The sequence below is a fragment of the Bos indicus x Bos taurus genome, chromosome 15, assembly GCF_003369695.1.
Source record: "Bos indicus x Bos taurus breed Angus x Brahman F1 hybrid chromosome 15, Bos_hybrid_MaternalHap_v2.0, whole genome shotgun sequence".
Lineage (NCBI taxonomy): Eukaryota > Metazoa > Chordata > Mammalia > Artiodactyla > Bovidae > Bos > Bos indicus x Bos taurus.
Window position 1 is genome coordinate 33,751,474 of NC_040090.1, and position 72,089 is coordinate 33,823,562.

At 39.1% G+C, this 72,089-nt stretch overlaps 4 protein-coding genes across 5 annotated transcripts; 2 read left to right on the top strand and 2 right to left on the bottom strand.

Moving 5' to 3' along the window:
- Positions 1-13,675: 13,675 nt before the first annotated feature.
- Positions 13,676-31,399, bottom strand: LOC113904747 (olfactory receptor 51E2). 2 transcript variants are annotated; one of them, XM_027561841.1, is made up of 2 exons: positions 31,248-31,399; positions 13,676-15,052 (listed from the first exon to the last, which is right to left on the bottom strand). In XM_027561841.1, exon 2 carries the CDS (start codon positions 14,865-14,867, stop codon positions 13,905-13,907), a length of 963 nt encoding a protein of 320 aa, XP_027417642.1. In that variant the 5' UTR covers positions 14,868-15,052; positions 31,248-31,399; the 3' UTR covers positions 13,676-13,904. The 2 variants fall into 2 exon arrangements, 1 of the variants encoding a protein (XP_027417642.1); XR_003514584.1 differs by lacking the exon at positions 13,676-15,052 and adding an exon at positions 30,029-30,175 and having other exon boundaries at positions 31,248-31,395.
- LOC113904748 (olfactory receptor 51F2-like) lies at positions 21,689-22,896 on the bottom strand. Its single transcript, XM_027561842.1, has one exon. It carries the CDS (start codon positions 22,894-22,896, stop codon positions 21,952-21,954), a length of 945 nt encoding a protein of 314 aa, XP_027417643.1. The 3' UTR covers positions 21,689-21,951.
- Positions 31,400-49,543: 18,144 nt separating the features above from the next.
- Positions 49,544-50,488, top strand: LOC113904749 (olfactory receptor 51F2-like). The gene has a single exon (XM_027561843.1). It carries the CDS (start codon positions 49,544-49,546, stop codon positions 50,486-50,488), a length of 945 nt encoding a protein of 314 aa, XP_027417644.1.
- A 13,298-nt stretch (positions 50,489-63,786) lies between these two features.
- On the top strand, positions 63,787-64,674 carry LOC113904750 (olfactory receptor 51F2-like). The gene has a single exon (XM_027561845.1). It carries the CDS (start codon positions 63,787-63,789, stop codon positions 64,666-64,668), a length of 882 nt encoding a protein of 293 aa, XP_027417646.1. The 3' UTR covers positions 64,669-64,674.
- Positions 64,675-72,089: the final 7,415 nt, after the last annotated feature.

Sequence of the window (72,089 nt, forward strand, 5' to 3'; positions counted from 1 at the left end):
CTACCAACAGTATTATTCACAGAGCTAGAACAAATAATTTCACAATTTGTATGGAAATACAAAAAACCTCGAATAGCCAAAGCAATCTTGAGAAAGAAGAATGGAACTGGAGGAATCAACCTACGTGACTTCAGGCTCTACTACAAAGCCACAGTTATCAAGACAGTATGGTACTGGCACAAAGACAGAAATATAGATCAATGGAACAAAATAGAAAGCCCAGAGATAAATCCACGCACATATGGACACCTTATCTTTGACAAAAGAGGCAAGAATATACAATGGATTAAAGACAATCTCTTTAACAAGTGGTGCTGGGAAGTCTGGTCAACCACTTGTAAAAGAATGAAACTAGAACACTTTCTAACACCATACACAAAAATAAACTCAAAATGGATTAAAGATCTAAATGAAAGACCAGAAACTATGAAACTCCTAGAGGAGAACATAGGCAAAACACTCTCTGACATACATCACAGCAGGATCCTCTATGACCCACCTCCCAGAATATTGGAAATAAAAGCAAAAATAAACAAATGGGACCTAATTAACCTTAAAAGCTTCTGCACATCAAAGGAAACTATTAGCAAGGTGAAAAGACAGCCTTCAGAATGGGAGAAAATAATAGCAAATGAAGCAACTGACAAACAACTAATCTCAAAAATATACAAGCAACACCTATAGCTCAACTCCAGAAAAATAAATAACCCAATCAAAAAATGGGCCAAAGAACTAAATAGACATTTCTCCAAAGAAGACATACAGATGGCTAACAAACACATGAAAAGATGTTCAACATCACTCATTATCAGAGAAATGCAAATCAAAACCACTATGCGGTACCATTTCACTCCAGTCAGAATGGCTGTGATCCAAAAGTCTACAAGCAATAAATGCTGGAGAGGGTGTGGAGAAAAAGGAACCCTCTTACACTGTTGGTGGGAATGCAAACTAGTATAGCCACTATGGAGAACAGTGTGGAGATTCCTTAAAAAACTGGAAATAGAACTGCCTTATGATCCAGCAATCCCACTGCTGGGCATACACACTGAGGAAACCAGAAGGGAAAGAGACACGTGCACCCCAATGTTCATCGCAGCACTGTTTATAATAGCCAGGACATGGAAGCAACCTAGGTGTCCATCATCAGATGAATGGATAAGAAAGCAGTGGTACATATACACAATGGAATATTACTCAGCCATTAAAAAGAATACATTTGAATCAGTTCTAATGAGGTGGATGAAACTGGAGCCTATTATTCAGAGTGAAGTAAGCCAGAAGGAAAAACACTAATACAGTATACTAACGCAGATATATGGAATTTAGAAAGATGGTAACAATAACCCTGTGTAGAAGACAGCAAAAGAGACACTGATGTATAGAACAGTCTTATGGACTCTGTGGGAGAGGGAGAGGGTGGGAAGATTTGGGAGAATGGCATTGAAACAGGTAAAATATCATGTATGAAACGAGATGCCAGTCCAGGTTCGATGCAGGATACTGGATGCTTGGGGCTAGAGCACTGGGACCACCCAGATGGATGGTAGGGGGAGGGAGGAGGGAGGAGGGTTCAGGATGGGGAACACATGTATACCTGTGGCGGATTCATTTTGATATTTGGCAAAACTAATACAATTATGTAAAGTTTAAAAATAAAATAAAATTAAAAAAAAACATAAATGTGAAGGAGGTTGAAAATGTATTCCACCTGAAAGCAAGCAAGAGACAATATAATTTAAATGTATTGATATATTTAAATATTGGATATCTAAATATATTGATATATAATATATTTAACTATAAATACTTTTGTAGTATCATTTTTGAAATGCTATACTGTGAAATACTGATCTCTTCACTTATTGAAGAAAGTGGTACTTTCTTTAGAAATACATGAGATGATCATAAAGAGTCCAATTTAAAAAGCCCTAGTTTAAACAAAAAGCAATGGCCTCACCTCATGGAAATAAATTGCAAATATACTGTGGAAGCTTAAAGGGTTGATGACCTGGGCTCACTCTCATTATTTTCCTGGGATTTTCCTTTAAATCTCAATACAAAAAGTATAAACAAGTAAATAAGCAAATAAAAAATCTTTACAGGTAGGTCAATAAAAGAATGTAAGAAGAAGAGTTGCACAGCTATCTTTTAGCAGAGTATAAAATTCCACCAAAAGTATGTCTGAGAGCTAAAAGGGGCTTTAATCTGAACCCTGGGGTCTACAGCTATGTCATATCTAGTCAACATCATAAACTCACCCTAAAGGTAGGACTGCCTTTTTTTTTTAATTCCTTTATTTCTTTCTTTTTTAAAATTTATTATTATTTTTTTATTTTATTTTTGAACTTTACAATATTGTGTTGGTTTTGCCATATATCAACATGAATCCTTTATTTCTTAGGTGGGTGACAAGCATTGTTTCTCTGGAGCAGAAGATTGTGTGTAATTTGGCAGAAACTTTTTAAAGAAAACATAGTGATGTTGCTGACAATGTCAGTTCTGGAGCCCTCCATCCAATCTCTCTCAGACATTGTGAGCAAATATCAAAACCTGACGGAATTCACTCCATTCAAAGCCAAGTAACAGAGAAGTTCCATCACAGAGCTTGTGCAGACACATTTTGTAAAAATTAAAAGGGTTAAAACAACTACAGTTCGGTTCAGTCACTCAGTCGTTGTCAACTCTTTGAAACCCCATGGACCACAGCATGCCAGGCCTCCCTGTCTATCACCAACTCCCTAAGTTTACCCAAACTCATGTCCATTGAGTAGTGATGCCATCCAACCATCTCATCCTCTGTTGCCCCCATCTCTTTGAGATACGGAATTATTCAAGAGAGAGAAGAAAATTCTGTATAAATATTTTCCAAGTAAAGCAATTGAAGAAATCATGAACCAAATTAATTTTTTGATATTGTGATATAAAAATGGGTCAGTGATAAATTAAGGAAAATGAATGCCAGATGTGATGAAAACTTGACAATTCTCCTTGTTTACTTCCTCTCTGCAGAGACTACGAGGGACACTTCTCCCTGGAAGTGTGGTCTGGGATTCCAGTTTTTCTCTAAGCTGCTGCTGCTGCTGCTGCTGCTGCTGCTAAGTCGCTTCAGTCGTGTCTGACTGTGCGACCCCATAGACGGCAGCCCACGAGGCTCCGCCGTCACTGGGATTCTCCAGGCAAGAACACTGGAGTGGCTTGCCATTTCCTTCTCCAATGCATGAAAATGAAAAGTGACAGTGAAGTCGCTCAGTCGTGTCCGACTCTTAGCGACCCCATGGACTGCAGCCTACCAGGCTCCTCCATCCATGGGATTTTCCAGGCAAGAGTACCGGAGTGGGGTGCCATTGCCTTCTCCGCTTTTCTAAGCTATAAACTCCCTAATCCTCAGAAAGGCAGCCTTCTTCAGAGTCTCTTCTCAAGAAGGCATGACTGTCTCCTGTTGTCCAAGAATGGTTATTTCTCTTTCTTCTGCCTGACTTGCAGACCTTTCCCACTGTTACCTCCATCTGAGGCAGAGGCACTAGTGGTCATTCATCCTGGAAGCAGAGAAGGTGTGTTGAAAGCCCAGGTTACTCACCCTGGCTGCTTGTTGTCTCCAGCTGTTCTGCCACTCCACATCCTGCAAGAGCCCAGGACGTCTTTAAGATGCTTTAGCTGTAGTGTCATCTCCAGGGAAGGCCAGGCCTGAGCCACAGAGGAGCCACTCCACTCAGGTCCCCGAGGACTGAACAATTTGTGGCTAGCTCTTGGAATGGGGAAGTGGTTGGAGCAATTAAACAATAATGGAGGAAAGGAGACAGACTCATAGATTCTACAATACCCCAGCAATTTTAAATTATCTTCACAGACTATCCACTTCAATCGCATTTGAAATCCTTCAAAGACAATATTCCTCAAGCCAGCCCCCTCTTGGCCAAATTCCAAGACAAATCCTGCAGGAACAGCCCATTTTTGTGGGGGGTGGAGTGATGTGTTGGGGGCCTAGTAATGTTGGCCTCCCCCAGCCAGAGGGCATCAGGGAAGGCTTCCTAGAGGAAGTGGAGAGAGCTCAGACTTCTAAAAGACCCACAGACCCTGTTCTGAACTCTCAGCTCTCATTCTGGGACAGACTCCAAGACTAGGCTTGTAGCTCCAGACTGCAGCTGGCACAGATTCTGCCCACACGCCTAGCCTGGGGCTGCCCTGTTGAATCTAGGTCAAAAGGAGGAAGCTTAGTAGAAACAATATGAACTACAGAGCCATTCAAAACTCAGTTCAAATCTTTCTCCACTTCTTGATGTTTCTTCCCACATATAAGTTCTGTGTCCCTTCTTTCTCCCTTTCTTGAGAGTTCTACTCCAAAATAGCTGTGACCTCAGCTCTTTCCTAAATCAATTTGGACTAATGTCACTCACTTGGAGCTGCTTTCTATGAACACATCTGACTTTTCTCCTCTGATTTTGGCTGCACTCTCCAAGCTGAGGGCTTCCCAGGTGGCACTAGTGGTAAAGAACTCAGGATGGTAAAGAACTCAGCAGCAGGAGACGTAAGAGATCCAAGTTCAATTTCTGGGTTGAGAAGATCCCTTGGCGGAAGGCATGGCAACCCACTCCAGTATTCTTGCCTGGAGAATACCCATGGACAGAAGAGCCTGGCCAGCTACAGTACATAGGATCACACAGAATCAGACACGACTGAATCGACTTAGCACAGCACTCCCAGATGAACTGGGCCCAGTGTATCTCCCTTTCTCCTCCATAGGTGATAAATAAATTTAGGAAAAATTACTCAACTTTAAAATCTTATATCAAAATAAATTCATGTTCATTTACCTGAGCTGAGATTTCAGCAGTACTCCATAATTTTCCTTTTGGTTTTTAAATTGTCGCCATTCTTCTCAAGCTCTTTGTCCAATCTGCTATCTCACTCTCAGTAGCTCATGTTGCTGCTCCCAGCTTCACAATGAGAAACAAGGGCCATCAAATGTGCCCTCTCTGAGTCTTGCCTAGTCCATCTGCTCTTTTTCCTGCTTCCACTCCTACATCTACACCATACTAGACGGACCATTCTAAGGCAAGTGTGTTTCATATCAACCCCATCTCCAAGCTTTTAACCACTTCTTTGTTGGCTGTCCATCACTTACAACAACAACAAGAAATCTTGGAATGGCAAAGCAGAAACTGAGATAATTTATTCTTTAAAACTCTTTCTGAGACAATTGTAGATTCATATGCAGCTGTAAGACAACACAGAAACACCATATATCCTTCACTCAATTCTCCCAAAGTTAACATCTTTTGAAACAACAGTACAATACCAATTTAGGAATACTGGCATTGCTACAGTCATGATACTAAACATTTCCTTCACCACAAGGCTCCCTCATTTTTTTTTTCTTCTTTTATGTGGACTCCCACTCCCCTGTTTCCCACCCCCTTTTTCATCTCTGGCAATCACTAGTGTGTTACTTATTTCTATACTTTTGTCAATGCAAGATTGTTTCACAGATGAAATGGTATAGTATATAATTTTGGGGGACTATGTTTTTTACACTCAGCATGACTATCTGGAGATTTATCCAGCTTATTCCATGTATTAATAGCTTGTGCCTATTTAAAATTGAAGTATAATTGAGTTACAATATTGTATTAGTTTCAGGAATCTGAGACTATTATGTATTTCTGTTTTTCATCTTCAATTTCTTTCATCAGTTTTATAGTTTTCCAAGTTCAAGTCTGTTACCTCCTTAGCTAGATTTATTCCAAGGTTTTTTATTCTTTCTGATGTAATTGTGAGTGGGATTATTTCCTTAATTTCTATTGGGACTCAGAGCATGGGGATTTTTCCTACAGCCCTCTACCTCTCCCATATGCAAACCCTGCTGCTGCCGCTAAGTCGCTTCAGTCGTGTCTGACTCTCTGCGACCCCATAGACAGCAGCCCACTAGGCTCTGCCATCCATGAGATTCTCCAGGCAAGAACACTGGAGTGGGTTGCCATTTCCTTCTCCAATGCATGAAAGTGAAAAGTGAAAGTGAAGTTGCTCAGTCGTGTCCGACTCTTAGCGACCCCATGGACTGTAGCCAGCCGGGCTCCTCTATCCATGGGATTTTCCAGGCAAGAGTCCTGGAGTGGGGTGCCATTGCTGGTCTTCAAAGTCAGATGCTCTTGGGGTTCATCTTTCTGATGCAAAACCCCTGTCGGAGACCGTGATGTAGGGTTTGGGCCCTTTGTGCCTTGGAGAGAATCTCTGCTATTGTGATTATCCACCTATTTGTGTGTTGCCTTCCCAGGGTTGTGAATTTTGACTACATTGTGTCTCTGCACCTCCTACCCATTCATTGTGATTTCTTCTTTGTATCTTTAGCTGTGGAAAACTGTCTCATATATAGTTGCTCTGTATGTGCTCTGTATGTATGTATGTGAAACTCGCTCAATCTTGTCTGACTCTTTGTGACCCTATAGACTATAGCCCACTAGGCTCCTCTGTCAGTGGAATTCTCCAGGCTATAATACCAGAGTGGGTAACTGTTTCCTTCTCCAGAGGATTTTCCCAACTCAGGGATCAAACCCACATCTCCCGCATAGCAGGCGGATTCTTTACCATCTGAGCCACCTCTGTAAACAGTTGTAATTTTGATGTAACCATCGGAGGAAGTGTGGTCAGGGTCTTCCTATTTCACCATCTTCAACAGTTTATTCTTTTTAAATGCTGAGCAATATTGTAGGGTATGGCTATTACCACTGTTTTTTTGTTTGTTTGTTTGTTTGTTTTTAACAATTCACCTGTTGAAGTACATTATGTCTTATTTCCTGTTTGGGGTTAGTATTTTAAAGTTACTACAAACATTTTTGTACAATCTTTTGGTACACGTATTTCTTCATTTCTCTGAGATCAATACCAGAGTGCAGATGCTCAGTCATATGTTTGTTGCATGTTCAGTTTTTAGAAACTACCAAAATGTTTTTCAGAGTGACTAGCTATGCCTTTTCACATTTCCTCAGCAGTGTATTAAGCATCCAGTTTCCCAACATCCTTGCTAGCATTTGATGTTTTCACATTTGTTAAAAAAAAAAACAAAAACGCTAGCTATTCTTATAGATATGTATTTGTATCTCGTCATGGTTTTAATTTTCATTTTCTACGGGGCTAATAATTTTGAACATCTTCTCATGTATTTATTTGCATCTATGTATCTTTTTCCATAAAATGTCACTTTATGATTTTTGCCTATCTTTAGATTTTTTTATTCTAAATTTTCAAAGTCCTTTTTATATTCTAGATACTAGGCCTCTGTTGGATATGTAATTGGCACACATATTCTCACACTCTGTATGTTGTCTTTTCATCCTTCAAACTGAGTCTTTGATACAGCTGCAATTTTTAATTTTAGTGAAGCTTAATTTATCAGTTTTCCTTAAATGAATCATATTTTTGGTGTCAAGACTAAGTTTTATAGATTTATGCTTATGTCTAAAAAAGTTTTACATTCAGGTCAGTGACTGAAATTTATGTATATATTGAGGTATAATTAACAAATAAAATTGTAATATACTTAAAAGGTAAAATGTGGCAATTATATATACATATATATTGTGAAAGGGCTGGATCCCCACCATTCAGTTAATTAACAAAAATCGATCACCTCAAAAAACTTAGTTTTTTTCTTGCTGAGAACACTGAAGTTGTACTCTCTTAGCACGTTTCAGTTATACAAGGTAGTGTTATTAACTATAGTCATCACATTACACTCTAGATCCTTAGAACTTACTTATCTTATAACTAAGAGTTTATATTTTTTTCATCAACATTTTCCTATTCACTGCCCCAATTCCCAGCCTCCGACAAAAACCATTCTGCTCTGTTTCTTTGAGTTTGATGTTTTTTTCTCCTGATTCCACATATAAGTGAGAATATGAACTATTTGTCTATCTCTGTCTAGAATGTTTCATTTAGAATAATGCCCTTCAGTTTTATCTATCCTGTAACAAATGTCAGAGTTTCCTTTTATTTTTTTTTAATTTTATTTTATTTTTAAACTTTACATAATTGTATTAGTTTTGCCAAATATCAAAATGAATCCACCACAAAAAGGCTGAATAATATCCATATATTATGTGTATATATATATTACATATATATATGTAATATATATGTACATCACATTTTCTCTATCCATTCACCTGCTGATAGATGCTTAGGCTGTTTCCATACATTGAGTACTGTGAATGATGCTGATATGAGAGTGCAAGTATCTCTTTGAGGTAATGATTGCTTATGGTATTTTTATTTTTAATTTCTTGAATAAGCTCCATACTGTTTTTCCTAATGCCTGTACCAATTTGCAGTCCCACTAACAGTGCACATATGTTCCTTTTTCACCACATCCTTGCCAACACTTGTTATCTCTTTCCTTTTGGGTAATATCTGACATACACTCTAACATCCACTATTGTTTATTTTGGTATTCTCTTCATTTCTTACAAGGCCTAGAAGGTTGTAAATTATGCTTAAATATTTCAAGTTAAATGACATTTAAACATGGACATTGGGCATGAATTCTGGCACGAGCTGGGAGAATTGGTGGTGATCATTTTTGGAAAGAATCTCAGATATGTGATGCTGGTAATCTCTGGTCATAAATATGTATTGAGAGTAAATCTTTTCTTCTAATAATAATTTTTAAAGCCTGGGGAAATCTCTATCTCTCAAAACAAACTTATGTGGTGTTCTTATTTCTTGTCAGTCCAGGGTTGGGTAAATGATATGCTGCTCAGAGGTGGGGGGTAAATGTAATTATTGTGGGGATGGGAGTTGTCTTGCTTATAGAGCAACCTCAGACACTGTGGCTCTCATGGGGAACTCGATACCTAAACTGGTGCCCTCCACTGTTCAGGCCAACATAAACATGGCTGGGAACAGGGCAAAGCTTTTATGGTCCTTGGTCCCCAGAGATCCTTGTTCACTGGGAAAGAGACTCTCACGACAGTGAGCACTTGCCTGAGACCCAGAGGCCTCTCACGGCAGGGGCTGCCTGGGACCACCTCTCTCAGTTGACTCAGCTCCCCAGGCACCCAGAGGCCTCCTTCTTGAAGTCCTTCCAGCCCATTGGGAAACAAAAGGCAAACATTCTCCCAGGACCCTGGTTTGTGTGAACAAGGAATAAGTAATGGCCATAACCTGTTTTTAGTTTGCCACTTTCTAGTATGCAATTGCATTTTTTCTGGTATAGTTTTGAAAACTATGGCCTTTCTGTTGATTTTTCTTCTCTAGTGCATATAATCAGTCATTTCAATCCAAATTGAATCCCATTTAAGTCCCACTTCCCCTCTCCACTACACTCCCTTCCTTCATCTCATTTTCCAATCTTAGTCCTCCTGGTGTGTGTATGTGAATTGGAGGGGTGGGAGAAGAACAAAGTCCAGGTCTTAAACTCCAAGCTCCTAGGCTAATGTGCTCTAATCAGTGTTTTAAAACAATTTGTGTGTCTTGCTTGCCACAGACAGAAACCCATATTCCTATCTCCTCATTATCCCTGTAAGACAGGGATTATTATCTATCTTCTCAATCTCTTCTCAATGATAATAATGAGTATTTATTGAGTTCATACTATGTATTAAACACTGCACTAAGCACTGTGCATGGATAATTGCACATAATCCTCACAAACGCACTGAGGGGTAGACACTAATATTGCTCAAAATAAACTAAAGAGGAAAACAAGCCTCACAGAAAGTGAATTGACTTGATGATCAGAATGGTTTTCTCTCTCTGCTGGACTGGACCTCCTTTCAGAGAGCCCATGCATATCTACTGGGTGGAAATTCCCCCATTTTTGAAAGAAGGTTTGATTTTTGGAGACAGCTATAATTGGTAGAATCAGGGAGTAGGAGGTCAAGTTGATAAATACAGTGTTTGGGCAAACAGTAGGTGTGGCCTCAGGGAAGGAGGCTGGTTTTCTTATGTGGGTCAGAAAGCAGTTCTGAAGGAGTCCCAGGAGAGATTCAGCCTTGCAGGACTTTTCAAATTGTTCCCGGCTTCTTAATGTTTGCGCTTCACTTGTGGCTCAGGTGGTAAAGAATCCGCCTGCAATGAGGGAGACCTGGGTTCAATCCCTGGGTTGGGAAGATACCCCAGAGAAGGGAAAGGCTACCTACTCCAGTGTTCTGGCCCAGTCCATGGGGTCACAAAGAGTCAGACAGGACTGAGTGACTTTCACTTTCTTAATGTTCAGAGCACATCATATAACTTCCCTGGTGGTCCAGCAGTTAAGACTTTGAGCTTCTACTGCAGGGAGAGGGGGTGACGAGGGAGGGGGTTTGAACCCTGGACAGGGAAATAAGATCTCACATGCCACACAGGGCAGCCAAAAAGTGAAAAAAAAAAAAAAAAAAAAGATTGGAAATGGGATTTAGATTTTTTAGACTTTACATAATTTAATCACCATGTTTACAGACTTCAAAGAGATAATGTGATTTAGAAAAGGTCACAAGGCTTAGTAACACGACTGGAGTTCTGAGTTCCTAAATCTCATCCCAGGGCTCTGCCTTCCTCTCAGTATGGTGATCAAATGTGTTCTTCTTTGGGATACTTAAACAGCAGCAACAAAAACTTAATATACTTTCTTTAACCTAGATGCAATCATTTCAACATGTTCTTGTTATAAAATTGATGGTGATGTTTTACATTTTAAAAATAATTATCATAGTAAAACATACATAAAATTTACCATTCTAACAAACATTTTTAGGTGTGCAATTCAGTGGGATTAAGTATATCCACATTGTTGTGCAACCACCATCGCTATCCATTTCTAGAACTTTTTCATCATTCCAAACTGAAATTCTGTTATCCACTAAACAATAACTCTCATTCTCCCCTGCCTCCAGCCCCTGGAAACCTCTACTTTCTATTTTGATGAATTTTACTTTCTAGTTCAATGAATTTTTAGTACCTTATATAATTGGAATCCTACAATATTTGTCCTTTTGTGTCTAGCTTATTTCAGTTAACATCATATTCTCAAGATTCATTCATGTTGTAGAATATATCATATTTTGTTCTTTTTTATGGCTGAATAATATTCTGTTGTATGTATATAACCAGTATTTATCCATTCATGTGTTGAACACCTGGGTTGCTTCCACATTTTGGCTATTGGGAATAGTCTTTGGACTACTTTTTTTTTTTTTCAAGTTAAAATCCTGGGGCATAGGGAGATGTAGGGGAGACAGAAATGGAATATGAATAAATTGGACAGCAGTGAACAGTGAGAGATTTGGGAACGAGAGATGGCACACTTTATTAAGTTGTTAATCTGGTTATTCTCTTAGATGTATGGAAGTAGTCAGGAGGGTATGATTTGAGGTAGAGCAATGCACAGGAAAATAGAAGAGAATGGAAGTTGTGGGAAGAGACATAGTCAGTTTCATCAAATGAGGCTCCTGACCTCATTATTTGGGGTGAGGCCCAATACTCAAATTTCCACTTTTACAGTGGAAATTTTATGAGCATGCCTTTGCTTTTTTAAAGGAGCCATTCATTCTTCCATTCTCTCCCTCTCAGACCTGGTCTATGTGCATTGATGAACTGCAAGACTTTGGAGGCTCTTTTACAGTCTCTGGGCAGGCGATCAGAATTGTATGCTCACAGATACATCATATGCTAGGAGGACCCTTCTTCAGGAGAAAGGCTAAGAGTCTGAGGTTCCCCCTTTCTGAGCAAGAGCCTACAGGCTGAAGTCACCCCCCATGGTTTATCCACCCTAGTTACCCACAAAAGATTTGTTCAGTGAAGCTGCTGAGGGAACACATAGGCCCAGTGATTGTCCTCAGACTTTAGCATCTCATCAGACCTGCTCAATGATACAATGGGAATAGTCCATCTTGAAAAGATGCATTTAGCTTTCTGCACTGGTGAGAAAGAAGACCAGGGAACCTCTCACATAGGATTCTATGAATGTGAAAGCAGTAGGTATAACACTTAGCAAAATTTGAAATAAAATTTATAATGTCTCATTACCTAAGTTAAAACTCAGACCTTGGATATGTTTGACAGATACAGAAAACACTTAGAAAAAGGGAGACATGATTGAGAAGATTTTAGGGATAAATAGACAAAAATATTCTCCCTTAGTCAAGAAAGAAGCAGGCTGTAGAACATGAAGGTTGGCTGTAAAACATGAAGAGTAACCTAGATTTGTTGCTCACAACAAGGGCAGGGTTATCTCTCAACACAAATAGTCATTTATCTCATAAGGCACATGGCAGAAGGAAAACAGCATTTACACAGGCTGAGGAGATAAATGGCAGATGTTAAACAGGAAGCAATGCAGCATGGACATTAAATACTGTATTTGGTTATGAAATTTAATTTGGAATCATGGCATGGCACCCATAAAACTGTGTGCCTTAGTTTTCTCAATGTAAACCTTATTTCTTGCACTGGTAACGGAGGACAAAAATAGTCCCTCTGCCATAAAGTTGGTGTGAAGATAAGATAAAACCTATAAAGCACTTAGATTTCTGGAACATTGCAACCACTCAAGATATATTCATTGGCATTATTATTTAAAGCTGAACTTCCCAGGTAATAAATAGGAAACAATGAGTCTTTGACAATCCCTGGTGTACATAAATGATCAGTTTCATTTTTTCCATTTTAAAAGTTGTACATGCTAACTTGTACAAATTATAAAAGATGTACAAGATCTCCATAAAAAAGGAATTAGAAGATAGAAACAGAAGTAAGTCACTAGTAATTTGAGCACATTTCTTTCAAGGCATAGATTGTTTTACAAGTTAGTTTCAATCATGTATCCTCCTTATTTTTCTTAACATTACATGCATGTTTCATTTTATAGCAGAGCCTTTAAAGGTCACATAATATTTCCTTAACATGGACTGTTTCACATAATGTTCCATTAAGTGAAAAGACCATGTCTGAGTCACCAAGGAAGCCCATACTTCAAACCTTGGATGTCAAATACATGATTACTATAAATAATGGTATGATTGATATATCTTATGAGAAACTTGTTTTCTGCATTTAGGGATATTTTATGAGAATAAGTTTTCAAAAGAGAGATTACAGCATTAACACTCATAACTTTTAAAAAGCCCTTGCTACATTTTGGCAGTTGCACCATCAGTGGTGTTGCTACAGCATATATGCTTCAACACAAACTCCTTTTACATTATGAATTTTCATTAATAAAAACTGCTAATTAAATAAGCAAAAATGTTACCTAATTATTGTGTTAATGCAGGTTTCTTGGACTAATAATCAAAGAAAATTTTCCCTTGTTTAAAAGTCAAATTTTACTTTTGCCACTCTCCTTTACATTCTTTTGCTGCTTATTTTCTAATTTTAGCTTTTTCTATAACAAGGATAGTAGTAATAGTGGTAGTGTTAGTCACTCAGTTGTGTCTGACTCTTTGAGACCCCAGGGACTGTAGCCCACCAGACTCTTCTGTCCACGGAATTCCCCAGGTGAATCAGTAGTACTGAATAGCATTTTTACCTGCGGAAAAGAATTATGCTAAGTCGCTTCAGTCGTGTCTGACTCTTTGCAACCTTAGGGACTGTAGCCCACCAGGCTCCCCTGTTCATGGGATTCTCCAGGCAAGAATACTGAAGTGGGTTGCTGCACCCTCTTCCAGCAGATCTTCCTGACCCAGGAGTTGAACCCATGTCTCTTACATTTCCTGCACTGGCAGATGGGTTCTTTACTGCTCGTGTCCACCTGGGAAGCCCAGAAAATAATTATGGCAGCCTCAAAAATTTAACCCCAAGCAGAGGAAGTATTTAGAAGCCAAACCAGAGAAAATCACTGACGTGTTTATGGGCAACTGAGATCAAGCTAGCATTAGTAAATCATTATATCAAGCCATTAAAGGTAAGAATAAGTGCCGTGGTAAGGGTCACTTGCCTCCCACAGGCTGAAACTCCCTGTCACAGCTGATCTTAAACATAGCTAGCACCCGAGTTCTGATCTGTTTGGTCTTGGCACCGTAAATGATGGGATTGATGACAGGAGGCAGAAGTAGGTAGACATCACCCATGAGAACATGCACAATGGGATGAAGGCTGTTCCCAAAGCGATGCACCACTGAGAGGCCGATGAGAGGCACATAGAAGGCCAGCACCACACCAATATGTGACACACAGGTTCCAAAGGCCTTGGCCCGCTCTGACTTGGAAGGCAGTTGTAGAACTGTTCGTATAATCAGAAAATAGGACAAAGAGATGAACAGGGCATCCACACCCATGACCAGCAGAATGGCAGTAAGACCATAGACCACATTGGGCAATGTGTCTGCATAGGCCAACTTCATTACATCCTGGTGCACGCAATAGGAATGCGAGAGCACGTTGGATTGGCAGAAGGCTAGCCGTTCGATGAGCAGAGGCAGTGGGATGAAGAAGAGGGATCCGCGGACCACAGCCACCAGGCCAATCTGGGCTGTCACTGTGTTGTTGAGCACTGTGGCATGGCGCAGCGGGTGGCAGATTGCTATGTAACGGTCAAAGGCCATGGCCAGTAGGATGGTGGACTCGATGGCTGAGAGAGCGTGAATAAAGAACATCTGGGTCATACAGGCATCAAAGGTGATCTCCCGGGAGTCGAACCAGAAGAGGGCGAGGATCTTGGGCATGGTGGATGTGGACAAGGCCAGGTCGATGGCTGCCAGCATGCAGAGAAAGAGGTACATGGGAGCGTGGAGGCTGCGCTCCATCCTTACGACGAAGACCACGATGCAATTTCCAAACAATGCCACAGCATACATAGAAAGCAGGGGGAAGCCAATCCAGAATTGAGCTGCTTCTAGTCCTGGGATACCAATAAGTACAAAGGTGGCATGTGTGAAGTTGCAGGTACTCATAGCTGGCACCGAGAAGGTGAGGTCACACTGGCAGCCTGCTAGCCTGCTAGGACAGGGAGCACAGTCAGAGAGGCTGGCCCCAGAGACCCGGGGACTGAATACACCTTAGCTCTCCTTCCCCTTCTCTCTTCTCTCACTCCTCCGAGTCATCTGGGTTCTTTCATAAAAAGGCTGTCTGAAGCCTCCTGCCAAAGGGGAGAGTGACAGCTCAAATTCACTTATCAGTCACTACTCTCAAAGTCCATTTACATTTGTAAAAGGGAACCTGGAGAGAACAATGCTTATCCCAAAAATCTGTTCTTCTCAAGTTCCCTGGGAATCATTTTTCTGTTCTATAAGCATTTACTTATAAGACTTACCATATGTCAAGGATATTTGCTAGATGCTGAAAATACAGAGACAAAAATGCATATTTTTGCCTTTCAGGTGCTGTGACACATCATTTGCCTTTCAGATACCTTGCCTAGAGTGAAAGATAGATAAGTAATGAAAATATTAGAATCTTGGGATATGTGTTAGGAAAAGATGTGCATTTAACGCATAGGATGGGAGAAGCATCATCAGAGGAAACTCTCTGAAACAAGATGATCCTTCTGTTCAGTCTTGAAATATTGAGTAGAAATTAAAAAGACAGAGAAGGGAATAAAAGGTAGAGCAAACAGTGGGGATAGGGAGATTTTTTATTTTGTTTTGGTTTTGCTTTGTTTGCTTGCAAATTTTCAGGATTCCAGGTCTGAGGTCAGCAAGAGAGGAAAGATACAACTGTAATAAAAAATAAAAATAATAAAAAACAAACAAACAAAACCCACAAAATAAAAATTAAGGAAAAAAGGCCAAAGTCAATATCTTAAGGTAACAGGGAAACTTATTTGGGGTCATCAAATGAAAGGTAGTAGTTCCCACCAATGAATTCCCTGGAGATGAAGGTGCTGGTAGGATCCTAGCTGCCAGGTGTGGCCCCTGTGAAGGCTTTCTCTCTGTTCCTGGCTGATGGGTCTCTCTACTTTTAAAAGTTGTCTCTAAGGCCACTCTCACTGCTACAAAGAGAGCTTGAGTTGAGTCTTGATACTCCCAGGGCTTTGTCTTTCTTGGAACCTCTGGCCATGAGTTATTTATATTAGGTGAATCTTTGATTTCTTAGGAAACTCAGTGTTGCTCTGCCTTATTCTGTGTTCTGATCTCATCAAACTCTTTCCTGAAAGTCTCCCTAAGTACCCTGGTATATAGAGCTAATTGTCTCTAAAGAGCTAATGGCTTGGCTTTTCAAAAGAGGTTCTGAATCTTTAGAATACACTCTGCAGGTGATTTCATCAGTGATATTGGGATTAAACTGTTCATCCTCCCCACTTCTCCCCACCCCACCAGGATTCCTCTTCACTCCTAACCTGTGTCCTTTCTGCTGCTGAGACATGCTTTTCTATTTGGCCTTAGTAGAGAGGGTTTGGAGAGGAGAATGACCAGGTATCTAAAAACACAATATGATAAAATGAAAACTAAAAATTTTGACTTAGATTATCCTCATCTTGGATAAGCAAGAAAGAACAGATCCAGGTTCAAAGGTCAGAAAATCTCTCCTCTGATGACTATCCGTTCTTCTCCATTCTCAGACATGTGCCAAGATATTACAGCTACCTTCCTTGACAAATATCAGATCCCAGCTTTGTCCCCCTCAGCTGCTGTCAGAGAATGAAAAGCATTTTTCAGAGGTAGATGCTCACAAGCATGGAGGGTAGCAAGGGGAGGACAGTAATGCATTTCTCCTTTCTCAGCGCCTCTGATGACAGCATTCACATGGGCAGACAGAAGGGTCTCTGGTGGCCTCAGAGTCAGATATCTCCCTGACTCTTCTTTCTGCAGGGCACCTTTTCTGCTTTGCTGGTAGCAGCCTAAGACTTGGGGCCATTGTTTCATCTCCCCAGTTACCTATCCCAGAAGACCTCATGCTTTCCTCCCATGTGGTCTGGTCTTCTGCCTAAAGGGATGCTAGCCAGACCCAGTTGCCGCTTCTCTTTGGGTCTGAGTGTGGCTGTAGCATCTAGTCTCACTTGCCTTTCTGGGTGGCAGCTAATGCTCTGGAATACTTCTTCCTCATCCATGAAGATGTGGGTGGGATACAAGGGCTTCCCCTTACCCTGCCACGAGACAGTTTGTAGGGTCTTCAGGGTTCCTTAGGATGCCAGGAACCATGGGCTGCCTGACCCCAGCGAGGGTGCACTCACTTGAATATGGTACAGTCCTGATGAGAGGCAGCTGAAGCCGATTCTCCCTTTCAGGCACAGATTTATTTATAACTGCCTAGGAATCCTATGGGGATAGGCTATGGGAATATGGACTGAGGGCCTGGAGGCTGGGCAGGCAGGGGGCAATACCTCCATGGCCACTTGTATGTCACTCCTACAGGCTTCCCACTGTTTCAGTCTGGTGGGGGTGGATGGGCGAAGATTACCAGGGGCCCACTTCCTCTGCCATCACTCCCACACTTACACATACAGGGCTCTCAACAATCTATATCTGCCCATCCAAGTAACTCAAACTCTAGTTAGCCACTTTACTAGACACCTGCCAGTGTATGTAGTTTGGTTCTTGAGCTCTAGGAGTTCATATCCTCTTTATTGAGACAGGCACACAAAAATATAGTCCCATAATTCAAAATAAGGCCATGCACCTCTTGAACTTCTCTTTTCCCAGCCCCAGCTTTTCTTTCAGTTGATGAAATGGACTTTCAGGTGAGGAAGCCACTTTTCATTGCACCTGTGTCACAGATAAAGCATACACATAACCTAAAGGCTCTTTGCTTAGGTCATATGGTTCATGAATTATAATATGGTCAGAGAACCAAGTATTCAGATTCTTTATTTATTCACATTCAACAAAGATTTATCAAGCCTGGCATACTGCAGTTCATGGGGTCACAAAGAGTTGGACATGATCTAGCAACTGAACAATGACAGCAATGTAATAAGAAAAATAGATGCCACACATACAAACCTCCAGCCTCATGGAGTATTCTGGTTAGGGTACAGACAGTACATGGAGTTGCTATAAAAAATGAAAGAGGATGTTAGGTAGGCTTCAGGAGAAAAAAAAAATAAAGGGAAGAAGGAAATAAATACATCTCAAGGGGATAGTAGAAATTTTAAATGAAACTATTGCACAATATTACAAAGACCACACAGAATGAAAGCATTTAAGGAGAAGCCTAACAGAGTGAGAAATATATCCATGGAGGTATTTGAAGAAGACTATTCCAGGAAGAAGGAAAAGAAACCACAAATAAAGTTCCTGAGAAGAGAATGTATCTGGGGGTTTAGAACACCAAGAAGGCCACTGTGCCGAGCAGAGGGAACCAGGGCAAGAGTAGTAGCGAGATACAATCAGAGAAGTAATGGGCAATTGGATCATATAGGACCTCATAGGACTTATGGAACATTTAAGGATTTTCATTAAGAAGTCCAAGTGAAATAGTGGCCATGTGTCTACCACTGCTCTGGTCTTTAGGAAAATCTCCAATTCATTGTAAGCTTGTCCCTTGGGTCAGAGATGACATTTGCTCTGCACCCCAGCCCCATTTCCCTTAACGTCTACATTATGCCCTCCCTGGGAATGGAAGCTTACAAGTTGCTTGGATGGTTGCACAGTGGGGCTTTTCACATGTTAGTGTTGGTCCTGCAGGAGGGTGCTGATGGGAGAGAAACATCTGTAGAAGTAGTGAGAGCTTCCTGCCTGTCTAGTTCTTAAGACTGAAGTTCCATCTCCTCCCATATTTAGGACGCTGGGTACCCCAATCCATCTTCTCTAGCCCAAGCACCTCTTTGTCTCTCTCCCCTATCTCCCTGCCCTAATGTCATGTGTGGAAATATCAAACAAAAATTGAGTCTGTGAACCCACATCATGTGCTCATTTTCTCTTATTTCTAATGGTGACTGAGACATCGTCCCTTGATCTCAAGAAGTAAGCAGAGTCTTTTGTGGGAAGAATGCTTACAGTAGAGTCTGAAAAAGGGTGCCATGAAGAAGCACAAAATGATGCAGGAGAACCTGAAAAGGACATCAGGGAGACTTGAGACATCATGAAAACATCTCTGAAGGAAAGCTGCTTATACTTGGTTAGAGGGAAGAGAGTGAGGGTGCTGTAAGTGGAGGAGCCTGTGCAAAGGCTTGAAAGTGAGATAGAGCAATCAAGGCTAAGGAAATGCAAGTTGTTTGTTGTGCCTGGAGCTCTGGGTGGAGGGGAAGCAATGACTTTGAGCAGGCCACACAGATTTTATGATTTTTTTTTTCTATCTGGTAGGAAGAGAGCTTAAATGAAACAAAGTCCTTATTCTCAAAGACCTTACCTTTTAATGGGGAAGCTAGAAAAGAGATAAACAGATATGTAATGCGTTACAGAGAGTGTGAAAGTGCTAGAAGTTAAAACAAGGTAGGTAAGGAAGAGAGTGAATGAAGGCAGGAACTGAGGAAGAGGTGGTGTTGTCATTATTATTTTTTGTAGTATAAAGGGCCCTGTAATAAGGGGGTGCACGAGTGGAGACTGCATGGTGACAGGCAGTAAATAACACATCGGGAGGAAGAACATCTCAAGTAAAGAGATCTGCAAGTGCAAAGTCTGAGGGTGAAGCATGCTCGGTGTGTTTAAGGGAATGTTTGCAGGTTAGTGTGGTTGTAGTAGAGAGAGTAGGAGAAGGCAATGGCAACCCACTTCAGTACTCTTGCCTGGAAAATCCTATGGATGGAGGAGCCTGGTAGGCTGGAGTCCATGGGGTCGAGAAGAGTCGGGCATGACTGAGCAACTTCACTTTCACTTTTCATTTTCATGCATTGGAGAAGGAAATGGCAACCCACTCCAGTATTCTTGCCTGGAGAATCCAAGGGACAGAGGAGCCTAGTGGGCTGCCGTCTATGGGGTCACACAGAGTTGGACACAACTGAAGCGACCTAGCAGCAGCAGCAGCAGCAGTAGAATGAGTAAGCAGGAGAGTAGTAGGAGTTGAAGTTGAGCTGATGAAGACGAGTCAGAGCACATAAATCCTTGTAAGGTATTACAATGACTGTAAATGTTTCTTGGGTAAGACAGGAGACCTCTGGAACATGTTAAACACAGGATGTGACATGATTTGTCTTGTGCATTAAGATAATCCTTTTAACTACCGTGGGGGAAATAGACTGTACTATAAAGCAAAATCAGGTTCAAAATGATGATGGCTTGGAACATGGTGGTAGCAGTAGAAGTAGTAGAAAGTAGTTGTACTCCAGATACCAACATCTGGAACACCTGGAATAAAGAGTCATCAGCATTTGCTAAAGATTGGATGTAGAATGGGGGAGATGGACATGTGCCAGAAATAACTCTAAGTCTTCTCTCAGCATCTTGAAAGGCAGAGTTTCTGGGTTATAGAAAACTGTGATTGAGAATGTTTTTTCCTTGGTGTGAATACCAGGATATGGTTTTGGATATGATGAGTCTAAGATGATTTTTAGATGTCCAAATGAAGATACTGATGCACAGGCAATTAGATATGTCTGGACTATATTATAAATACTTATTTGGGATTTACAAGCTTATAGATTGTATGTAAAGACATTATGTTAAATTAGATGACCAGAAATGAGAATATAACAAAGAATAAGACGGGTCTCAGAACAAAGTTCTGGGACATTTCAACATAAAATGATAACGAAGATGAAGATTAATAGTAATTGACTCAGAAAATACTATTGTCAAACATGCTGAGGAGTTTGACATCATCCTAACTGTTAAGTAACTGGTACTGTGAATAAATTCCCTGTAGCTATGAATGACTACTTCTACTTCTTTGTTGGATCTGATACCAGCTATAGGGCTCACCATTACTGAGTGATTACTGAGTAAATACATGTATCATTGAAACATGCACTTTAAATTTTTGAGAATTATTGGATATACCCAGGTTGGAAAAAATAATTAACTTGCTGAATTAAGCCATACATGAAATAAATGTTACAAATTAAAACAATTCTGATAATACAACTTGTAATTCCTTTGCAATTCTAGTCACTTTTTAGTTTCTACTGGGGCAAAAAGTTGAGGGAGGTCAGAAAGAAATTCTGGAATATGCTTAGCTGGGAAAGAACATCAGGTAGAAATACATTTGTGAGGTTTGAGGATTTTGTTTTAGGCTTTTATTTGATTAATTGGTTGAAAATTTTTAGAGAATACAGTTTTATTTTTTTGTTTGTTTGTCTAAATTGTGTCCCCCCAGTACAAGTTAGTTAATTTATGTACGCTGCTGCTCAGATGGTCAGTCGTGTCCCATTCTCTGCGACCCCATGGACTGTAGCCTGCCAGGCTCCTCTGTCATGGAATTCTCCTGGCAGGAATACTGGAGTGGGCTGCCATTTCCTCCTCTAGGGGATCCAATTCATGTATAATTATATGCTGTATTGTGTATACATGTTTATATTACATATAAATACAGTATAGCTATATAAATACATATATTGTTTATACTACATACACAATTAAGGTTAAGAGTAGGAGGACCCTGAAGGAAGTCAGTTTGCAGGTGGAAAGGAAATGTGGCTTCATTACTTACTAGCTGTTTAAGCATGTTACTTAACATTTTTGTGCTTCAGTTTTTCTCACTAATACTAAAAGTGACTATCTTATCATTTTGTTTCAAATATAAAAATGTGTTAATATGTGTAAAAAACAGAACAATGACTGGTCAAAGGAAATAATAAATATTAGTTAAAATTATTAGTACAGTTAGGAAATACTACCTATTTCTCAAAAAGGAGTGACTTTTTCATACTGTGTCATCTTACCTGCTGAGAAGTGGATGAAGTAAAAAGAGACAGACTACTGGCAGGATAAACAACAGCTTAGAATAAGCAGTCATTGGAGGAGAAATTCTAGACAGTAAAGCTGTTTGTTCCTCCTATTCTAATGTCTCGCCTCCTCATTTGTAAAACAAATGGGTCAGTCAAGCTGGTTTTCTAAATATATTTCATCTTTGATTTTAAATATTTGCACATTTGGTATCAACGATCACCAGATTCACTTTTCAATTGATAAAAACAACCTGACATAGACTGTTTCTGTGATTCTATGTGTCTTTGGAGTGGAGAATTTTTATCACAGCTCTGCATATCTGTTTTGTCTTCACACTGTAGATGACGGGGTTCATGACAGGGGGGATTAGCAGGTAGGTGTTAGCTATCATAGTATGTACGTAGGCTGGGGCCCGTTTCCCAAATCTGTGAACAAAGGACAGACTGATCAATGGGATATAGAAAATGGCAACAGCCCCAATATGAGAGATACATGTGCTGAAGGCTTTTTTCCTCTCTTCTGGGGATGCAATGCTGAGGATAGTCTTAATGATCAAAACATAAGAAAAGGGGATGAGGATTGAGTCCACACCAACAGTCGAGATCATGGCAGTCAGCCCCACTGCATTGTTGAGCCTGGTGTCTGTGCACGAGAGCTTCATCACATCAGGGTGGAAACAGTAGGAGTGGTGGAGCACGCGGCTGTGGCAATAGGACAGTCTCGTAAGAAGTGCTACCATCGGCGTGAGCGTTAGCGTCCCCCTGATGACAATGGCCACTCCAATTTGAGTTATTCTGGAGTCCGTCAAAATGATGGCATACCTGAGGGGGTCAGAGATGGCCACAAAACGATCAAAAGCCATGGCCAACAACACTGATGACTCCATGACAGTGAAGAATTTAATAAAGAACATTTGTGACAAGCAGGCATTAAAGCTGATCTCCCTGGCATTGAACCAGAATATACCCAGCATGGTGAACAGAGTAGATACAGACAAGCCAAGGTCAGTGGTGGACAGCATGGAGAGGAAATAATACATGGGCTTGTGGAGGCTGGGCTGAGTGATGATGGCAAAGAGAACCAGGCTGTTTCCTGAGAGAGCAGTTGCATAGAGAAAGCAGAAGGGAATGGAGATCCAGGTGTGGAAGGCTTCCAGCCCGGGAACACCAGTCAGCACGAAAATGATGGAAGAGGATGTGGTATTTTGCAAGTTTGACATGATGAATTAAAAAGTACAGAATTCCAAGATGAAATTCTGGAATAACCAAAAAACTTACATTTAAACAGGCAATCCAATTACAGATAATTTTATTCAACCAAAAGCTAACCAGAGATGAAGATCTATATACCATGTAAATATGAATGGCTGATATAAATTGATAAAATAATTGCAAAATTTCAACTGCTTTAACAATACTTTTTTTTTTTTGTATTTGCCCCTGCTCATGATTTTTTTTCCCTGGAGCATTTTGCTGATAGCAAGGTTTATATTATGTGATCTTTTCTTCTAGCCAGAGATGGCAGAACTAAGAAAAGAAACTCGACCCAAGACTGGCTGATCATATTCCATCCTCTTTGGAATATATTCTGTATAGTTGGCATCAGAGACAAATGATTGAGGCTTTGGAGGAGCAGTATTACATTGGTCAAGAGAAGAGAAAGCAGTGAAGCTTACAGATAGTTTGGGAAGCCAGAAAATATTGAGATACTTATAATGCAAAATAACATGTATTAAGTGATAATAAATGACTTAAGCATCAGTGCGGTCATGTGCAGGTGACTATAGTATCTAACCTTTCAAATGACCATTTTCATTTGACCCTCGTCCAGACCCTTATAGCATCTGGAATTGCATTAGAGAGATGGAGAGCTAGAACACAGACTTATTACCTACAGAGGCCTCTGGCCCCTGGTTGATATAACATGCTGTCAGTTTCAAATATATTGCTTCAGCTTCTTTACAGACTAGCTTTTCTCCATTAGCAAAGAACAGATTTTTCTCCATTTTGTTAAGACTTGCTTCTAAAGAGACACCTAATAGAATCTTACTGCTTTGCTTTGGAGGGGAACATAACTTTATTTTTCATTGAATAAGCAATTGCATCCTGGGTAAATAGGTCTGTATGAATTGGAAGAAGGGGTATGGGGAAAACAGAGATTAGTATTCCAAAGCTTTTAGAATGGCATATGTGAAAGAGAGTTGAGCCACAATGAACTTGTAACCAATGTTAAGATCACTGTTCCTTAAGGGAACCTAAGAGTTTCCAGAACACAGTTTTACCCAAAGTGCAAGGTCAAGAATTTCCTAAATAAATCTCTTAGTTTTAACAGGAAAATTTTTAATTTGATTAATGGAAAATTCAAGGAAAAAAGAATGTTAAATTACATGAGTTGGTCAAATCAGTGAACTATGACTACATATTCTCCAGTTTACAAAAATGAGACTGTTTCCAGAGAACCAATCAAATTACTGTCAGAATATATTAGCAAATTTCATAAGGGAAATGAGAAGTAACAAAAAGGGAATATTTATTTAAAAAGGAAAATTTTTTCTGGATACTACACCATGGCACTGCCATGGCTTTGATCATTTTATAGAACTGAAGTATCAGGATTCCTTAGTGGTCCACGGTTAAAAAAAAAAAAAAATCTGCCTGCCAATGCAGGGGACACACATTTGATTCCTGGTCTGAGAAGATCCCACATGTCTTGGGGCAAATAAGGTTGTGTGCCTCAACTACTGAAGCCTGGGTACTTAGAGCCAGTGCTCTGCAATAAGAGAAACCACTGCAATGAGAAATACATGCCTCTGCTAGAAAGTAACCTCTGCTTGCTGCAACTAAAGAAATCACACGCAGCAAGAAAGACCCAGAGCAGCCAAAAATAAATAAATAAACAATTAAAAAATACTTAAAAAATGAAGTATCAATAGATACTGTGTCATGCAACTGGCATGTATTTAGCAGTTAACTGTGAAAGTTTGAAAGATTAACAGGTTCTATTAGCACTTTTTGATATTAATTAAAACTATAGTGATTTCTGAAAATCTTTTTTTTTTTTACAGCTTTTACATTTAATAAGTATGTATTGATCAGGAAGATAAACTAAAAATATATTAAATGAATGATATGATAATTTATAATAATGGGTTCACATCTCATTTTCCACAAGTCTTTGACCTATTTCTTATCATTTTTCATAGAACCTGGGACTCAGTTTTTGAAGTTAACAACTTTCTGAGGTTACTTGGAAGTAGAGAAATTATTAAAAAAGGAATCACTTCAATTCTGTTTACAAATGGTTTGGGGTATTTGCAAAAGGCTTTCCAAGAAAACAGTACTTGAAATAATTCTACATTTTGTGTATGTCAAGATGAAGTATTCCAAGCCAGAAACTGTCAAGCCAGAATGAGCCTGTAATATTGTTTCTTTGCTCTTGCCTTACACTCTCAGAGACATTTCCTGAGCACCTACTCTGGGCACAGTGCTCTGTTAGAAGCTAAGATATAACACAAACAAAACATCTCTTACAGGGTTTATAATTAAGGGAGAGTGAATGCTGCTGCTTATAAATAATTTCAATATCCAGCATACCATGATGAATAATAAAAATTGTTATGAGAATACAAAAGGCCAGATTATGTCAGCACTAATAGTACAAAACAAGCAAAATAACGGAGGTTTGATACCTGAGAAAACCAGACAGATGTCAGGACCTCATCACTGAGAGACAGAAAACCACATCTTTAAACAGAGCCCAGTGACACATTTGGGGAAAAAAAGGAAAATTACCTGTTTGAAAAACCAGCTACATGCCAGGCACTGTGTACTAGGCATGGGCATATCAGAGGAGTCACAGGCAAAGAAATGCCACTAGTTGTAGAGCTCTTAAATTGAAGAAAGTAGGGAAAACCTCTAGACCATTCGGGTACGACCTAAATCAAATCCCTTATGATTATACAGTGGAAGTGACAAATAGATTCAAGGGATTTGATCTCATAGAGTGCCTGAAGAACTATGGACAGAGGTTCATGACATTGTACAGGAGGCAGCGATCAAGACCATCCCCAAGAAAAAGAAATGCAAAAAGGCAAAATGATTATCTGAGGAGGCCTTACAAATAGCTGAGAAAAGAAGAGAAGTGAAAGGCAAAGGAGAAAAGGAAAGATATACCCATTTGAATGCAGAGTTCCAAAGAAGAGCAAGGAGAGATAAGAAAGCCTTCCTCAATGATCAATGGAAAGAAATAGAGGAAAACAATAGACTGGGAAAGTCTGGAGGTTTCTTCAAGAAAATTACAGATCCATCCAAGGGAACATTTCATGCAAAGATAGGCACAATAAAGGACAGAAATGGTATGGACCTAACAGAAGCAGAAGACATTAAGAAGAGGTGGCAAGAATACACGGAAGAATTATACAAAAAAGATCTTCATGACCCAGATAATCATGATGGTGTGATCTCCAACCTAGGGCCAGACATCCTGGAATGCGAAATCAAGTGGGTCTTAGGAAGCATCACTATGAACAAAGCTAGTGAAGGTGATGGAGTTCCAGTTGAGCTATTTCAAATCCTAAAAGATGATGCTGTGAAAATGCTGTACTCAATATGCCAGCAAATTTTGAAAACTCAGCAGTGGCTGCAGGACTGGAAAAGTTCAGTTTTACTCCAATCCCAAAGACAGGCAATGCTAAAGAATGCTCAAACTACTGCACAATTGTGCTCATCTCACACACTAGTAAAGTAATACTCAAAATTCTCCAAGCCAGGCTTCAACAGTACATGCATGAACCATAGACTTCCAGATGTTCAATCTGGATTTAGAAAAGGCAGAGGAACCAGAGATTAAATTGCCAACATCCTTTGGATCATTAAAAAAGCAAGAGAGTTCCAGAAAAAATATCTATTTCTGCTTTACTGACTATGCCAAAGCCTTTGACTGTGTAGATCACAATAAACTGTGAAAAATTCTGAAAGGGATTGGATACCAGACCACCTGATCTGCCTCTTGAGAAATTTGTATGCAGGTCAGGAAGCAACAGTTAGAACTGGACATGGAACAACAGACTGGTTCCAAATCGGGAAAGGACATCAAGGCTGTATATTGTCACCTTGCATATTTAACATATGAAGAGTACATCATGAGAAACACTGGGCTGGATGAAGCACAAGCTGGAATCAAGATTTCGGGAGAAATATCAGTAACCTCAGATATGTAGAGGACACCACCCTTATGACAGAAAGCGAAGAACTAAAGAGCCTCTTGTTGACAGTGAAAGAGGAGAGTGAAAAAGTTGGCTTAAAACTTAACATTCAGAAAACTAAGATCATGGCATCCAATCTCATCACTTCATAGCAAATTGATGTGGAAGCAGTAGAAATGGTGACAGACTTTATTTTTTTGGGCTCCAAAATCACTGCAGATGGTGACTGCAGCCATGAAATTAAAAGATGTTTGCTCCTTGGAAGAAAAGTTATGACCAACTTAGACAGCATATTAAAAAGCAGAGACATTACTTTGCCAACAAAGTTCCATCTAGTCAAAGCTATGGTTTTTCTAATAGTCATGCGTGGATATGAGTTGGACCATAAAGAAAGCTGAGCACCAAAGAATTCATGCTTTTGAACTGTGGTGTTGAAGACTCTTGAGAGTCCCTTGGAGTGCAAGGAGATCAAACCAGTCAATCCTAAAGGAAATCAGTCCTGAATATTCACTGGAAGGACTGATGCTAAAGCTGAAGCTCTAATACTCTGGCTACCAGATGCAAAGAATGGACAAATGGGAAAGACCCTGATTCTGGGAAAGACTGAAGGCAGGAGAAGAAGGTGATGACAGAGGATGAGATGGCTGGCTGGATGGCATCACTGACTCAATGGAGATGAGTTTGAGCAAGTTCTGGGAGTTGGTGATGGACAGGAAAGCCTGGCGTGCTGCAGTCCATGTGATCGCAAAGAGTTCGATAGGACTGAGTGACTGAATTGAACTGAACTGTAAAGTATGTGAAGGTAAGATGCTTCAAAGTGACAGATAAGACAAAAATAATGTGAAGCGACAGATTCTGAATACAAGTATACATGAATGTGTGTGACTGTGTGCTAAGAAAAATTAGTTCCAAGAAATCTTAAGTGATGAGATTAATTTTAACTCTGCAAAGTTTTGATGGTTGGGTGTGAGTTTTCAAGGATGGAAATCAAAGATATGTTCTTGACATAGATAACAAGGAAGCAGAGGTTGAATGATATAATACAATTTGTTGGAAGACTACTGAGCCTTAAATGTGAAGCTGGGTGCTATAGGAAATAAAGTAAGAGAAGGAGGGGGGGCTAGGACATGAATATCTTGAATTCCATGGAAGAGATTAGGAATTTGGATTTTATTTCCAGAGCATCAGAAGCTAGGCATTTCCAAATATTTTATGAATAACTAAATAAATAATTCTTCATCTCCTCTAATTTAACTCCAGCAAGATTCCTTTCCTTCTTTAGTGTCTTATTTAGTACCATTGACTCCCTTTCTGCACTCTACAATACTCAGGTTTTATCCCAATCTATTAATGAAAGCTTCCCACACATTTATACTGATTTTTCCAACACATTCAATTCAACCAAGACAGATCGAGCATCTTTCTTAACCAGCCACTGTGCTTAGCTAGTGAGAGAAATACAACATAAACTGTTTCTCTCTCAGTTTCCTGCCATATTTTATAATAACAAAAATGCTCTTTGAAAGGCAGTATACTTTTGTTTATCATTCCTTCATGCTCAGTAACAATCCAGATTATTTCTCTAATGACTCTCAGAACATTCTCCAACTGTCACCAATGACTTCCTAAATACCAAGTCCAAAAGTTTATTTGCATTTTCCTCTCCCTTATTTCACATTTTCTCAGTGTTGACTATCTCCTCTTTGAAACTGTCTCCTTTATTAGCTTCAACGATAGTGATTCTATAATATTTTCTTCCCTGGTGATCAAACAATATTTTTGTTCCCTGTCTTGTAATTGTGCTGTTCTTTAAGACTGTCTTTAAAACTTTTTTGGCCTTCAAAAGCACTGCAGATGGTGACTGCAGCCACGAAATTAAAAGACACTTGCTCCTTAGAAGCAAAGCTATGGCCAACCTAGACAACATATTAAAAAGCAGAGACATTACCAACAAAGGTCCATCTAGTTAAAGCTATGGTTTTTACAGTAGTCATGTATGGATTGTGAGGGTTGGACTATAAAGAAAGCTGAGCACCGAAAAACTGATGCTTTTGAACTGTGGTATTGGAGAAGACTCTTGAGAGTCCCTTGGACTGCAAGGATATCCAGCCAGTCCATCCTAAAGGAAATCAGTCCTGAATATTCATTGGAAGGACTGATGCTGAAGCTGAAGCTCCAATACTTTGGCCACCTGATGCGAAGAACTGACTCATTTGAAAAGACCCTGATGCTGGCAAAGATTGAAGGCAGGAGGAGAAGGGGATGACAGAGGATGAGATGGTTGGATGGCATCACCAATGCAATGGACATGAGTTTGAGTAGGCTCTGGGAGTTGGTGATGGACAGGGAGGCCTGGTGTGCTGCAGTCCATGGGGTCACAGAGTCAGCCATGACAACTGAACTAAACTGAAGACTGTCATTTTCTTCCAACAAGCTCCTCTTATTTTTTGCTCTCCATATATTCTTCTTGTGATATAACAGTTATTCCCATGGCTTTAAATAGCACTTATATCCTGATGACTCACAAACCTGAGATCTATTTATGGTCTCTTGGCTGGTGCACTGGGACGACCCAGAGGGATGGTACAGGGACGGAGGAGGGAGGAGGGCTCAGGATAGGGAACACATGTATACCTGTGGCGGATTCATGTTGATATATGGCAAAACCAATACAATATTGTAAAGTTAAAAAATAAAATAAAATATTAAAAAATAAATAAACATAAAATAAAAACACACAAAAAAGTTAATAGAATCTTTGAAGATGTAAGAAGATTTTTAGGCTTCAACTAGGTCATGGAAGTAGAATGAGTAAATCAAATTGATGATTTAGGAAAAGAACTGGCAGTAGTTTGGAGAACAAATCAAAGCTCTCTGCTTAGGGTCAGTGAATAAAATGTGAATAAACTATTTTATCTATACCTGAGGGATAGCTCCACCCATATATTCTCAGACAGCTCAGTCAGTAAGAATCAAGAAGATCCTACCCCCTCTCCCATTCCAAACCTGGCTCCCTCTTCTTTGCTTCATTTATCAGAAAATGACATTGAACTCTAGCAGATCATCTGCTCAGAACTGCCTCCCTCATGCACACACATACCATGCATACTCACCATCCACTCACTTAGCCTCAATATACAAGTCATCATTAAGTTCATATTGATTTTATTTCTGAAATGTCAAAAACTGGAGCCTTAAGAGGATTTCATATGGAGGCTTAGTAATAGCAGTATGGTTGGTCGTGGAACCTTGCAGTTGTATTTCATTGCAATCTTCTTAAATCAAAAACACGAAACTGTTCGTAAAGAATAAAGGAGGACTAATGAATATGGTTAGGAGGAAGCACAAAAATTCCCTCAAACGAACGTTTTGTGTAGCCACCACTGTTCAACCCATCCTCTGAGTCCCTGCACAGCCTTCATTTTCTCTTACGGGAAATAAGCTACAGTCTCTCTATTAATTTTCTTGTCCACTTCCATCACAGTGATGCACTTTCTCCATTGCACTTCCATGAGCTGCAGTTTGTGGTGATGGCTTTACTGCTGAATTAGACTATATAGTATTATCAGTATTGTCCAAGTCATTGCCAACAGCATGTCTATTGTGTGACTGTCCTGGGTTTAGATCCCTGTTCAAACACCAACTAGTTTTGAGATCTTGTATAGTGATAATGACAAAAATATAACAACAGCTACTGCTCTATGAACAGTACTTTGCCAAGTACTCTTTAAGCATTTTATCTTTTCATCTTTACTATAACACCATGTTGCAGTATTATATTCACTTTTCTGATGAAGAAATTGAGTATGAAAGAAGTTATGAAACATATACAGGATCATGTACAACTAGTGAACATCAGAGTAGGGATTCTAAACCTATTTTTAATTTCAATGCTCAAGCTCTCAAAAACTCTTCTCACTGAAACCTACAAGTAATGTAAAATTTCTTTCATTTGGTTTCCTTCTCTGTGAGATTGAACACACACTGTGTCTAGTACAGTACCTGGCATGCATTAGATGTTCAAAATTTGTATTTTTCATTTTTAGTAAGAATCACTGGGCTTTTCAGCCCCTGAAAACCTCTTTAGTTTCCTTGGGCACCAAACCACTAACTAGGATAAATGTATTAGCAGCTGATTAAGTCATTTCACTAATGAACAACAGGATATCCCACCCACACCTGGCAGAACAAAACACTCCTTTTCTAGAGATTTCCTGACAATAAACAATTATGTAAATTCTACCCTCCATCTCAGCCCACCATCCCATTATCTAGGCTAATTCTGCTCCGGGTGAGGAGACTCTCATCTGTGGGTAGGAAAGTTCGGCTCGCTTAGAGTTGAGCTTTTTCAAAACAATGTTACTTACAGGGCCCATACAGCAGTTTTCCTGTCCCTCTCGGGCTGACTCACAATGCCGGGAAGGCTTTAGATCCAGCTGAGGGGGTGCTTATGAGAAGACTTGGCAGACTGGCTGGAGACAGTCTCAGAACTGAGAGGCCAATTCCCTGTGGTGTTGTCACTCACTATGTCTCTAGAGCATGCTGGTTCCCAGAAGACTTCTTTTGCCTCATATAGTATTTTTATACCTTCCATTATGCAATTGCATTTTGTGGCTATGTGCTTTATAGGCTGATGTAATTTTTTGTACTGTGCCCTTTTATTGAAGGATTTCGCATATGAACAGTTTGGAGATATAAGTCACATACCATAAATTCCACCATTTATAGTGTACAATTTAAAAAGTTCTAGTAAATTTGGACATGACTGAAGTGACTTAGCAGCAGCAGCAGCAGCAATAAATTCACAGAGTTGTGCAACAACCATCATCACAGTCTAATTTTAGAAAACATTCATCACCCCCAAAAGAAACTCCATACTCATTTGCAGTCACTCTAAAGAGGACTTTTTTAAAATGAAATTTTATACCCAACTGCTAAAATGCACCAGCTATTGTGAGTGTAAGTCATACTCTACCCCATAGTATCTGTCATTAAGTGCAGTCTTGTTTTATTAAACTACCCACTGGTAGCCTCTCTCTTACAAAAAATGTTATCCATCTGTACATATTCAGTAATAAAAGTGTCCTAAATTCCGAACATCAAGCTAAGTGTTAGAGATGTAAAAAAAGAATATAACAATAATTCTTACTGTTCAGGTTCTCCTAGTTTAGTATAGAAAACAGGTTGATAATTTCTGATACTGATAACCAATGATAAGATTACTACAGAGCCTGAACCAAGTGTTGGTGAATATAGTAAATAAAAATCTTAGTCCATCATTGAGGTAGGCAGAAAAAAAGTTGTTTTTTTTTTTTACTTTTGCATAACTCAACCTATTTTCTGTTTTAAAGTCCCATCCCGCTAGGTGGAAGAAAACGAATCACAGTAATTTGGGGTTCTGCCTACTTGTGTTCAAATGTGGAGGATCTTACATTGCACATCTGAGTACGTCTGATGTGAGGTGAATATTATCTTCCTTAGTCTTTGGTAATTAGTACCCACAGATTTCTTTGGGAGATCCATCTTCTCTACTTACGGTACCTTTATATCCTTAAATATTGCCACCATTTCTGGACTACTCTTAGAGTCATCTGTGATTTCTCTCTTACACTCTGTATACAGACGACTGGAAAATCATGCCAATATGTTTGAAAACACAACCAGAATTTAATCACTCTTAATCACCTCCCAAAATGCCTCCCTTATCCAAAACACAATTATCTCTCACTTGGATATTTTCAGAAATTTCCTAACTGTTTCCCCTGCTTCCATCCCTACCACCAACTCTGTTTCACCACAGAAAATGTCTTGGCCTGAAATATTTTGTGTTTTATAATGTAACAAAACAATGATAGAAATATTTGGTTATGTATTCTGTGCCAAAGTTATTATGCCAAATGCTTATGGTAGGCAAAATAATGGCCCCCAGAGATGACCTGGATAATAATATGTTATTATCCTGGAACCTGTAAGTATGTTAGCTTTACAGGACAGAAGGGATTTTGAAGATGTGATTGAAGTTGAAGTCCTGGAGATGGGAGATTACCTTGTATAATCTGGGTAGGCCCAATCTAATCATATGAGTCCTGAAAAGTGGAGAACCAGAGAGATGGCAGTATGAGGAAGACTTGACCACTGTTACTGGCTTTGAAGGTGGCAAGGAAAGTGGGCAGCTAAGGAAAGTGGGCAGCCTCTAGAAGGAGAAAAGGCAGCATATTGATCCTTCCCTAGACCCTCTTAGACTCTCTAGGAAAGAACGTAGCGTAGCCCTGCTGATGCCTTGGTTTTAGCTCAGTGAGACTCTTGACAACTATAAGATAATAAATTTGGAAGAAGAATCTAGTAGTCCTTTGATATACGCTGTTGCCAAGATTTAAATAACTTACTTCAGTCTCTCAGTTAATAAGTGGCACAACCACTATTCAAAGCGTGGCCGATTGGAGAGTTTTCATGTTTAAAACTCATTCCCTAGAGCATTTCACATGACCATCCATTTACCACTGATTCCAATTCAAGATGTTCTAAACCCATAGCACACATTCATGCCTGTATACCAGATTGGATATTAACATATTGTCACTGTGTATGTTTATATTTTGCAAATGAAGTTTTGTTCTGTTGTGTGTCCTCACAATGAACTGAAGATGTGTGAAAACATTTCCTCTACCAGGCTGGGCAAATTCTAGGGCATTGAATGCTGCCCGAGATCTCAAAAACTACTTGACAATACCAGAATTATTTTTCCTCTAGACACAAATGTTACTTTTCTCTCAAAACAGTAGAGTTACTACAGTAGCATTGTGTGCCTTCTGTGACAGAGCTTGGTGTGTACACAGGGATCTGGTGATACACTGATCCACACATGGGTGCACAGACTTTCAATATATGGCCCTTCTCACTGCTCTTCTCTCACACTAGCCTAGGAGAAGAGCAGCTGGTATATCAATCCAACCTTCTGAAAAACCTGAGCAAAATATCCCTCAATAAAATTTGTTGCAACAGGCATATGCAGTTCTCAAAATATCAATATTAATAACATTGAATCTGGGAAACATACCACAGTCTGTGATGTCATTCAACTCCATGTTAATATGTGCCAGACTTGTTAATCCAAACAGAAAGAATAGAACTAAAAACAAACAAAAACAATTGTAGCATAGGGAATGGCAATAAATATTACTTATTGGGTATCAACATTTGATTACAGTAAACAGTAAAAACTCTTTCCTAACAAATTCGCAAAACTTTTTAAACATACTTCACAGTGTTGTATCCCAGTCTCTGTTATAGGGAATAGTGCTAAGCACTATTTTGGCTTCCCTGGTGGCTCAGTGGTAAAGAACCCACCTGCTAATGCAAAAGACACAGGTTCAATCTCTGGGTCAGAAAGATCCCTGGAGAAGAAAATGGCAACCTGGGAAGTATTCTTGCCTGGGAAATCCCATGGACAGAGGAGCCTGACAGGCCAGGATCCACGGGATCACAAAAAGTCAGATACAACTTAGCAACTACACAGCAATGACAACAATAAGCACTATTTTACAATATTTTTATAAACTTCATGAATGGAATAAGAAATGGCAACTCAGTCCAGTATTCCTGCCTGGGAAATTCCATGGACAGAGGAGCCTGGCAGGATATAGTCCATGGGGTCACAAAGAGTTGGACATGACTGAGCACACACACATAAACTTTATGGAAGTGAATCTTCCAATATATCAATGCTTTAAAATGCCCATAATATTTCATTTCTAGAAATTCATTTAAAGGAAAAATATTAGAGATGCCAGCCACATTTCATGTAGGGGAACATTTATTGCAGCATTATTCACAGAAGTGAATGTAGACAATTCTCAATGGTGTAGAAATAAAACATTTATATTGAGTCATAGGGTGTTATAGAACCTTTAAAATTCATGTATATAGCAGCTGATGTTGATGGTCATCCTGAATCAGGAAATGGGAAAGCAGGAATCAGGGCTGAGGGTTTTCTAGGGCAGTGTTATTGGAGAAGGAAATGGCAACCCACTCCAGTGTTCTTGCCTGGAGAATCCCAGGGACGGAGGAGCCTGGTGGGCTGCCGTCTATGTGGTCGCACAGAGTCGGACACGACTGAAGCGACTTAGCAGTAACAGCAAACAGTATAGGTTCTGAAAGACACAAAGTCTGAGACAGAAGCAAGAGGCCAGAGGCAGATCAGGCAATCTAATGTGTCAAAATTGTAGAAATAAACTTAAAAGTAAGCAAACAGTAGTAACTGCAGCAAAACCTGGTTGCTGCATTAATGAATGTTGTGTTTGGGTCACTATTCACGAAAACTATTAAGGTCCTACAATGTGTACCGGCCCTGTGTGATCTGGTGAAAGTCTAATTTCTCCTCTTCTCTTTGATTCAGTCTTGTCAAATTAACAGCAGTTTCTCCTTCCTTGCTGACTTGGCCAACATAACCATTTGATTTTAGTGGACAAAGAAACGTGTTATTGTTGTTTGGTCGCAAAGTAATGTCCAACTCTTTTGTGACCCCATGGACGATAGTCTGTCAGGCTCCTCTAACCATGGGATTTCCCAGGCAAGAATACTGGAGCAAGTTTCCATTTCCTTCTCCAAGGGATTTTCCCAACCCAGGCATTGAACCCCGTGTCTCCTGCACTGCAGGCAGATTCTTTACTGCTGAGCCATGAGGGATGCCCATGAAGAAATGTAGCTCTTCCTATTTTCTCTGTATTAACTTCTTCCAGCTATTCTTATTCTTCCTATTTATTTCATTCCTCTCTGCTTCCAGCATGTCGTATGTGCTTCCATCAAAATTCTTTATTCATTCATCTTTTCAAAAACATTGTATGCACAATATATGCTATTGAAAAAGATCTGAGGGTGTAACATTGCCAAATGCACAGACTCTAGTGGAGGATATAATTACATGGGGAATTATAATGTCATATGATAATTACACAAAAAGGGGAATTAATAGAGATCTACAGTGAGATGGGATGGGTTCTGGGACCTGCAACCCTTTGCTTCAGTGTTTGCAATTGGACAAATATCTCCTGTAGCAACAAAATGCAAATAAACAATAAGGGGTTAAAAATAACTGCATGCATGTACAGTTGTGGCAAATTATGAACAAGATGCAAAAAGACCAAAAACTTCAGCTGCCACTTCTGAAGTGTCAAGAGCAAAAGCAGGGCACTGTGCATGATCCCTGCACACAGCTCCACCAAGAGGTGGGCAGAGCACCCATGCCAGCCTTCTGGCCTGACCCCTGGACTTGCCTCTAGCCTCATCCCATTTAAGGGGCCAGATCATTCCTCCTTAGGGAGTGAGCAATGAAATGTGTTACTTGTTTTCTGTCCCTTGTTCTGCAGTGTAAGTCCCAATAAACCCTTCCCTGAATTTCTCATCTGGCCTCTTATCAGTTTCTATTGATTAAACAGTGCGAGAATTCTGACTAGTAACAATAGTATTGGCATCCCTGGAAGCTTGTTAGAAAGGCAGAATAAGGTGTGGAGAAAAGGGAACTCTTTTGCACTGTGGGTGGGGATGTAAATTGATATAGTCAGTAAGGAGAACAGTATGGGACTTACTTAAAAACCTAAAAATAGACAACCATGTGACCCAGCAATCCCACTACTGGGCATATGTCCAGAGAAAACTATAATTCAAAAAGACACAGGCACCCCTGTGTTCACTGCAGCTCCATTTATGAAAGTCAGGATTTGGAAACAACCTAAATGTCCATCAAAAGGAGAATGGTTAAAGAAGATATGGCACATACATACAATGGAATATTACTCAGCCATAGGAAGGAATGAAATTGGGTCCTTTGTAGAAATATGGATGGACTTAGAGACTGTCACACAGAGTGAAGTAAGTCAGAGAGAGAAAAACAAATATTCTATATTAACTCATATATGTGGAATCTGAAAAAAATCGGTGTAGGTGATCTTATTGACAAAACAGGAATAGAGAAACAGAGGTAGAGAACAAACATCTGGACACCAAAGAGGAAAGGAGGGGATGGGATGAACTGGAAGATTAGGATTGATACTATATATTAAATAGATAATTAATGAGAACCCACTGTATAGCACGGGGAACTCTATACAATGCTCTATCATGACTTAATGAAGGAAATTTTTAAAAAGATGGGATATATGTATATGCATGATGGATTCACTTTGCTGTGCTGTAGAAACTAACACAGAGTTTTGCCAAGAGAACACACTGGTCATAGCAAACACCCTCTTCCAACAGCACAAGAGAAGACTCTACACATGGACATCACCAGATGGCCAATACCAAAATCAGATTGATTATATTCTATGCAGCCAAAGATGGAGAAGCTCTATACAGTCAGCAAAAACATGACTGGGAGCTGATTGTAGCTCAGATCATGAACTCCTTCTTGCCAAATTCAGACTTAAATTGAAGAAAGTAGGGAAAACCACTAGATCATTTAGGTATGACCTAAATCAAATCCCTTACAGTTATACAGTGGAAGTGACAAACAGATTCAAGGGATTAGATCTGATGGACAGAGTGCCTGCAGGATGGAGGTTTGTGACATTTTATAGGAGGCAGTGATCAAGACCATCCCCAAGAAGAAGAAATGCAAAAAGGCAAAATGGTAGTCTGAGGAGGTCTTATAAATAGCTTAGAAAAGAAAAGAAGCAAAAAGCAAAAGAGAAAAGGAAAGATACACCCATTTGAATGCAGAGTTCCAAAGAACAGCAAGGAGAGATAAGAAAGCCTTCCTCAGTGACCAATGGAAAAAAATAGAGGAAAACAATAGAATGGGAAAGACTAGAGATCTCTTTAAGAAAATTAGAGATACCAAGGAAACATTTCATGCAAAGATGGGCACAATAAAGGGCAGAAATGGTAAGGACCTAACAGAAGTAGAAGATATTACAAAGAGGTTTCAAGAATACACAGAAGAGCTGTACAAAAAAGATTTTCATGGTCCAGATAACCACGATGATGTGATCACTCACCTAGAGCCAGACAAAGCTGGAATCAAGATTGCCAGGAGAAATATCAATAACCTCAGATATGCAGATGACACCACCCTTATGGCAGAAAGTGAAGAACTAAAGAGCCTCTTGATGAAAATGAAAGAAGAGAGTGAAAAAGTTGGCTTAAAACTCAGCATTCAGAAAATGAAGATCGTGGCATCCAGTGCCATCACCTCATTGCAAATAGATGGGGAAACAATGGAAACAGTGAGAGACTTTATTTTCTTGGGCTCCAAAATCACTGCAGATTGTGACTGCAGCCATGAAATTAAAAGACACTTGCTCCTTGGAAGAAAAGCTATGACCAACCTAGACAGTATATTATAAAGCAGAGACATTACTTTGTCAACAAAGGTCCATCTAGTCAAGCTATGGTTTTTCCAGTAGTCATGTATGTAGTGAGAGTTGGACCATAAAGAAAGCTGAGCACTAAATAATTGATGCTTTTGAACTGTGATGTTGGAGAAGACTCTTGAGAATCCCTTAGACTGCAAGGAGATCCAACCAGTCCCTCCTAAAGGAAATCAGTCCTGAATATTCATTGAAAGGACTGATGCTGAAGCTGAAACTCCAATACTTTGGCCACCTCATGCAAAGACCTGAATCATTGCAAAAGACCCGACTCATTGGAAAAGACCCTGATGCTGGGAAAGATTGAAGGCGGGAAGAGAAAGGGACGACAGAGGATCAGATGGTCGGATGGCATCACCGCCTTGATGGACATGAGTTTGAGTAAGCTCTGGGAGTTGGTGATAGACAGGCAAGCCTAGCATCCTGCAGTCCATGGGGTTGCAAAGAGTCGGACATGACTGAGCGACTGAAATGAACTGAGAAATTAACACAACGTTGTAAAGCAACTATACTCCAATTAAAAAAAAATTCTAAAAATAGAAGAAATGCAGAATATCAGATGTACTGAATAAAATATATGCCTTTTTGTAAGATGCCTAAGAAACTCATTGGCATTCACATTTGAGAAGCACTGATGTAGATCATATAGGTATTGGAACAACCTAGCTCCATACAATCAAGGGGGGCTAACAAAATATAATTGCTAAAATGAGATTTTAGGAAATGAGGATTTTCCCATGGGGAGTTAGGCATGAAGGCAGGAGATTAGAGGGTAGAAGGAGATCATAGAAGGTTAAAGAAATGCTGCAGACACAGGCCACAGCTGTGGTGTGTTTTATCCTATCGGCAGATTGAGCACAATATTAGGAAATCATGAAGCAGGAGAACTAAAATACAAATTGAAAACAAAACAAAATCAAAACAAAATTTTTAAAAGACAATACTCCACTGTCATTAATTTATCCTTAAGTCTGAAATCAGAACATCTAGGAGAAAGAAGCTATTTTAATACAAACATAAATTTTATGTCAATACAAAATAAAATCTCTTTTATGCTAGCATTTGAGAAAGAATTTTGGAATAAATAAACACTTTAATATTACCTTGGAGAACAGAATGAGACAAGGCTCAGAGGAGGGAAAAAAAGCATGTCATTTTTAGGAACTTGAAGATGTGTTCAGGAGGGCTGAAGCAGAAAGAGTAGAAAGACAGCATTTCAGGATACAGCTCTAGCTGGGTAGGTGTGTGCAGAGAAAGTATTTGAACTGGTCAAATCCTGGGACAGGTCAATTAGACAAGACACTCTCTGAAGAAACACTGATCATCTTCCCCTCTGTCTGTGTACCCACTGCTTATTATTCCCGGGCTGATGAATAATTTAAAGCCCTTGGGCTTGTGCTGAGAAAGCCTGAGGTTCTGCTGTGGAGCCTCTCTTGCAGCCCTGCTCACGGACTAGCACCATTCTAGTTGGAATCCTTAGCATAGCCGGCAGGATTTTCATATTTCTATCCCTATAGCAGCCTGGGCATCTCTGTTTGCTTTTATATCTTGAAAACTTATTTGAATTGTGCATTTTTTCCCACTGAGTTTCACATATTTCCTAGCAAACTTATCCAGGTCTTCAAAAAAAGTCTCCCACATCTGCTGAAGTGCTTTCTGGGGGAAGACAATGCTTCTATTAATGCAGAAGATATCCAAAAATGGCAGCATATCTTATTAGGTTCTTGATGAACTCCTGGAAACAAACATGTCTTTTCAGACTTTCCTGGGTGTCTCACTAAACCCAGGGCTGGCAAGGCGCAAGTGGGGACGCTGGAAAAAGACGCAAGGAACTGTAGGTTTATTCTCTGCTGGTTGGAAGGCAACAGCAGCAGCCATGCCGTACTCTCCTATGGTTGACCCAGTGGACACAGCCTATGCAACTCAACTACAAGAGCTTTTCAGGTTGTGCTGATATAGGTCATTGCATATGTGCAGTGCTATAAATGACCTCGGTTGTTACATAACCATGTATTTACTAAAGGTGGAGGGAGAGTGAGAGGCCATGGAGCAAGAGAGACTGACCACTGCAATCTCGACAAATTGCTTTTTCCTTACACTGGGGATCTATAATCTTGCAACAGAAGGGGGAAAAAAATTAAATAGGATAAGTAAGGTCTCTGCTCTGCAATAATTCTAGTGGTATAGTTACCTCATCCTCTTCTTCCATATAGCAGACCTTTGCAAGGCAATGTTCTCTTAGCGTAGTCTTCTCCGCCAAGAAGCAAGATTAATTATTGGACTTGACACTCACCAACCTTCTCAGTTTACCACAAATTGTCAAAGACTGTATCAAGCGGACAAAGACTGAAGGCTGCTTATGTGTCTCCACAGTTTTGACGGAGACTGTCCGTTAAACATGGTTAATATCTCCATCACGGGGATGAATACACTAGTGTCAGTTTCAGGCCAGTCATCAGAAGAGCCTATTGCTTCTGTAAGCTGGCAAGGGACACATCAGAGACACAAAGTTTTATTATCTCTAGCTGTTCCCTTCAAAAAAAGAATTGGCTTTACTCTTTAGAGAAGTTTCAGGTTCACAGCAAATTGAGGGGGAGGTGCAGAGATTTCCCATCTATTTCTTGCCCCTACACATGTGTATGCTCTCCATCCATTAACAACAGTGACCCCTGTGCCCCACAGCAGAGTGCTTCATTGTTTGCAACTGATAAACCTACATTAATGAATACATCATTATTACCCAAAGTCTGTAGTTTACATTAGGGTTTATGCTTGGTGCTGTGTAGTCTGTGGTTATGGACAAATTATAATGACATGTATCCAACATTATAGTATCATACAGAGTATTATCACTGTCCTAAAAATCCTCAATGTTCCATGTATGAATTCCTCCCTCCCCTCAAATTCTGTTTATCACTGATCTTTTTATTATCTCCAATAGTTTGCCCTCTCCAGAAAGTCATATATAGCCATTATGATTGACTCTAATAGGTTTCCTTCATGTTTTTTCATGACTTAGAAGTTAATTCCTTTTTAGCACTACAAATAATCCATTTTTTAGATATATCAGTTTATCCAGTCACCTACTGATGGGCATCTTGGTTGTTTCCAAATTTTGGCAATTATGAATAAAATTTCTGTAAACATCCATGTGTGATCTTTTGGTTTACTCTTTTGGGTATATAGTAAGAAGTATAGCTGCTTGGTTTTATGATATGAGTACGTTTAATTTTGTAAGAAACCATCAAACTGTCTTCTAAAGGGGAAATACCATTTTGCATTTCCATCAGCAATGAATGGGAGTTATTGTTGCTCCAAATCCTCACCAGAATTTGATATCAATTTTGGAAATTTTGCATTTTAAAAGGTGTGCAGTGGTATTTTATCACTATCTTAATTTCATATCCCTGATGACTTATGATGTGGAGTATATAGTGGTATTTTATTACAGGCTTAATTTCATTTCCCTGATGACATGATATGGAGTATGTTTTCATATGCTCGTTAGTTGAGCTGCTGTCTTGTAAGTTGTACAGAGGTAAAATTGCTTTTCAATGAGAACCACAATCATAATCCATCTTCAGGATTATCTTTTGGGGAAAAAAAAGAGAAGTTAGTCTGAAAAGAAACTGCTCTCCACAGTCAGTTGTTTGGGGTGTAAAGGGTTAGCAGGACGCAGCTGTGTGGAGTTCTCTCCTAGGAATTGTTTTTCTGCTGAGGAAACAGCTCTCACCCGGCAGATCCTGGGCTCCTTATAAAGTCTTTCTTTCTCAAGTCTGAGAGTTCGATCATTCCAGAAAAGTCCCTATGAGTTCTCCGGAAAAAAGACAGCTTCTTTGCAGTTGGATTAAGGGGGTAGGGTGATGAGTAAGTATTTCCCCAGCCTTAGGAAAGAGACCTTTCTGCTTGTAGGTTTGTGAGATGGAGATAATTCTCTTTTAAAGACTCTCTGCTAAAGCCTGGTCTGACTTTCAAAGGATCAAATCTCCCTTTCCAGACCCAGAAAGTCTTTGCTTGAGGTCAGTGTTTCAGTGCAGCAAGTCTTTTATGAATACATCAGGAACTGTATAAATCTTCATATAGTTTATAAAGCCAACTGTGCACAGGAAACTGGTGAACTCAGTAGTACATATTAAAGAGGTTTGTATATTATATATGGATATATATATATATCCATTTATTGTTGTGTAGTCACTAAGTCTAACTCATTTTGTGACCGCATAGACTATAGCACACCGGGCTCCTCTGTTCATGGGATTTCCCAGGAAAAAAAAAACTGGAGTGGGTTGCCATTTCTTTCTCCAGGGGATCTTCCCAATCCAGGGACTGAACTGACATCTCCTGCATTGTAAGCAAGTTCTTTACCACTGAGCCACCAGCGAAGCCCCCCATAAATATCAATATATTGTATCAATTGAAAACAATTGCTTTATAGTTCAAAATAGTTATGAAAATATCTACTGCAGTCATAAGCATGTATTCATTCATTCCACATTTTTAAGATGTTTTAAAAATAAGTGAAGAGAGCAGAGTGAATTCATAAAGAACAGAGTTCAATTCTTAGATTTGCCACATGGATAAAAGTGAGAAAGTAACATGACTTTGCTGAACATTTGTTTTGTAATCTTTGCCTCAATGTTCTCATCTGTGAAAAAGCTAGTAATACATGATGCATGTTGTGACAGTAATAGATGTGAAGCTTTGTAATGGGGCAATATATTTACAGGTTCTTGATGGTCTGCTTACAGAATGTTTAAGTCAAAGTCCTTAAAGAATTCCCCATGGAGGGAAAAAAGAGACATTTAAATGTATCTTTCCAAGAATAGTTATTTGCTAGTTGCTCATTAGTTTTGGTACAAGAACAGGCAAGAGTAGTTTAAGAATCAGAATTTTAAAAAGGGAAAGATATTCCTGCTTATGCATTTTACTTAACAGTTCTCTGAATTAGAGTAGACCTTACTATGTTTCCCTTTGATTTTATCAGTTGAAAAATGATACCATAAGAAACTTACAGAAGAGTGGAAAGAATGATTTAGACAAAGAGAGAAAATGATGTAAACTGTTTGGCCTGTAGGAGACGTTGAAATATTATCACTACTGTTAAGGAGAAGACTAACTTGGATATTTGGCTAATCCACTGAAGTCTCATAATTTATTTACTATAGTAAAAAGAGCATTAACCCAAGAGCCTGCTTCTGCTATGGAACCAAACGTAGGTCCGCTTGCCTTTGTGCAGTAAAGCTCATCTACTGATCGTGGTGAAGAAAAGTGCAGCATTTAGTGCAGAGCAACAAGCAAGGAGTTCAAGACAGCTTGTGCTCAAAACACTCGAACTCATGGATCACCTGGGGTTCAGAAAAGCATTTTTAAAGGCAAGGTGAGGGAGAGGTGTCCCAGGGCCAGTAAACAGCTTGTGCACAATTCTCTGATTGGATGATGATGAGGAAACAAGGTATTGTCACAGGTTGTTAACGTTATCAGTCTTAGGTTCCAGTAAGTCTGGGGTAACTTGCTCCTGGTCATCAAGTAGTTAATTTGTTCCACTTGGTGGGGGTTTAGCATCTATACAAAAAAAAAGACGGAAAAGAAAACCCTCAGGTAATGTGCATTAGATGATATGACCCTAATGGCAGAAAGCAAAGAGGAACTAAAAAGGCTCTTGATGAAGGTGAAAGAGTAGAGTGAAAAAGCTGGCTTAAAATTCAGCATTCAAAAACCGAAATCATGGCATCCAGTCCCATCACTTAATGGCAAATAATGGCGAAAAAATGGAAACAGTGACAGACTTTATTTTCTTGGGCTCCCAAAATCACAGCGGACAGTGACTGTAGTCATGAAATTAAAAAAACAAACAAACAAAATGCTTGCTCCTTGTAAGAAAAGCTATGACAAACCTAGACAGCATGTAAAAATCAGAGACATCACTTTGCCAACAAAGGTCCATATAGTCAAAGCTATGGTTTTTCCAGTACTCATGTATGGATGTGAGAGTTGGACCATAAAGTAGGCTGAGTACAGAAGAATTGATGCTTTCGATTTATAGTGCTGAAAAAGACTGTCCATTGGACAGCAAGGAGATAAAACCAGTCAATCCTGAAGGATACCAACCCTGAATATTCATTGGAAAGACTGAAGCTGAAGCTCCAATCTTTTGGCCACCTGACGGGGAGAGCCAACTTATTGGAAAAGACTCTGATGCTGGGAAAGATTGAGGCAGGAGGAGAAGGAGGGGACAGAGGATGAGATGGTTGGATGGCATCATTGACTCAACGGATATGTGTTTGAGCAAATTCCAGGAGATAGTGAAGGACCGGGAAGCCTTTGCATCCACGGGGTCACAAAGAGTCGGATATGACTGAGCGACTAAACAATAACAAAATGACTTCAGAAAAATTTGTTTTTATCATCAGATCTAAATTTGAGCAAAGTTCAAGTATTAAAGATAAACGCCAGGTTAATAAGAAAATTGTTAGTTTATCTCCTATATTACTATATACCAGTATGTTTACATGAACTCTACTTCTCATCCGAAGGGATCTATATCAGGAACCACAAAATGCCTAATATTAAGTGTCTAGGGTCTATCAGTATTATCAGATACAATTCAATTCAATTATTCAATAGATACTCTTTTTTTTTTTTTTTTCAATAGACACTCTTACACACTATTTTTCCTAGCTCTGAGATCAAAGGTCTGAGAAAAACTGATAAAGTCCTTGTGTTTTCCTGGGGTTCATTTACACCTTGCTAGCCCTGCCTCTGCTGTCTCAATAGAAGGTGCTACTGTCTTTTCCTTAAATACTGCTATTCCCCAAGGCCTTTTTTCCAGGCCTCCTCCTGCTAGATTTTATTTTTCTAAGATATTTTTCACCATTCCTATGACTTCAACCCAGGTGTCAGTTTAACTCTCAATCTGTATTGTCAGGGCAGGAATACTTTGTTTAGAATGCAGAGGTAAGTACATATTCTAATTCCTGCAAGGCAAAGTGAGGTCTTTCTTGCAGCTGAGATCCAAGGGCTAACTCAAAATCCATGAATTTTAATTTTGTATGCATTTCCTCTTAATTCAAAATTTCCAGTAATTTTTTTAGTAAGTCCTCCAAGGGCTGCCTATATTGAACATTTGTATCGCTTCTTCTCAAATGCTCTCATCACAAGTTCTATAACCAGTTATTCCCACTGAAGTTGAAGCCACTCCTTGTTCATTTAGGCTGCAAAAAACTCATTAAGTTAACTTACACAGAGTTATTTGTTTTTCCCAAATCATGTATCAGCCATGTTGGAGTGCTAGGTCTGATTCTAATTCTATTCCTTCCACATTGTCATCTTGTCAGTTATTTATTAATACATATTTGTTGAAGGAACACATTCATGAATGAGAGAGGATATACACATACTTTAAAAACCAAAATTTCTTTCCACAGATAAAAATAGGGTATCAGAAAACTTAAGACACACTTAGAAGAACTTCTTTGATCCTAGAGATTTATTGATGTGATTTGAGTCTATGCTTATATCCTCAAACAGAGAAGATAGTTCAGAGTCATTATCCACCATCTGAACAGAGATGCATCCTTTCTTAATGAGGCTTTCTGAGGGTCCACAGCCCTACCTCAAACCCCTCAATTCATTTTCTTTTTTTTATTTTGAACATAACGTGAAATTTTTATTTTTTATTTTTTTGGTATTTTTTTTCACTTTACAATAATGTATTGGTTTTGCCATACATCAATATCTCTTCTGTAATAATGGAATATTAAGAATTACACTTAGATAGTTTTGCTCCAATTATTATCTGCTTGCAATGACTTCATTTGCTCTTGTTAAGTTTAACTTAAGCCCTATTTCTTCAGGGAGAATTTTCATTAAACATAGTTAGGTTCACAGTTACTACTTGAATAAATGCTTTATTTACCAACTATATACACTGTAGTCTATTTGTACAGATTGAAAGACTTTTCTTAGTATTTCATTTTTATCATTACCTCTTGCATATTTTATTCTGTAAAATATTTAATAGTATCTTAACTATACGGTTTTCATTGGATATGTAAAAACTTTTTTTTTTAATTTTATTTTATTTTAAAACTTTACAATATTGTATTGGTTTTGCCAAATATAAAAATTAATCCACTACAGGTATACATGTGTTACCCATCCTGAACCCTCCTCCCTCCTCCCTTCCCCATACCATCCCTCTGGGTTATCCCAGAGCACCAGCCCCAAGCATCCAGTATCATGCATTGAACCTGGACTGTCGACTCATTCCATATATGATATTATACGTATTTCAGTGCCATTCTCCCAAATCATCCCACCCTCTCCCTCTCCCACAGAGTCCAAAAGACTGTTCTATACATCAGTGTCTCTTTTGCTGTCTCGTATACAGGGTTATTGCTACCATCTTTCTAAATTCCATATATATGCGTTAGCATACTGTATTGGTGTTTTTCTTTTTGGCTTACTTCACTCTGTATAATAGGCTCCAGTTTCATCCACCTCATTAGAACTGATTCAAATGTATTCTTTTCAATGGCTGAGTAATACTCCATTGTGTATATGTACCACTGCTTTCTTATCCATTCATCTGCTGATGGACCTCTAGGTTGCTTCCATGTCCTGGCTATTATAAACAGCGATGAACATTGGGGTACACGTGTCTCTTTCCCTTCTGGTTTCCTCAGTGTGTATGCCCAGCAGTGGGATTGCTGAGTCATAAGGCAGTTCTATTTCCAGTTTTTTAAGGAATCTCCACACTGTTCTCCATAGTGCCTGTACTAGTTTGCATTCCCACCAACAGTGTAAGAGGGTTCCCTTTTCTCCACACCCTCTCCAGCATTTATTGTTTGTAGACTTTTGGATCACAGCCATTCTGACTGGAGTGAAATGGTACCTCATAGTGGTTTTGATTTGCATTTCTCTGATAATGAGTGATGTTGAGCATCTTTTCATGTGTTTGTTAGCCATCTGTATGTCTTCTTTGGAGAAATGTCTATTTAGTTCTTTGGCCCATTTTTTGATTGGGTCATTTATTTTTCTGGAATTGAGCTGTAGGAGTTGCTTGTATATTTTTGAGATTAGTTGTTTGTCCGTTGCTTCATCTGCTATTATTTTCTCCCATTCTGAAGGCTGTCTTTTCACCTTGCTTATAGTTTCCTTTGTTGTGCAGAAGCTTTTAAGTTTAATTAGCTCCCATTTGTTTATTTTTGCTTTTATTTCCAATATTCTGGGAGGTGGGTCATAGAGGATCCTGCTGTGATGTATGTCGGAGAGTGTTTTGCCTATGTTCTCCTCTAGGAGTTTCATAGTTTCTGGTCTTACATTTAGATCTTTAATCCATTTTGAGTTTATTTTTGTGAATGGTGTTAGAAAGTGTTCCCGTTTCATTCTTTTACAAGTGGTTGACCAGTTTTCCCAGCACCACTTGTTAAAGAGATTGTCTTTAATCCATTGTATATTCTTGCCTTCTTTGTCAAAGATAAGGTGTCCATATGTGCGTGGATTTATCTCTGGGCTTTCTATTTTGTTCTATTGATCTATATTTCTGTCTTTGTGCCAGTACCATACTGTCTTGATGACTGTGGCTTTGTAGTAGAGCCTGAAGTCACGTAGGTTGATTCCTCCAGTTCCATTCTTCTTTCTCAAGATAGCTTTGGCTATTCGAGGTTTTTTGTATTTCCATACAAACGTTGAAATTATTTGTTCTAGCTCTGTGAAGAATACTGTTGGTAGCTTGATAGGGATTGCATTGAATCTATAAATTGCTTTGGGTAGTATACTCATTTTCACTATATTGATTCTTCCAATCCATGAACATAGTATACTTCTCCATCTATTAGTGTCCTCTTTGATTTCTTTCATCAGTGTTTTATAGTTTTCTATATATAGGTCTTTAGATTCTTTAGGTAGATATGCTCCTAAGTATTTTATTCTTTCTGTTGCAATGGTGAATGGAATTGTTTCCTTGATTTCTTTTTCTGTTTTTTCATTATTAGTGTACAGGAATGCAAGGGATTTCTGTGTGTTGATTTTATATCCTGCAACTTTACTATAGTCATTGATTAGTTCTAGTAATTTTCTGGTGGAGTCTTTAGGGTTTTCTATGTAGAGGATCATGTCATCTGCAAACAGTGAGAGTTTTACTTCTTCTTTTCCAATTTGGATTCCTTTTATTTCTTTTTCTGCTCTGATTGCTGTGGCCAGAACTTCCAAAACTATGTTGAATAGTAATGGTGAAAGTGGGCACCCTTGTCTTGTTCCTGACTTTAGAGGAAATGCTTTCAATTTTTCACCATTGAGGATAATGTTTGCTGTGGGTTTGTCATATATAGCTTTTATTATGTTGAGGTATGTTCCTTCTATTCCTGCTTTCTGGAGAGTTTTTATCATAAATGGGTGTTGAATTTTGTCAAAGGCTTTCTCTGCATCTATTGAGATAATCATATGGTTTTTATTTTTCAATTTGTTAATGTGGTGTATTATATTGATTGATTTGCAGATATTGAAGAATCCTTGCATCCCTGGGATAAAGCCCACTTGGTCATGGTGTATGATCTTTTTAATGTGTTGTTGGATTCTGATTGCTAAAATTTTGTTAAGGATTTTTGCATCTATGTTCATCAGTGATATTGGCCTGTAGTTCTAAGATGGTGGAGAAGTAGGACGGGGAGAACACTTTCTCCCCCACAAATTCATATGTAAAAACTTTTAATGGACCTCCTAAGGTTTTTGTCTTGGAAAGCTAGAAGAGAAGAAGTAGGAAGAATTGCCTTTTGTGTTGTCTTGCTGCTGCTAAGTCGCTTCAGTCATGTCCAACTCTGTGCGACCCCATGGACTGCAGCCTACCAGGCTTCTCCATCCATGGGGTTCTCCAGGCAAGAACACTGGAGTGGGTTGCCATTTCCTTCTCCATTTGTGTTGTCTTAGATTTGTGTAAAAATGCTCTCTCTGCCCATGACCATAGAATCATAGATGTGGGAAATATCTTACCATTATCTAAACTAATCTCCTCTTATATCTGTGTACATAGATATATACTGAAGCCTAGAGGTAACAAGTGGGACTCTGGTAAAACTCAGCTGATTTGGATTTAGTCCTCTGTTTCTTCCCCTAAATCAACCAAGATTAACTCTAAACCTAATAAGAGTAAATAATAATGCACTTACACTTAAGAACAAGACATGGTTCATTAGTGATCCTAAATTATATGATATGTGGAAAGCATGAAATCATTTTTCCTCCCTGTTTTTGTAGGACTTGCTCATTCTTCCCAGTGAAATTTGCCTCCTTCACTCATCATGCCATCGTTCAATCAGAGCATTTTCCACCCTACAGTCTTCTTTCTGACTGGCATCCCTGGTTTTGAAGCCTACCATGCCTGGGTCTTCATCCCATTCTGTTGTCTCTATGTCATTGCTATCTCAGGGAATGCCATGATCTTGTTCATCATCATCAGTGAGTCAAGCCTTCATGAGCCCATGTACTATTTCCTCTCCATGCTATCCTTCACGGACCTAGGACTATGCCTTTCCACATTGGTCACCATGATGGGTATTTTCTGGTTCAATGTCCGAGAAATCAGCTTTGATGCCTGCATCGGCCAAATGTTCTTCATCCATGGTTTTACATTCATGGAGTCCTCGGTACTCCTTGTAATGGCCTTTGATCGCTACATTGCCATCTGTAACCCACTGAGATATGCCACAATCTTAACTAATTCAAGGATCATTAAAGTGGGCTTTGCAATTGTTGTTAGGGGGACAACAGCTCTGATTCCTTTACTCCTGCTCCTTAAGCGTCTGTCCTTCTGTGGAAGTCATGTTCTGCACCATTCATATTGCTTCCACCCTGATGTGATGAAGCTTTCATGTACAGACACCAAGATCAACAGTGCATTTGGTCTGGCCATTGTCATCTCTACTGCTGCCTTGGACTCTGTCTTGATCCTCCTCTCCTATGTCCTGATCATCCACTCCATGCTCAGCATTGCCTCCCCAGAGGAGCAGAAAAAGGCCTTTGGAACTTGTATATCACACATAAGTGCCGTTACCATCTTCTACATCCCCATGATCAGTTTGTCACTCGTACATAGATTTGGGAAGCACGCCCCTCCCCTTGTGCATACTCTCATTGCCAACATTTATTTGCTCATCCCTCCTGTAATGAATCCCATAATCTATAGTGTGAAGACAAAGCAAATTCAGAAGGCCATGGTCAAAGTGGTTCTTTCTAAAATAATTTAGAGCCATTTCCAGTGTATTCTTTCATTAGGTTGTCTTTTCTGACTAATGTTTGATCATTCCCTTGTGTAAGTTACCATTATACATTAAAATATGTTTATACATGCTTTAATCTTCTGATGATCCAGTAACTTACTATATGCACAGTTCTAAACTGCATTCTTTGAGAACAGGATGCATGTCTTGTGTATATGTAAGCCTCTCATAAGTACTGCACCTGGCATGGAATAGGATAATGCTTAAAATATGTATGTAAAAGGACAAATTAAACCATGAGTGAGTGAAGTGAAGTCGCTCAGTCATGTCCAACTCTTTGCGACCCCATGGACTGTAGCCTGCCAGGCTCCTCCATCCATGGGATTTTCCAGGCAAGAGTACTAGAGTGGGTTGCCATTTCCTTCTCCAGGGGATCTTCCCAACCCAGGGATTGAACCCAGGTCTCCCCCTCTGCAGGCAGACTCTTTACCATCTGAGCCACCAAGGAAGCCCTAAGTTAAACCATAAATTGGAGTCAAAATGGTCTCAGCACCTCTAGTGTATATAGGTATCAAGGCAAGTCTGATAAAATTTTGATCAGTAGCAAAGTCTAATTTTCAGCAATTCTCAGTTATTAGAAATGTTTATTATTCCCCAAAATAGAGGATCATGAATAAGCACAGTAAATAAGAGGAAATGTGAATTAAAATGGTATTTTTCTAATTCTTTAAAGAGTTCTTTAGACCCTTTGGTAAATTTTTTAACATTTTAAGTATCTAATGTCCAGTGATTCATCTTCTGAATATATGTCTAGTGGGGGAAAGTGGGCAAGAATGTTATGATATGTTGTGAGAGTCAACACATTGTTATATGTTGTAATTTATATGATAATTTAGAAACTGAGCATCTACTTCAAAATATCTGAAAAACAAAACATGAACTATCATGAAAAAAGATAGATAATGATATAGATATACATATATATTAAGAGAAAAGATTAAAATACTTATCACTGTTGCATGTATATTTCATTTGAATATACACAAGTGTACACATACATACACAGAGGACATTTGTTATAAAGATATGGAAAGGTAAGTTCCAAATGTCAAAGTTAGTTATTTTTTCATAATTGAATATTGGTTTAGTTATACTTTTTCTCTACATTCCTGTACTTTAAAAATGTTCAATAATGAGGTTTTTCTTTCTGGCTTACTTCACTCTGTATAATAGGCTCCAGTTTCATCCACCTCATTAGAACTGATTCAAAGGTATTCTTTTTAATGGCTGAGTAATACTCCATTGTGTATATGTACCACAGCTTTCTTATCCATTTTTGCTATTTTTTAACTGCAGATAGCAAAATGATCAACTTCCATTTAACAGCTTTCTAAAAACATGCAATTTGTTTGTTTTTCACTTTCCACAGGCTTTTTGTTCCCAAGGGTCTTCATAGTCTGTCTTCATACTGCCCACTGGATACATTTAGAATATGACATCCACTTTCCATTTCCATGGGATTCCCTGGTGGCTCAGAGGGTAAAGCATCTGCCCGCAATGTGGGAGACCCAGGTCTGATCCCTGGGTCAGGAAGATCCCCTGAAGAAGGAAATGGCAACCCATTCCAGTACTCTTGCCTAGAAAATTCCATGGATGGAGGAGCCTGGTGGGCTATAGTCCATGGGGTCGCAAAGAACTGGACACGACTGAGCGACTTCACTTGCTGTTTCCATTTCCATTGCATCCTTCACTGCTCTTAGTGTGGCCCAGTATCGTGGCATCAAAAACACTTGAAATTATTTTATTAAGTCAGTTTCCTCAGCTCCCCTCCTCCCCCACAGAAGTACTTAGACACTCCTCTGATGGAGTACAAAAATTTGCATTTTAACAAGCTACCTATAGGATATCACGTATATTGCAGTAACACTTTTATAAGAGGTTTTCCCTTCTGAATAACACCATGATTAGCCTTAACCCTTAGCTATAGTCTTTAACCATTTTTCTCTCTCTGACTGAAACATCCACCTGCTCTCTTTGATTTTTTAAGTTTTAAAATACATTTTCATTTTATTATTTTTTCCTGGTATAGCTGTTTTGTCCCCTTCTTTCAGGTGGCATTAAATTTTTTTTTTTTGTTCCAGCTAGTTAGGCCTCTCTTCCCTGATTGATTTGAAACTGTTCATTTTTTTTCTTCCAGTTTTACAGAGAAGTAATTGACACACAGCACTGTGTAAGGTTAATGTTTACATCTTAATAATTTAGCTTACATACACCACGAAATGATTACCCCAGTAAGTCTGGTGATCAATAACACCTCATATAGATAAAACAATAAAGAAATTAAAAAAAATATTTCCCTTGTGATGAGAACTCAGAATTATTCTCTTAACAACTTGTAGTTAACACTCAGAAGTGTTAATTATATATATATATATATATATATATATATATATATATATATATATATATATTATGTTGTACATTACATCCTTAGTACTCTTTATCATCTAACTGGAAGCTTATATTTTTGATTGTCTTCATCCAATCCCCATTTCTGGATTGGATTGGATTCTTTCTTTTTCTATGAGAGTGTTTGTTTTTGAAGTAGACAGACAGTGGACAGTGAAGTCGCTCAGTCATGTCTGACTCTTTGCGACCCCATGGACAGTCTCTGTCCATGGGATTCTTCAGGCAAGAATACTGGAGTGGGTTGCCATGTCCTTCTCCAGGGGATCTTCCCAACTCAGGGATGGAACCTGAGTCTCTCACATTGTAGGCAGACACTTTACCACCTGAGCCACCAGGGAAGGCCTGAAGAAGTAGAATTGACTTTTAACATTATGTTAGTTCCTGCTACACAGCATAGTGATTTGATATTTCCATAAAATCACCATGATAAGTCTACTTACTGTCTGTCACCATACAAAGATATTATATAATTATTGGCTATATTCCCCACTGATACTGAAGCTCCACTACTTTGGCCACCTGATGTGAAGAGTTGACTCTTTGGAAAAGACCCTGATTCTGGGAAAGATTGAAGGCAGGAAGAGAAGGGGACAACAGAGCATGAGATGGTTGGATGGTATCACTGACTCAATGGACATGAGTTTGAGCAAGCTCTGGACTATGGTTGAAGGACAGAAAAGCCTGGTGTGCTGCAATTAATGCAGAGTCAGATACGACTGAACAACTGAAAAACAACATATTCCCCACAGTGTCTATTTCATACCTGTGACTCATCTATCTTATATCTGAAATCTCCCTCACCAATTTCTTAATCTCCCTCTTCTATTTCTCTCCTCCCCTGACCCTCAAAGCCCCTCCTTCTGGCAATTACCTATTTGTTCTCTGTATTTATGAATCAGTTTTGATTCATTATGTTTGTTCATTTTTAAATTGTTTAGATTTCACATGTAAATGAAATTATATTGTATTTTTCTTTATCTGACTTATTTCGCTTAACATAATATATTCTGTGTCCATTCATCTGTCTTACTATACACCTGTAAACTGAAATAATATTTTAACCAGTTGTTTCTTATGCATGATACTCTGTGCACATCACTGCATCGGATAATAAGAGGATTCGTAGTTGGTGGTCTCTTTCTATAGGGAGAACATGTAGTAAAGGGAAAATCATTAACCCAGGAAATTCATAGGCCTATATCCTGTTTCTAAATATATACTATTTAACAGAAGAGACCAAACACATATTCAAGTATAAGCAATAAAAGTAGATATATCATGATTCAAATTTCATGGATGCTCAGTGAAAGTATTGAAAATGGAGAATTTAAAGGTGGAGAACCATATTTTTCATTGTATTTTAAAATAAATGTGTTAAAGAAAGTTCCCATGAAATCAACATACACTGTAGTAAGAAAGATGACTCAAGGTGTGTGAATTATATATGATTTTGTATAGTATAGTCATGTGTGTTGTTGTGTTAGTATCTTAGTCGTGTCTGACTCTGCAACCCTTTGGAGTGTAGCCTGCCACATTCCTCAGTCCATGGAATTATCCAGGCAAAAATACTGAAGTGGGTAGACATTCCCTTCTCCAGGGGATCTTCCTGACCCAGGGATCGAACCCACCTCTCTTACATTGCAAGCAGATTCTTTACCATCTGAGCCACCAGGGAAGCCCATAGTCATATGTAAAGTAACACAATCCATTTTAAAGTATACAAGTTTGTTTTCTTTTTAAAGTGACACAATTCACAGAAAATTTCCTTAGGATAGTCTTTCTTTTTTCTTATGGGAAATACTTTTCTGTTAGCTATGTTTTTCTGTAAATTCAGTGTATCAACTAGAGAGAGGTCTACACATTTTTATAGCTTTTGTATTTATTTATAGACTTTATGGAACAATGCTTTTTTGAGATTATCTGAGCAATGCTAAAAATAATCGCCTGGTTAATCTGATGCAAAATTTGGAAGAGTAAGTGACCAAGTATTCTGCTGAGACCTCATAAGCTAATTGAGGGTCTGTTTGAGAATGTTTCCAAAACTGACATTTCTGTATAACTGAGAGATTGTGGCCTAGAGGAAAAATATTATATTCTTATCATTCAGGTTGATACTGCACCAAGCAGAGAACTGCAGTATATTATTGAGCCTCAAATAAGATGCCTGAAATCTTCAGTTACTGCATAAGGATGTGTAGAAATGTGTTTTTCTAGGAATGGAGAAAGATGTGATTGCTTACCTAGCAATTTCTATTACATTATTCAGATACACATGCTTTAGAATGCCTGCAAGGTCTTCTGCAACAGGGATCCTGCCTCCCTGTTGAGGTTCACTTGCCACTTGCTGTCCTGCCTGCACCCAGGGCTCCGAGCATGCTGAATGTGCTATTAGTCACTTTCTTTTCCTGTACTCTGTTCTTCCTTGTCTCCTGACACACTTGGTGCTGACCCTTCTGCAGGATAAATATATGTCTTTTGATGCCTTCACAATAAATATGCCCAGTTGTCATCATGTTTATGGCTATTTCTTCACTGGACTTTCAACATTGAGAGGAAAATGACTCTGTTCTATTCCCTGCATTAACAGCACAAAACCCTGGCATGTGATACATACTTAATGTGCTTTATAAAGAATTAATGACATTTTAATGAAAAATAAATGGAAAGTTTTGTTAGAAATGTACAAAATTCACAGGAGATACTGGAGGTTGATATATTTATCAGCTTGGTGTGGGCTAGTGTGGGGTCAGGGGTGAGACTATACATAGAGCAAGTGGTTTGTTTTGGATTTTTTACTCACAATTTACTTTTAACAAACATTTACTGGGATACATATTCAAGGAACGATCATACCAGTCCCTGTATAGAAATGACTAAAATAAGTTTGATGGAGTAGATAGGAAAGGCAGCCCTGAGGGAGAATGAATACTTGGGAAGCTTCATACTCTGGGGCCATAAAAATGTCCACTAGGATTTTTCTGATTAAGAGATTTCATACACTCTACATCTTAGCTGCTTATATATGCCACCAGTCCCTGAGTAGTAAACCTCCCCTCCTCCTGAGGCCCCTTCCTGGCAAACAGGGCAAGAAAGAATTTACCTCCATACTGTGTAAGTAGAATTGCTATGTTCAGAGAAAAAGATGAGATTTTACCCACATTGGCTTCTTTGAGAAAGATTTTATTAACTGCAAAAAGTACTTTTGGGGTCCAAGGAAATTTGTATTTCTGAGGACATAATATTTCTAACTGGGGGTGGGGGGTGGTTTCCATTGGTCTTTGGACGATATGTTTTGCTGCTTAGAGTGATTTGTAAGCATGTTCTGGCAACTGTGAGTTTTCTGGTCAGTTGTACCACATTTCAAAACCATGTGCAAGGCCAGCTGGTATTATTACTACCATTCACCTCCCATCTTCATACTCATTTACCATTATTAAACGTCTCCCAAGGACTAGTTATTAAATGTTTACAAATGTTATTTTATTTAATCCTTACAAATTAATGCTTTGATAAGCTACCCATTTCTCAGGAGAAGCAACTTATGTTCAGTGTTCACTTGGAGAACCTCATCTAGTTGTTGGTAGGGCCAGCATTTGAACCTAGGCTTGCCTGACACAACAACCATATTAGTATCTTTCTATAATTAAAGGAGAGAGAGAAGTCAAGGTATTCAACTTTAGAACTTGCAGCATACCCTGACAGTGAGACTGGAATATTATCTTCTTGTAAGGAGAAAATTATTATCGACAAATGGAAGGAAGTATACGAAACTTTACCCTACAGTATTAGGACAGAGTTTTCCATCGAAAAATCTAATATGCATGTGTGTGCGTGCTCACACACACACACACACACTCATTCATTTTGTGGGAATGAAGGACAGTTCAGTGAGATTTCTTTGTCAGTTTACAACTCTTGGATTTATTTATATCAAATGTATGGATTTTCTTCCTTCACTGGACATCACAGTACAAAGTAATGAGAATATAATGATGAATAAGCAAAAATCCACCTTCCTGTAGATAATTTTTGTTGGAGACACGTATTTTCAAATAACTCACAATGGCGTAACCACAATTCTAGGTGCTGAAATACAAAACGATGTGACTCTAGAGGAAATTTTTTCTTCTGACTTGGCTTGGAGAAAGTGATGTCATCAAATATTTTTTAATGTAACTATTTGATGTTAAATGTAAACAAATGAAATGAATTTACAAATGGTTCACTGCAGCAAGTAATGGGTCTAAAGTATGTCAGCTAGTTCAAAAGAGAAGAGGTGGCCCATCAGTTAAAACAATATGAAAAACTTGCAGGTAGTTTGTGAAGTAGAAAAAGCTTAGGTTAACTATATTAAAAGGTTCTGGGGGCAGCAAAGAGGCTTGGTGGCAAAGTAGACTGGGGAGATCCTTGACTGCTATAAAAAAGAGATAAAGAGTTTTGACCTCATTTTGAAGGCAATGAAGAGCTCTGTATGAGGAGTGACATGGAGGTGTATTTTTGATAGATCATTTTGGTATAGATATGGAGAGTGTCTGGAATTCAGGGCAAGGAAATTACTTATGAGAATATTGCTAAATTCTGGAAAAATTGATGAGAGTTATGTAAAGTGATGGTGATGGAGCTGGAAAATAAGGATAGTCAATCAAAGAATACTGAGGAAGGTGTACCTAAGGAAGTTTGGAGATTAGATGGCCAGGGCAACTTGGTAGGCAGAATTCTTAAAGGACCTTCAACATTCCTGCTTCTTACACACTGCTGCTGCTAAGCTGCTTCAGTCTTGTCCGACTCTGTGCGACCCCATAGACGGCAGCCCACCAGGCTCCCCCATCCCTGGGATTCTCCAGGCAAGAACACTGGAGTGGGTTGCCATTTCCTTCTCCAATGCATGAAAGTGAAAAGTGAAAGTGAAGTTGCTCAATTGTGTCTGACTCTTCGGGACCCCATGGACTGCAGCCTACCAGGCTCCTCCGCCCATGCGATTTTCCAGGCAAGAGTACTGGAGTGGGGTGCCATTGCCTTCTTACACACTAGGTCAGTACAAAACCCTTCCTTTGAGTTTGAGTGGAGCTATGAATGTGGTAGGACACCACTTAGGGAGCTTACAGATATTAATAAAGTCTACGATTACTTGACTTTGAGTTTATCAAAAGCAAGATTGTGCTGAGTGAGCAAAGCTTAATCATGTATACCTTTATAAGAGAAAGCATCAGAGAGATTCTTCTGCTGCATTAGAAGAGGCAAGATGTCATGTTGTGAGAAGTCCACCTGGCTGAGACTGAGAGTAGTCTCTGAGAGTTAAGAGCAACCTGAGTCTCCAGCAATCATTTAAGTCACTCAGTCGTGCCTGACTCTGCAACCCCATGGACTGCAGGACAACAGTCTTCCCTGTCCATCACCAACTCACGGAGCTTGCTCAAACTCATGTCCATTGAGTTGGTGATGCCATCCAACCATCTCATCTTCTGTCATCCCCTTCTCTTCCTGCCTTCAATCTTTCCCAGTATCAGGGTCTTTTCTAAGGAGTGAGTTCTTCATATCAGGTGGCCAAAGTATTGGAGCTTCAGTTTCAGCATCAGTCCTTCCAGTGAATATCCAGGACTGATTTCCAGCCAGCAGGAAAATGGAGACCTGAACACTACATCAGAAGAAACTCACTCCTCCCTATAACTTGAATGAGTCTGGAAGAGGATACTGAGCTCCAGATGAGAAGACAGGGCTGACTGAAACCTCAAAAAGGAACTAGACTTCAACTATAGGTATGAACCTTTAAAGAGGTGGAAACTTTTAAAGAGAGGTAAGGGCAGACAAATATTCAATAAGTGGTTCATGAAGAGAAGGAGAAACTGTAACAGTGAGACAAGGTTATTAAGAAAAAAAGTTTCTTTTTCTTTATTTCTTCCCTTTCTCCCTTCCTTCCTCCCTCCCTCCCTGTCTTCTGCCCTCTCTTTTTAAAAAATTTCTTAAAAAATTGCTTAGGTTGAGGAAGAAATTGGAATATTTACAGAATGTGGTAATGCTACAAATGAAAGAGAATGACTTTTACAAAAGAAAGAGGGAAAATTGTTGGAATTATTTCCCGGTACAAAAATAGTTCTATATATTCACTTTTTCCTTAGTGTTTAGGAAGAAAAATCTATATTCTCTACCCTTTTACTTGTGAAGAGATAATTTGATACTGGGTCCCTGTTACCTTTAAATACTACCTATTAATATTTTTATATTTCTTTAGTGGCATTTTGAAAATATATGAAGCTACAAACTTTTGATGTGCTTAGAATTTTTTCATGGTGGTTTTAACTTATTAATTCCTGCACAAATAATCTTCCTGTTCTCAAGGAATCCTTTTTTTTTTTTCCCTAACACTTCTTCTATACAACTTTCTAATATGTGAGACAGATAATACTTCCATCTCTCCTGTCAGAAATCAGATAATAAGCTATGTGGATAAGTGGGGAGGGATATGCAACTTTTATTGAAGCATAGTTGATTTATAATGTTGTGTTAGTTTCAGGCAATACAGCAAAGTGATCCTGCTATACATATATGTGTATATTCTTATTCAGATTCTTTTCCATTATAGGTTATTACAAGATACTGAATATAGTTCTTTATGCTATACAGTAGGTGCTTGTTGTTTATCTGTTTTATATATAGTATTGTACATTTGTTAATCCCAAACTCTTAATTTATCCCTAGCCCACTTTCCCCTTTGGTAACCATAATTATTTTCTATTTCTGTAAGTCTCTTTCTGTTTTGTAAATAGGTTCACCTGTATCATTTTGGTGAACTTTTGCATTGTAGTTGATTGCCCTCCTGAACTTTTCACATACATTAATTTAATCCTCAAAATCATCCTTTGGGTTATGTATATCATAATTACTTTAGAGAGGAAGAAATTCAGACAGTTTAGTAACTTATGTAGTTAGTCAACTCAGCCAATAAATATAGTCATCTATGTTTGAGCACATCAAAGTTTAGAATGAGAAATCCTAAGAAGTTTATTGATATGCCAAAAAATTAACATGAAAATACCCATAATTTGGAGAGCTTCTATACTCAGATTGTTCTGTTTGTAACTCTCAATTGCTTATACTTGCTATGTGTTGTGAAAATTAAAAAGGTACAGTTCAAGTTATGATATTGCAAATAGACTGTATATTTACATATGATATTATCACAACCACTAGTAGGGACTCAACAAATGTTAGCTGTTTATTAAGATTGGAGATGTTCACCCTGGTTGAAAAGAGGTATCCAGGGAATGAAGAGAGGCTTTCTTTTGGGGGCCACCAAAAGCAAACTTACTTTATTTACTATATTCAGAATCACTGCATGTACTATTCACTGCTGATCTAAATTCCACTTAATTCTATAAACAGGTGTTAATAAATATTTAATGATTGTATATCACATGAAATCAGGAAGTGATGGTATAATCTCATTTAACAGACATATAGTTTAAATAAGATGGGTTGTTATGAGATGTGTTTGTGCACAAACTCTATATTCTTGTATAATTGTTCATTTTATGTTTCCTGGGCTTTTACTAAATGTGATCTTATTTTTTTTTTTTAAATCAATCTTCATGAGCTCTTTATATAATATGGATTCTGCCTTGGAATACAAAATGAAGCATGGCAAATCCTAACAGAGTTTTTTCAAGAGAATGCACTGGTCATGGCAAACACCCTCTTTCAGCAACACAAAAGATGTCTCTACACATGAATAACACCAGATGGTCAATACCAAAAATCAGACATATTATATTCTTTACAGCTGAAGATGGAGAAGCTCCATAGAACCAGAAAATATAAGAACGGGATATGACTGTGGATCAAATCATGAATTCATTATTGCAAAATCAGGCTTAAATTGAAGAAAGGAGGGAAAATCACTAGGCAATTCAAGTATCATTTCAGTTCAGTTCAGTCACTCAGTTGTGTCTGACTCTTTACGACCCCATGGGCTACAGCATGCCAGGCTTCCCTGTCCATTTTCAACTCCTGCAGCTTGCTGAAACTCATGTCCATCAAGTCGGTGATGCCATTCAACCATCTCATCCTCTGTCATCCCCTTCTCCTCCTGCCTTCAATCTTTCCCAGCATCAGGCTCTTTTCAAATGAGTCAGTTCTTCGCATCAGGTGGCCAAAGTATTGGAGTTTCAGCTTCAACATCAGTCCTTTCAATGAATATTCAGGACTGATTTCCTTTAGGGTGGACATGTTGGTTCTCCTTGCAGTCCAAGGGACTCTCAAGAGTCTTCTCCAACACCAAAGTTCAAAAGCATCAATTCTTTGGTGCTCAGCTTTCTCTACAGTCCAACACTCACATCCATACATGACTACTTGAAAAACAATAGCTTTGACTAGATGGACTTTGTTGGTAAAGTAATGTCTCTGCTTTTTAATATGTGGGCTAGGTTGGTCATAGTTTCTTCCAAGGAGCAAGCGTCTTTTAATTTCATGGCTGCAGTCACCATCTGCAGTGATTTTGGAGCCCCCCAAAATAAAGTCTCTCACTGTTTCCATTGTTTCTCCATCTATTCGCCATGAAGTGAAGGGACCAGATGCATGATCTTAGTTTTCTGAATGTTGAGTTTTAAGCCAATTTTTTCACTCTCCTCTTTCACTTTCATCGAGAGGCTCTTTAGTTCTTCTTCACTTTCTGCCATATGGGTGGTGTCATCTGTGTATCTGAGGTTATTGATATGTCTCCCAGAAATCTTGATTCCAGCTTGTGCTTCATCCAGCCTGGCATTTTGCATGATGTACTCTGCATATAAGTTAAATAAGCAGGGTGACTCTGCATTCAAATAGGTATATCTTTTCTTTTCTCCTTTGCCTTTAGCTGCTCTTCTTTATGAATGTATGACCAAAATCAAATCCCTGTGATTATAAAGTTGAAGTGACAAATAGATTCAAGGGATTGGTTTTGATAGAGTGCCTGAAGAACTATATATAAATGTTCCTAACATTGTATAAGAGGCAGTGATCAAATCCATTCTCAAGAAAAAGAAATGAAAAAAAGCAAAATAGTTGTCTGAGGATGCCTTAGAAATAATTGAGAAAAGAACAGAAGAGAGTAGCACAGAAGAAAGGGGAAGATAAAACCAAGTGAAAGCAGAGTTACAGAGAATAGCAAGGGGAGATAAGAAAGCCTTCGTAAGTGAACACTGAAAATAAATAGAGGAAAATAATAGAATGGGAATTACTAGAGATGTCTTCAGGAAAGTTGGAGACACTAAGGGAACATCTCATCAAAGATGAGCACAATTAATGACTACAATGGCAAGGACCTAACAGAAGCAGGAGAGATTAAGCAGAACTGGCAAGAATACACAGAAGAACTAAACAAGAACGTCCTAATGACCCAGATAATAACTATAGTGTGGTCGCTTATGTAGAGCCAGACATTCTGTAGTGTAAAATCAAGTGGTCCTTAGGAAACATTACTATGAACAAAGCTACAGGAGGTGATGCAATTCCAGCTGAGCTGTTTCAAATCTTAAAAGATGATGCTGTGAAAGTGCTGTACTCAATATGCCAGCAAATTTCAGCAATGGCCACAGGCCTGGAAAAGACCAGGTTTCATTCCAGTTGCAAAGAAAGGCAGTATCAAAGACTGTTCAAACTACCATACAATTTCACTCATCTCACATGCTAGCAAGATAATGCTCAAAATCCTTCAAGCTAGGCTTCAAAGTACATGAACTAAGAAATTGCAGATGTACGAGCTGGATTTAGAAAAGGCAGAAGAACCAGAGATCAAATTGCCAATGCCCTTTGGATGATAGGGAAAAAAAAGGAATTTCAGAAAAACAACTACTTCTGCTTCATTGACAATGCTAAAGCTTTTGACTCTGTGGATAACAATAAACTGTGGAAAATTCTGAAAGAGATGGGAACACCAGATCACTTGACCTGCCTCTTGAGAAATCTGTATGCAGGACAAGAAACAACAGGTAGAACCACACATGGAACAACAGATTGGTTCAAAATTGGGAAAGGAGTACACCAAGGCTGTATATCATCACCCTGCTTATCTAACTTATATGCAGAGTTATATCATTGAAATGCTGGGCTGGATAAGTTACATGCTGGAATCAAGATTGCCAGGGGAAATATCAACAGTCTCAGATATGCAGATGATACCAGTCTAATGGCATAAAGAGAAACTAAAGAGCTGCCTGATGAAGGTGAAAGAAGAGAGTGAAAAAACTGGCTTAAAATTCAGCATTCAAAAAACTAAGTTCATGGCATCTGGTTCCATCAATTCATGGCAAATAGATGTGGAAAAATAGGAACATGGGCAAGTTTATTTTCTCTGGCTCCAAAATCACTGTGGACAGTGACTGCAGCCGCAAAATTAAAAGACACTTGCTTCTTGGAAGAAAAGCTATGACAAACCTAGACAGTGTATTAAAAAGCAGCAAGGAGGTTAAACCAGCCAATCCTAAAGGAAATCAACCCTGAATATTCTTTGCAAGGTCTGATGCTGAAGCTCCAATACTTTGGCCACCTGATGCAAATAGCCAACTCACTGGAAATAATCCCGATGCTGGGAAAGATTGAAGGCAGGACGAGAAGGTGGTGACAGAAAATGAGATGTTTGGATGGTGTCATCAACTCAATGGACTTGAGTTTGAGCAAACTCTGGGAGATAGTAAAGGAGAAGAAAGCCTGGCGTGCTGCAGTCCATGACATTGCAATGTCAGACATGACTGAGCGGCTGAACAATTACTGTCTTTTATAAATATTTACTTGGTGAAATAATTTTATGTGAATGCATAGTAAGTGAATGAATACAATTTATCATTTTAGAACACTCAGATTAAATACTTCAGCTTGAGTTCAACATGTCAGCTTTCAAAAATACCACATCCTCTTTTGTCGTTTTCTTTCTGACTGGTGTTCCTGGGCTGGAAGCCTTCCACACCTGGATCTCCATTCCCTTCTGCTTTCTCTGTGCAACTGCTCTCTCAGGAAACAGCCTGGTTCTCTTTGCCATCATCACTCAGCCAAGCCTCCACGAGCCCATGTATTATTTCCTCTCCATGCTGTCCACCACTGACCTTGGCTTGTCAATATCCACTCTGGTCACCATGCTGGGTATCTTCTGGTTCAATGCCAGGGAGATCAGCTTTAATGCCTGCTTGTCACAGATGTTTTTCATTCAACTTTTCACTGTCATGGAATCTTCAGTGTTGTTGGCCATGGCCTTTGATCGATTTGTGGCTATCTCCAATCCTCTTAGATATGCCAGCATCTTAACTGATTTTAAAATAGCAGAGATTAGAGTAGCCATCGTCACCAGGGGTACCCTAACACTGACTCCTATGGTGGTGCTTCTTAAGCGCTTGTCCTATTGCCACAGCCACGTGCTCCATCACTCCTACTGCTTCCACCCTGATGTGATGAAGCTCTCATGCACAGACACCAGGATCAATAGTGCCGTTGGTCTGACAGCCCTGATCACCACTGCTGGGGTGGACTCGACCTTCATTATCCTCTCTTATCTTTTGATTATCAAGACTGTCTTCAGCATAGCATCCTCAGAAGAGAGGAAGAAAGCCTTCAGCACATGCATGTCTCATCTTGGTGCTGTTGCTGTATTCTATATTCCATTGATCAGCCTGTCTTTTGTTCACAGATTTGGGAAATGGGCCCCACCATATGTACATACTCTAATTGCAAATGCCTACCTGTTGATCCCCCCTGTAATGAACCCCATCATTTAGTGTGAAGACCAAACAGATACGTAGAGCTGTGCTAAAAGTTCTCCATACCACCGCAACAAAGAAGTAGATGTGTTTCTCAATTTTTTTCTAGTCCTGGGCATCAAAAGACATGAAAGTCACTCAGTCGTGTCCGACTGTTTGTGATCCCATGCACTGTAGCCTGAAAGGCTCCTCTGTCCATGGAATTCTCCAGGCCAGAATACTGGAGTGGGTAGTCATTGCCTTCTCAAGGGGATCTTCCTGATCCAGGAATCGAACTGGGGTGTCCTGCATTGCAGGTGGATTCTTTACCAGCTGAGCTACCAGGGAAGCCCATGGGCATCATATAGATGAGTAAAATGCCATTTATAGAAGCAAAAACCTTGAGGCTCATGCTTAGGATGAAAACATCAAAAATATCACTTTAGCTTTATTTAAGAAGACCCTCAGATAAAAAAGATAAATGTAAGCTGGAAAATCCCTGTTACCATTTTCCTCAGATAACCCCAATTATATTAATATTTCTTCATTCAAGTGAAAGATTTATAATTACCAAGATCCCATTATCCAGTTTTGATTTCACATATGGAATTAGTTTTTGTTTTTGGTTTTTTAGACAAAGATGGGAATGAAAAGTATATTAACAATTGTAAATTACCAAATTTTATCATCTAAACCTGGCACATACAAACTGGCATTGTCCATGGCTATAGAATTGTTCTAAATATGTTTACTTTTCTTTATACCTATGGCTTCCCTGATCTTTAATATGATAGCTGTTATCATCATCCATACATTTTTTACTGCTTTTTCAGTCATTTAAAATTGTTTGTCAAATATTCTTACCTTCACTTAGCTCTTCAGGCAAGATTTATAACACAGTCATTCTGTGAAAATAACTCTCCTCAGATCACCTCCAAACTGTACAGTTTATTTAGAAGTACTGATGTCATACTTGATGCTTAATAAATTTGTTATTGGTTAGCAAACATCATCTATAAATAAAACAATTTTATTTATAGTCCCTAGTTTATCAGGAACCAAATGTAGACACAGTTTAATTTGGTTGGATTTATGTTGCTATATTTGAATTCTCTTGTCAAGAAGACTTGAAGTGGGTATGGTAGTCTTGCTCTAGATAATAAAATGGAAGTCACACTAGCAGTTAACACTGGAGTTATTTAATCCAAGGAACTGGATACACAGGATTAGAGAAATTCAATGGCACAAAAGTAATACAGAGGTAATAACTGCAGGATGTCACTTCTGCCTTTAAGTCTATCTAAGCAAAATGAAGAGTTTGAGGTTATGGAAACCTAGATGCCTGGTGGAGGGTCTCCCCAGAGCTGACTCTCAGACCTGTAATGAGAGGGTGTTGCCCTGCTGGGTTAGTACCTCAGAAGTTCACAGGACAGACCACAGGGGGCCAAAACTCAAAGCTCTGTGGATGGGCACTTTGTAGGTGAAGCTTTTGCATCAGAAGCCCAGAAGAGGACCTCTCAGAGAATTGGGACTCAGATCCCTGGAAAGGAGACCACTGATATTGGTGCTAAGTGTGTGGAGATACTTGAAATTGGAAAGTGGATCTGATATTAGCCAGCAAAGAACTATTGCTGTCCAAGCATTGGCAGGAACAGCAAGGAAACAGTGGAGATACTTGTCCTTCCAGTATAGCAGGGAACCCAGCTGTCAAACAATGATCATGGTTATTTATTTTCTGTCTTCTTAGAAGCTTCAGAACATAGAGAATGGTAGTTTATAGAGCTGAGATACAATGTCTTCATATACAGCACACTGCAGTAATGGGCATGTTACAGAATTAAGTTTGATGGGACCATTACAGGAATTTCCTTAGTTGCTCTAATCTGGACTGTTGATAAAAACATCAGTATCCAGTAGGTATAGATAGATAAGTGCTTCCACACTTCACCAAACATTTCTACATACAATCTTCTATGATGCTGCTAATTGAACATTTTCATTAAACATGGAATGTGAACTAGTCTTTAGATTATTATTATTATTATTATACTCTGCTCAGTCGTGTCCGAGTATGCGACCCCATGGATTGTAGCCTACAAGGCTCCTCTGTCCATGAAATTTTCCAGGCAAGAGTACTGGAGTGGGATGCCATTTCCTTCTCCAGTTCTTTAGATTAAATGGCCCTAACTGACATATGCAGAACATTCTAGACAACAGAAGCAGAATGCATATTCTTGTCAAATACAGGAGGAAATTCTACGAGGGTAGGTCATATGCTAGGTCATAAAATAAGTCTTAACAAAAGTACCTGTCAGTCCTGCCAGGGATTCTTAGGATTTCACAGGTCTTTTGTGTGGATGTGATGGCTCACACATCTTGTTTCCTCTTGGTGGTGGGACAGTTCTTTAGAATGTATGTCTTCTCTCCACCCTGCGGAGCCAGGCTGACTGTCGCTAGACTCCCATTTGCTTTCCCTGTAGTGTGCTATTAGTTCAACTTCATGTGCTTTCTTTTGATTCTGCCTAGTCCAGCTCTTTCTCTGTGTGTGCTCACTGGCCATCTGTAAAGCTTGCACCGTCCACCTGTGGGGACACACACTGTGCACTGTCTATGGAGGATGTACAGTAAGGCATGTGAGCATCGGGGAGGGCCCATAGGTCAGATGGGGGCTGAAGTGAGGCGTCCCTAGTGGCTTTTGGGCAGGCTTCCTAGTAGAGTCTACAAAGTGGTTCATAGCTTCTGAATCCCCTCTGTGAGTTTCAATGCCTGACTGCTGTGATCCCAGCTCTCCATATCCCTGAGTCATGCAAATCACCTTAGTATTCTGGGGGGTGCGGAGCAGTTCAAAAAGACATAGGCCTCTTTTGAAGCATCCTTTACTGCTGGGGAAGGTGCCCCTCACTTTCCTCTCATTTTCCCCCACGGAAGAGGCGACCTCTCTTGGAGGTCCACATATCTCAGTGGAGTTATGCTGCCTTTAGGTAGCATGATGCAGGTAAAATGAAGGCAATGGCACCCCACTCCAGTTCTCTTGCCTGGAAAATCCTATGGACGGAGGAGCCTGGTGGGCTGCAGTCAATGGGGTCGCTGAGGGTCAGACACGACTGAACGACTTCACTTTCAATTTTCACTTTTCACTTTCATGCATTGGAGAAGGAAATGGCACACCACTCCAGTGTTCTTGCCTAGAGAATGCCAGGGACGGGGGAGCCTGGTGGGCTGCCATCTATGGGGTCACACAGAGTCGGACACGACTGAAGCGACTTAGCAGCAGGATCTGTTCCTGGATGTTTTTGCTGAGACTTCTTCCCAGAACTCCGGACTCCCACAAAGGTACTTTTATCTGTGGGCAGTCGTCGAAACCAGTGTTCTTTGGAGAGAATACTGTAGAAAATTCCTATTCTACTATCCTACTCACAGTCACAGTCTTGACCCAAGGCTACATCATCTTTCTGGAGCTCTGTCCTAATATAGTTCAAAGAGACCTAGAATAGTAGGACATTCCACAAAGCCTCACACTTCCATTATATTGATGTAATGATGAAATCATGCTAAGCATGTGGGATGGACAAGAAACAGTTAGCAACACATGCACTCTAGAGCGTGGCTGGCAAGCCTTCACACATGCAAAGTCCTTCCATATCTGTAAAACTCTTGGTGGCTCAGTGTTCTGGGGTCTGCTAGGACATTTCTTGCTCAGTAAAGTAAAAATGTTGTGTTTTGCTCTCCAAACCCAAGAAGGACACCAATGTTTAGTAGGCCCCTTTGGGTTCTGGAGGCATTTACACTGACTCCTTCTCTCCCTACCTCTCTCCACACACTATTAGGTGCTGCCTCACTGACACTGAAATTTTCTTCAATCCTCAGATATTTGTATGTATTTCCTCTTAAAGAGTTAGTTTATTTGGTTAACTATTTTCCTTCTGAGTGAAGGTCAGGGTGCTCTATATTTACAGGCCTAAGGACCATGACTGGTTAAGAAATCTGACTCTGGTCCAATCTTGCGCTGACATGTAAAGACAGTTGTCAGCAGCTCTACTTTCCCGTGTGACCCCCCACCTACACATTTATATTTCTGGGATATAAGTGAAGGTATGCTTAGATATGGTATATGTATAGCTCAGATATAGGGACACCTCAAAAAGTACCTGGATTTAATATTTTATTACTTAATTCTAATGTTAAAGTGTGTGTGTGTGCATGCATGCGCCTTTTTTCTATCAATTCAGAGCTACTCTGAAATAATGTGTTTAGAAATTCTTCACTGTATGATCTTCTATATATCTAAGATTTTCTGGGTATTGTTTCTGCTTTCTATAGACACTGCCTTCGATATATCTATGGATACCATGACATATCTTGTCATGGGGAGGGCAATATGCTCTTTGTTCTTCATCTGGGCATAAGGGTTCTCTGTTCATCCCAGATACAGCCAAGAAGTTAAAGCACAGACCTGCCTCGGTGGCAGAAACATCCTTATTCATTCTTTTACATTGAAACAAATTTCTCCTTGGCCTAAAATTTGGCACCAAGAGGGTCAGGTTAGGGTGAAAGGGGCAGAAGTAAAATCAATGGATATTTGATGGAGTTCTGCAGTCCAGCACCTCAGAATTTGAAACAGTGCTTAGAGCAGCCTCCGTTTCCCCTTCAACATGATCCTGTGCATATTGTGGGCTTGCCTTCGTTACATTGGCAGGTAAAGAATCTGCCTGCCAGTGTAGTAATCCCAGGTTTGATCCCTGGGTCAGGAAGATCCCCTGGAGAAGGAAATGACAATCCACTCTAGTACTCTTGCCTGGAGAATCCATGGACAGAGGAGCCTGATGGGCTACAGTCCCTGGGATTGCAAAGAGTCGGACATGCCTAAATTACTCACTTCACTTTCACTCACAATTGTCAAAATGGCTATTATCAAAAAGACAAGAAATAACAAGTGTTGGAGAGAATGTGGAGAAAAGGGAGCCCTCATGCACAGTTGGTAGAATGTAATTTGGTGCAGCCACTACGGAAAAACAAGAGATTAATTTTTCTAATTTAAAATAGAATTACCATATGATCCAGCAGTTCTATCCCTCAGTGTTTATCCACAGAAAATGAAAGACTAATTTGAGTAGATCCATTCACTCCCATGTTCTCTACAGCATTATGATAACAGCCAAGATATGAAAGCAACTCAAGTGCCCATCAATGTTTGAGTGGATAAAGATGTAATATATATAACTAAATGTTATTCATCCATAAAAAATAAAATCTTTCCATTTTTAACACTTGGATGGACCCAGAGGATCTTATGCTAAGTAAAATAAGTCAGATAGAGAAAGACAAACACATTATGGTTTCATTTACATGTGGATCTAAAACACATAACAAATGAACAGCTATAGTGAAACAGATTCAGATACAGAGAACAAACAGGTGATTGTTAGAGGGAGGCAGTGATGGTCAGGGGAGGAGAGAAATAGAAGAGGAAGATTAAGAAACTGGTAAAGGAGAATTTATGTATAAAATGCATGAGTCACAGGTATGAAATGAACAACATAGGGAATATCATCAATAATTATGTAATATCTTTGTATGGTGACAGATGGTAACTAGATTTACAGTGATTACATTGAAATTTATGGAAATATCAAATCACTATGCTGTGTAACAGGAACTAACAATATTAAACATAAATTCTACTTCAAAAACAAACAAAAAAAATCATATTTGTGGTTACCATGCATGGGGATGGGGAAAGGGGGAATTGGTTGAAAATAGTCAAAATATAAACTTCCACTTAGAAGATTAACAAATACAACGTGATAAATATAATTAAACTTCCTATAAGCTATGAAACCGAGAAGGCAATGGCAACCCACTCCAGTACTCTTGCCTGGAAAATCCCATAGATGGAGGAGCCTGGTAGGCTGCAGTCCATGGGGTCGCTAAGAGTTGGACACGACTTCACTTTCACTTTTCACTTTTCACTTTCATGCATTGGAGAAGCAAATGGCAATCCACTCCAGTATTCTTGCCTGGAGAATCCCAGGGATGATGCGGCCTGTTGGGATGCCCGTCTATGGGGTCGCACAGAGTCGGACACGACTGAAGCGACTTAGCAGCAGCAGCAGCAGCAAGCTATGAAAATTATTAAGAGAAAATTCTGAGTTCTCATTACAAGGGAAACATTTTTTCTATTTATTTATTGTTTCATCTTTATGACATGATGTTGTACACTAAATTTGTTATGCTAATCATTTAGTGTATGTAAACTATATTTTCAATGTAGATGTTAAACTTACATGGTGCTGTGTATCAATTATTTCTCAGTAAATCTGGGAGAAAAATTAATTTCAAATCAGTCAGGGAAGAGAAGCCTCAGTACCTACAAAAAAGAGATTTCTTAATGGCACCTGGATGAAGGAAAGAAAGCAATACCAGCAAGAAATAAAATAACTATATTTTTAAAATTTCAAAAATCAGTAACAGCATGTGGATAATGTAGACAGAAAGCGCAAAATGATCAAAGATGATGGACAAGAGTTAGGGTTATTCATGGTGTTATCCAGAGGTAAAAATGTCTTACAATAGTGTTACACTAATATGTGTGATATTGTATAAGGTACCTTGTTAAAATGCAAATTCTTATGCTGATGGGTGTCTGATTAAGTAGTTCTGGGGTGGAGTCAAGGAATCTGCACTTCTAAAAGAATTTCAAGTGGTTTTGATGACCTGGTCCTGGACCACACTGAGAACAGTGAAGGATGCTAAAGGAAAGTGGATGTCATATTCTAAATGTATCCAGTGGGAGTATGAAGACTGATTGTGAGGACACACAACAATGAAGACCCTATGGAAGATGAAGAACAAACAAGTTGTATTTTGAGATAGCTGTTAAACGGATATTATTTTGTTGTCTGAAGTTAAAAAACAGCAATGACAAAAACCTAGTTAATGAGCATTTGTAAGTTATGAGAAAGAAAAAAATATAAATCAAATGTAATTAATTGACATTTGGAACATATATTTCCATATCAAATGTGTTATGTACATGTATGTGTACATTTTTGTGTATATTCACAAGAAATATACACATGACAGTGATAAGTACACTGTATATCAATCTACCTTTTTTCTTAATATATCATTCATATCTATATTAGTATTTAACTTGTTGGATGATAGTTCATCTATTATTTTACCAATATTCTCAAATAAACATTTAAGTGGTTTCTAAATTATCTTTGCAATATATGATTGTTGAATATGACAACACATCTTTGCATTCTTGCCACTTGCCCCCATTAGACACACATTTAGAAGATGAATCACTAGACATTAGATACTCAAAATGTTAAAAAATTTACCAAAAGTTCTGAGGAAATCTGTTAATAAAAAAAGTACCCTTTAATTCACATTTCTTCTAGTTTATTGTGCTTATTCATGATTCTCAGTCATGAATAATCTATTTGAGGAAA

Excerpts from the sequence above, each read along its gene's own strand:
- LOC113904747 (XM_027561841.1), bottom strand. The coding sequence starts at position 14,867 with ATGAGTACCTGCAACTTCACACATGCCACCTTTGTACTTATTGGTATC.
- LOC113904748 (XM_027561842.1), bottom strand. The coding sequence starts at position 22,896 with ATGTCAAACTTGCAAAATACCACATCCTCTTCCATCATTTTCGTGCTG.
- LOC113904749 (XM_027561843.1), top strand. The coding sequence starts at position 49,544 with ATGCCATCGTTCAATCAGAGCATTTTCCACCCTACAGTCTTCTTTCTG.
- LOC113904750 (XM_027561845.1), top strand. The coding sequence starts at position 63,787 with ATGTCAGCTTTCAAAAATACCACATCCTCTTTTGTCGTTTTCTTTCTG.